The sequence below is a fragment of the Nomascus leucogenys genome, chromosome 15 (genome assembly GCF_006542625.1).
Source record: "Nomascus leucogenys isolate Asia chromosome 15, Asia_NLE_v1, whole genome shotgun sequence".
Taxonomy (NCBI): domain Eukaryota; kingdom Metazoa; phylum Chordata; class Mammalia; order Primates; family Hylobatidae; genus Nomascus; species Nomascus leucogenys.
Window position 1 is genome coordinate 21062756 of NC_044395.1, and position 61029 is coordinate 21123784.

At 39.7% G+C, this 61029-nt stretch overlaps 1 protein-coding gene and 2 pseudogenes across 1 annotated transcript; 2 read left to right on the forward strand and 1 right to left on the reverse strand.

Moving 5' to 3' along the window:
• Positions 1–5383: 5383 nt before the first annotated feature.
• ZW10 (zw10 kinetochore protein) lies at positions 5384–46618 on the forward strand. The gene is made up of 16 exons (XM_030829569.1): positions 5384–5627; positions 10210–10344; positions 18268–18369; positions 18601–18678; positions 18823–18982; positions 20468–20620; positions 21365–21556; positions 31350–31513; positions 32054–32236; positions 35705–35943; positions 37983–38054; positions 40418–40587; positions 41410–41540; positions 42102–42233; positions 42987–43189; positions 45991–46618. The coding sequence occupies exons 1-16, from the start codon at positions 5523–5525 to the stop codon at positions 46109–46111; spliced, it is 2340 nt and encodes a 779-aa protein (XP_030685429.1). The 5' UTR covers positions 5384–5522; the 3' UTR covers positions 46112–46618.
• LOC100590998 lies at positions 9290–9520 on the reverse strand (annotated as a pseudogene).
• Positions 27496–28721, forward strand: LOC115838636 (annotated as a pseudogene).
• Positions 46619–61029: the final 14411 nt, after the last annotated feature.

Consider the following 61029-nt stretch of genomic DNA (forward strand, 5'->3'; position numbering starts at 1 on the left):
AATCAGTACATAGAATATATAGAATGCAGCCGGGCGTGGTGGCTCATGCCTGTAATCCCAGCACTTTGGGAGGCTGAGATGGGTGGATTACTTGAGGCCAGGGGTTCGAGGCCAGCCTGGGCAAGATAGCGAAACCTCACCTCTACTAAGAAAGTGAAAAAAATTATCTGGGCATGGTGACACACGCCTGTAGTCCAAGCTGCTTAGGAGGCTGAAGCAGGAGAATCTCTTGAACCTGGGAGGCAGAAGTTGCAGTGAGCCGAGATCATGCCACGGCACTCCAGCCCGGGTGACAGAGTGACACCCCATCTCAAAAAAAAGAAAAAGACAAAGGATACATAGAAATATGTGCGTGTGTGTGTGTGCGTGCGTGTGTGTATGTGTGCATGTGTGTGTGTATGTGTAGACCACAAAATGTTAACACGATTATTTTGGTGATAAAATTATGCATAGTTTTTATTTCCTTATTTGTGCTTACCTATGCATTTTACACATTTTATAAATTTATCACTTAATATTTTTATTACAAAAAGCCCACAAATACTAATTTTACAAAATAATTTTAAATTCCTCAATCCAAGGAACCTACCCAGACCCGGAATATCCCCAGAGGGAGGCGCTCCCTCCCCAGGCTCCCCTTGCTGCTGGGACAGCTATAAATAGATAGTAATCATACCAGCTTCCATTCCTGTTTGTTGCTGCTGCCAAGTAGCAGGTTCTGACAGGAAACGAAATAATTTGCATTTACTGAGTAAGGCTAAATGCCAGACTTTTGGCTAGATACTTGATCCTTATTTAATTTTCACACTGCCACTGTGTGATACATGTTACGTAACTTGCCAAGGTCCCCCAGCTGGTAAACAACAGATCCAACGTGAACCAGGCATCTCAGACTCGGACATTTGATGTTCTTGTCCCCAGGCTGCAGCAGCTGCCCCTGCACACTGGTGACACAGCATGTGGGTGAGGCTTAGTCTTTATAGCAAGACAGAGAAGAAAATGGATTTATTCTGTTGGAGTCATGAATGTCTGACTCATGTGTTTCCCTATTCACAAATTAACCTACTCCACACTGTGGTAGATATGAAGTGAAAGCAAAGGTGTTCCTGAAAGGAAGATGAAGGGGTGGCCTGCCCCTCCACACCCGTGGGTATTTCTAGTTGGGCGGGACGAGAGACTGAGAAAAGAAATAAGACACAGAGACAAAGTATAGAGAAACAACAGTGGGCCCAGGGGACCGGTGCTCAGCATACCAAGGACCTGCACCGGCACTGGTCTCTGAGTTCCCTCAGTTTTTATTGATTATTATCTTCATTATTTCAGTAAAAAGCAATGTAGTAGGAGGGCAGGGTGATAATAAGGAGAAAAACATGTGAGCAATAGAATCTACGTCATAATTAAGTTCAAGGGAAGGTACTATGACTGGACGTGCACGTAAGGCAGATTTATGTTTCTCTCCACTGAAACATCTCAGTGGAGTAAAGAATAACAAAGCAGCATTGCCGCAAACATGTCTCACCTCCCACCATAGGGCGGTTTTTCTCCTATCTCAGAATTGAACAAATGTACACTCGGGTTTTATACCGAGACATTCAGTTCCCAGGTGCAGGCAGGAGACAGTGGCCTTCCTCTATCTCAACTGCAAGAGGCTTTCCTCTTTTACTAATCCACCTCAGCACAGACTCTTTACAGGTGTCGGGCTGGGGGATGGTCAGGTCTTTCTCATCCCATGAGGCCGTATTTCAGACTATCACATGGGGACAAACCTTGGACAATACCCCGCTTTCAGGGGCAGAGGTCCCTGTGGCTTTCCGCAGTGCGTTGTGCCCCTGGTTTATTAAGACTAGAGAATGGCGATGACTTTTACCAAGTATACTGCTTGTAAACATTTTGTTAACAAGGCACGTCCTGCACAGCCCTAGATCCTTTAAACCTTGATTTCATACAACACATGTTTTTGTGAGCTCCAGATTGGATCAAAGTGGTTGGATCAAAGTGGCTGAGGCAAAGCTACAAATTAACAACATCTCAGCAAAGCAATTATTTAAAGTAGAGGTCTTTTTCAAAATGGAGTCTCTTATCTCTTTCCTTTCTACATAGACACAGTAACAGTCTCATCTCTCTTTCTTTTCCCTATAGAAGAGACATCTCCTGAGAAAGGAGGATCTTGACTTTGTCTAACTGATGGCTCAACACGTAAGACATCTGGTATACCAGTGTTTATCAGTGGTGTGAGGGTTTGGAGGAAGGCACACAGAATCATCTGAAGTGCTCTTTTCTCTTTTATGTTTTATTACAGGAAACTTCAAACATATACAAAAGTAGAATGAATGGTATAAAGAAATCCCATATTGCATCATTTCACTTCAAAAATTATCCACTCATCCCAATCTTGCTTCATTTCTACCTGCACCCACCCCTTCCCTTTCATACTATTTTGAAGCAAATGGGTTGCTTTTTCAAATTGTAGGCACCTTATGCTGCTTTTATAGCAACATGATGGCAAATACTGTGCAGACTTGGAAACGCTGTCTGCTTGGAAACGCTGTCTGCTTGTACTGTCCTCTGCCAGAAATACGCATTCGCTACTTTGCTTCTTGAATACAGGTATGTCATGTGTATGTGAGCCATGATAGGCCAGGAGGAATCCTTTCAGACTTTGCTCCTAACTTCCTTGCCTTTTCCTGATGATTTGTGAACATCTGTGAATTGGGAAACATATAAGCCATGACAAATGTGAACTATGAAGAAGGTGCGGTTAATGAGGGAATACAGAACACAAGCATTTATTAATTTCTTTTTTTAAATTCAAGCATTCATTGCTGCATGCATTGACTGTGTGTAGCCATCACAGTCCATGCTGCACACTCTTTCTTCTCCTTTCTCAGCCTAACTCTGGCTCTTCCCTGACTTTTCCTTGGACCTTGAGGAACAGTCTTCACCTTACCCAGTAGTCTCTCTGCTCAGGAAGAAGTAAGAGCTTAGGCAGTTGTGTTTTGTGGATATGTATACACAGGTTTTCTGGAGGGAGGTCCCAGAACCTCAGCCTCAAAGTAGCACTTCCTTTCATTCTCACTTCAGATTTCTCATTACCGTTGTCAAAAGACAAAATTTCAACGAATTTAGTTTAAAGCTCTTAATTCACTTTATTTGTGATTCTAGAATCAGGCAACACTTCATTCCATAAAGTAGAATCAGTGTCCTGATGAGCTGAACAGAGGAGGTTGGTTTTATAGAAAGAAAAAGGCAGAAGAAAGGAGAAACAAAGAACAAAAAGCAGATTGGCTGTTTCAAATTTAATTTCCTTGTAAGGTGGGAACTGAGAAACAGAACAATAGAAAAATAACTGATTGATTGGTGTCAGTTTAGTTCAGGTACTTTTTTGTAAGAATTAAAACAGAGGGAACTTCGTTATCATGCAGACTGAAACTGGCAGGTTTGAGAATTTGGTGATTATCCCTCATTCTCATGATTCTCAGAAGGTCAGATAGACAGCTTAGTTTTGGTTTGGTGAAGCAGAGCTTTAGCATGAGTGACTCCATTTTGGTTTGGTCTGTTGGGCTTAGTGCAGGAACTCAGTCCAAAGCAATGGCCTCCTGTAAATGTTAACATTGTGAAACCTTTCTAATTCAGAGACTGGGTGCTCCTCCTCCAATATTTCCTCTGCCACTTGCACCTTCCTCAGGGGCAGATTAAACTTCAGGACTCATTACTTTCACAGGCCCCTTCTAAGGCTGGCATCTAATTTTGTATTCATTATTTTATATTCTTTTTCTTAAAGAGTCGTTCCCCTCCCTGCAACTGTATAAGATTTAGGATCCACTAAATCTAGATCCATCCCTCATCTACCTACAAATTAGTAATTATCATATTTTTCTGTGATTATATATTCACATGTTGTGGGTCCCCAGACCTAGCACAATGTCTGCTTTGTGATAATTGCTTAATAAATATGCAGTACAAAGTTTCAGAATTTTCACCTGTCAGTCATTCTTTGTCATTGGGCATTTATTATTAGATGCAGTTAGAATTCAAAGTAAAGTTGACAGGTCTACCGAAAAGAAATTGATTTGGTTTTCCAAGGAAAGGAGTTTCTCAAGATGTTTTGGCTGCTTTCAGTGCTTCCTTTCTCAATCCCAGTTTTGTTTCCTTCGCTCATGGCACGTGAATTGGTCCTTGCTTCACTGGGATAAGCAGATTGTCTCGCAGACACTTAGAATTGTCAGGGATCTTAGGGTCAGTGCCTACTTGGGGTCAACCCTCACAATATACCTTTTTAAAAAACAAAAAACCTTTTAATCAAAACGGTACATTTGGCTCTTGGTATCCACGGATCCAACCAACCACAGATCAAAAATATTCTGGAAAAAACTAATAAAAAATGACAATACAACAACAAAAAATAATGCAAATCAAAATACAATATAACGACTATATAGCATTTAGATTGATTTGTATTAGGTCTTATAAGTAATCAAGAGATGATTTAAAGTGTATGGGGAGGATGTGTGCTGGTTACTTGTGAACATTACATCATTTTATGTGAGAGACTTGAGCATCCATGGATTTTGCTACTGGGGCAGGGGAGGTTTCTGGAACCAATCCCCCCATAGCAAGGGAGGACTGTGTATGTTTACCATAGAAAAATAGAGAAAGCAAGGGCAGAGAAGAGAATAAACACCATAAATCCACCACCCATAGGATAATTTGATGTCTGTCCTTTACATACATAGTTATCTACTTTTTGTTTTCTGACCAATGGTTATAGACTTAAGTTTTTAAAAAGGAATCATACTATACATAGAATATTGTGAACATCTTTCTGTATGCAATGCATTAAAATAATGAAACCATTTTTAAAAGCTTTTGACACATTTACGTATTTATAATCTGACAGAAAGTACTAAGTATCTTGTTCACACAGGACTAATATTATGTATATCTAAGTAATATAAATATGTAATGTAGGTAATGTAAATGTGTAATGTATCACGTAGATGTAATACATGTACATAGATGCAATTATAAGCAACCTTTTATTTATAATGAAGTGACGCCACTTCTTTACACAACTCCAGAGGGCGCCATTCATAGATTCTGGTGCCACAGCGGCCCAATAAATGTTGAGGAAAAAAGATTGAGATGGGCTCGTTGGCTCTTTCAGTAGATAATTTTACAAGTAAGCCTTTTGAAGTTTAGAAAGGTTCAGTTAGACCTGGTTATTAAAAACGTTTAATTTCCTCCAGTGAAAAACGGGCGGGAAGCGACAAACTTTGAAAACAACTAAGGAAGAAAACGCGTCTGCTTACAGTTTGCCAACTACGGGACACCGTGGAAATCCCACCCCGGGATTGGCGCGGTGCCTGCTGGGAGTTGTAGTGCGACCCTCGCCTTCCGGGCGACGGTCTGAGGCCCGTGAGACTCCGTTTCCCGGCAGGCCTCGCGTCAAGACGGCCGGCGGGACGGGAGCTGCCGCGCTGGCTACGAGAGTGGCCCAGTCAGCGTTGGTTCCCGTCTTGGCCATGGCCTCGTTCGTGACAGAAGTTTTGGCACACTCCGGGAGGCTGGAAAAGGAGGATCTGGGGACCCGGATCAGCCGTCTGACCCGGCGGGTGGAGGAGATCAAGGTGAGAGCGGGGCAGCTGTCTGCTGACTGGAAGGGGACGCCGGCTCCTTGTGTGAAGGGACTGGAGAGAAGAGGAGTCAGGGGCTAAGGGCAGATAGAGTGGGGACCAGCAGAGTGGGACCTGTCGGGGAGATCTAGTTGTGGGGGCTGAATGAGGAGTGGGGGGGCCCAGAGTGTGTGGATTGAGGAGGGATCTTGGAGGGGAGCCCAGACAGGGGCTGGGAACTGAGGAGGCCAGGAGGCCTGGGACTGTGGGGACGAAGAGGCGGTGGCTGGAGAGCACTGGGGAGTGGAGTTATGTTGGGGAGGGGTGTGCCGCGGGAAGAGGGAGACTGAAGAGACCAGCAGAGCGGGAGGAGCAACTGGAAGCTCCGAGGAAGCTAGGGAGCGAGCGCGGGAGAGAAATAGAAAAGACAGGATCCCCCTTCCTCTTCTTCCATCGATGAGTGTTTATTTCCTACACCCACTCCTTGATTTGTTGATGAATAAAATAGCCTGGAGGATTGCATCTTTCTCCTCCCCGACATTAAAAAAAAAACTCCAAACCCTCAGTATGTTTTTATTCTTATCTATCTATCTATCTTTTGAGATGGAGTCTTGCTCTGTCGCTCAGGCTGGAGTGATCTCGGCTCACTGCAACCTCTGCCTCCCGGGTTCAAGCGATTCTCCTGCCTCAGCCTCCCGAGTAGCTGGGATTACAGGCGCGCGCCACCACGCCTGGCTAATTTTTTTTTTTTTTTTTTTTTGTATTTTTAGTAGAGTCGGAGTTTCACCATGTTGGCCAGACTGGTCTTGAACTCTTGACCTCAGGTGATCCACCCGCCTTGGCCTCCCAAAGTGCTGGGATTACAGGCGTGAGCCACCGTCTCCAGCCTCTTAGTGTGTTTTTAAAACTTATTCATCTAAAAGCACATGAAGCTGTGCTGAGTGTCAGTGGTACCTACGTAGACGTTGCTGCCTTGAGGTTGATACAAAAACTGGAAGGACGTAGCCACACACAGTTTTGCTTTGTACTGATATTGTTACCTTGCCAGTATTTGTCCACATCTTCAGTTGCTTTCATTTAAAATTTGTGTATCTGAGTCAAGTAGGGTTTCGAGGGGGCAAGTTTGGCACCCACCATAAGGGCACAGGTATAACTCTTCCTTCCTAACAGCTCTTGATTTTACAAAAGTAGTTTCCTGAATTTTAAGTAGTCATATCCCTGACGTCTCTTCTTTAATATGGCTTTCGGATTTTTCACCACTGTTTAATGTGATGGAAAGAGGACAGGTTTTTAAGTCACTCTAGCATGGCAAGCTACCCTAGCTCCTGTGTGTTCTGGACCCAACATGCCTTTCTTTCCTTTCACTAGTTTCCTTTACCAACTTGAATCTTCAGCCCATGAGAATTACTTTCTCTGCTCTCCTTCCTTTTTTTCAATCCCATATTTTGCTTATGTTGCCATTTTTCCATCTTTACCTGTAGTATTTCCACCCATTTTTCGAGTTCCATTTCAAATGTCTCCTGCATAAAAAAAAAAATCTTTATCTTCCCTCAGGGAGAGGGGATCTCTTTCTCATTTGTGCTCCTGGAAGGCTTTATAACTTTGTTGCTGTATTACATTTTAGTCCTGTATTCTTGTTGCTCAAGTATATAGTATCTTTACTACCTAGGAATTTGAGGGCAAGCATAATTTGTTCTTTTTTTTAATTCATGTATTTATTCCACTGTCAAAATAATAATTTAACAAAATCAGCCAGGAATGGTGGTGCGCACCTGTAATCCCAGCTACTCTGGAGGCTAAGGCAGGAGGATCGCTTGAACCTGGGAGGTTGAGGTTGCAGTGAGCCGAGATTGTGCCACTGCGTTCCAGCCTGAGGGACAGAGTGAGACTCCATCTCAAAAAGAAAAAAAAAATCAATTTAAAGTCATAACATTTTTAAAAGATAAAGGAGAATTTGTGGCACAGCTGCATTAATAAAACAAGACACCAGTCTAAAATGCAACACTAAACAGGTGTTCTCTCTTCCCATGGTGGAATAAATACACACAATTACACATAAAATTTCACTGAAAATATGAGATGAGGCAAATAACCCTTTGAAATGAACCACCCAAGGAATAGAGACAGGCTAAAAATAGTTTCTTTTAAGATTTTACTGCAAGATGGACCCCCCTGCCCCCCTCCAGCCCAGGTAAGTACTAACTCAAACCCTTCATTTTATGTGCATGGCCTTGGCTTCTGTCTTCTTTCCTCAGCCACATCCAAATCCAGAAAGGCTTCTGTACCCTATGCTCAAAAACGCAACCTCGGCCAGGTGTGGTGGCTCACACCTGTAATCCCAGCACTTTGGGAGGCCAAGGTGGGTAGATAACCTGAGGTCAGGAGTTCCAGATCAGCCTGGCCAACATGGTGAAACTTCTTCTCTACTAAAAATACACAAATTAGCCCGGTGTGGTGGTGGGCACCTGTAATCCCAGCTACTCTGGAGGCTGAGGCAGGAGAATTGCTTGAACCCGGGAAGTGGAGATTGCAGTGAGGCGAGATTGCGCCACTGCACTCCAGCCTGGGCGATAGAATGAGACTCTGTCTCAAAAAAAAAAAAAAAAAAAAAAAGCATCCTCAAGTCCCTGACTTGAGGATGTACAGACTGATGTTAATGATCTTGTGTCCAGTGTGCAACCTTCATCTAGAACCTCCAGGGAAATCAGGAGCACAAACACAGAGTGCAGCATCATTTCTTTTTTTTTTTTTTCTTTTTGAGGTGGAGTCTGTCTCGCTCTGTCACCCAGGCTGGAGTGCAGTGGCGAGTTATCGGCTCACTGCAATCTCTGCCTTCTAGGTTCAAGTGATTCTCCTGCCTCAGCCTCCCAAGTAGCTGGGACTACAGGCGCCCACCACCACGCCCGGCTAATTTTTTTGTGTTTTAGTACAGATGGCTTTTCACCATGTTGGCCAGGCTATTCTTGAACTCCTGACCTCAAGTGATCCACCTGCCTTGGCTTCCCAAAGTGCTGGGGTTACAGATGTCAGCCACAATGCCGGGATGCATCATTTCTTTAAACAATGGCTTTAACTGTTGAATGAGCTCTGACAAGCCATATGCATTTCATAAGCAAGCCAAAATACTGTCTTCATATCTGTCTGTTTTTCTTGCAAACATGTGTCATCCAAGTTAAAGAAAAAAAAAAAGTAGACTAGGCACTGTGGCTCACACCTATAATCCCAGCACTTTCGGAGGCTGAGGTGGGCGGATCACCTGAGGTAGGAGTTCGAGAGAAGCCTGGCCAACATGGTGAAACCCTGTCTCTACTAAAAATACAAAAATTAGCTGGGCGTGGTGGCGCATGCCTGTAGTCCCAGCTACTTGGAAGGCTGAGGCAGGAGAATCACTTGTACCCGGGAGGTGGAGGTTGCAGTGAGCCAAGATTCCACCACCGCACTCTAGCCTGGGTGACAGAGTGAGACTCCATCTCAAAAGAAAAAAAAAAAATTAACAGAAACAATGAAAAAGAAAATTCAAAAGGTTTATGCCAAAAAGCAAACCAGTCCTCATTTGTTTTGGCGCTAACTCATTTGTTTTGGGGCTGTGAAGCCATGTAGAGGGTGATCAGGCAGTCTCCCCCCCACAGTCAGCACCATGGTGGTCCAGTATAGCATTTGGTCAGGGAAGCCTCATTTCAGGTGGATGGGCACATCATCAGCTTTCTGGAGAAATTCTGCAGCTCTGGAACTTTGTTTTTCATAGCAAAATTATATGCAACGGAATCAGAGGTCGGCTTAGTTGGTATGGCAAATATGATAGGTGGTGCTTCTGTGGAAGCCACAGGCTTTAATCCCTATGGGGTATAAGCCTCTGAAGTCCATGCTCCCACCAACTTGAACGTGAAGCCACTAAATTTGTTGTACATGATGCCTGGAGTCCAGCTTCCCACATCTACTGCCTGCATGATCGCCCCAGAGAAGGACCCATAATTTATTCTTGTATCTTTCAAGGTGTTGAATAATTCAATACACAGTATTCAGTACTTTGTTTAAGTTGGTTTGCATTAAAGGAGATGATGAAACTCAAATCAATGTAGGGTTTTAAGATCAGGCCATAAAATGTTACAGGCAAGAAAATAGAAATTGAGATATACAGATTATGGATTTAATTTATCCATTTATTTTCTTTTCTATTAGATTTACGATTAAAATTGGTGACCACAGTCTGATATAATTCAATATGAGAACTTCTGGCTCCACCTTTCTTTTTTCCAGCATTTGTACAACTCTTGGGCACTGTTGGGGTTTGGTGATCATTGTCTTCTTTTTTTTTTTTTTTTTTAATTTTTTAATTGACCAGTAATAGTTTTACATACTCTTGGAGTACATAGTGATGTTTGATATTGTTGTCTTCTTTCACCCTAATGTTATAAGACCCCTCATGGTGGGAGAAATGTGTTTTTGAAAGAAACTCATTGGCTTGGAGGGAAAGTGAATGGGTATAGGCAACTGGCAAGAAGGTTCTAACGTGGAAAATGCCTTGTGGAAGATGAATATATTTTTATCAGAGTACTCATTTCACTGTCTTTTATTATAATTCTGTTTTATATTTTAGGGTGAGGTGTGCAATATGATTAGCAAGAAGTACAGTGAATTCCTGCCTAGCATGCAGAGTGCGCAGGGCCTGATTACCCAGGTGGATAAGCTATCTGAAGACATTGACCTGCTGAAATCCAGGATAGAGAGTGAGGTAAGGATAATTTGTTATATTGGATAGGTTTGTAGGGAGGTGGTTCAGCTTCCTGATTCCTAAGACAGCTTAATTGTGTACAACTTTTTAAAACCTCACTTTTCTGATTGGTAAATGGAGATTGAACTAAATGATTGTAGGGTGACTTCAATTCTGAAATAGAAGTATTTTCCAAAAGTGCAATTTAAATAACTAATTTTTTATGGAAGAAAATTTGACCAGGCCCGGTGCATCATGCCTGTAATCGCAGCACTTTGTGGTGGCCAAAGCAAGTGGATCAATCTGTTACATTGTACCTCTGGCACAGTTCAAAAAATATCCCCAGAGTGTATTTGTAATTAATTGATTGATTAGGGAGTCAATATCAATAGTGCAATATTAGACTGTGCTATTAGAAATAAAGTGTCTGGAACAAGACAATAATTGGCTCTCTGTACCTTTTACTGGCCACACCCTGGGTGTTGAAATTTATTTAGTTTTGGTTGTTGTATTTTGAAAGATGGCTCGTCTGGATGAGAAGGTTTAGCCCTGAACACTGTATCATTTGAAGAACTGTGAAATAAACTGAGGATGTTTAGCCTTGGGAAGAAACATTTTCAATATTTGAAGATCTGTCATATGGGAGAAATATTCAAATTTATGGTTCATAATAGAGAATTTTTTCAATAGGTGTATGTTAGAAGTTTATTCAGGCATTTGGTGTATTTATTGTGCACTTAAAAGGTGCCAGGTACTACGATAGTTGCTGAATAAGAATGTTTTTTATTTCAAGGTGTGAATCTCGTGCCTGGTAATAGTGTGACACAGCAATAAATAGGAGTAATACAGTTAGAGAGAGGAGATATAGCTAAGGATGGCTTCCTATAGGAAATGGCATCCAAACCAAGACGGGAAGTGATAGGCAACAGGGGAAGGAAGAGTGTTGTAAGTAGCTATAAGTTTTAGGTAGGCAGAGGCATGGAGGTAATTGAGAGAGGTCACTTTTGGGGAGCTACAAGTATTCCATAAGAGAAATGTGGGAATTTGGTGGGAAGGGACATAAGATGAAATTAGAAGGGTAAGCAAGGACCTTGCATATCAGGTTAGCAGTAACATGATAAAGAGTGTGGACGTTATCTTGATGGCACTGTGGAACCCACAGAGGTTTTTAAGCAAGAGAGTGACATTAGATTTGAATTTCAGGAATCCTATTCTGCTTGCAGTTTGAAGAAAGAACTTGAGGGAAATGAGTCCAGGATATGAGAAGGTAGTTAAAACGTTCAGAGGCAGTTAAAATAATTGAGGAAAAGAAAGGGTGGTGACTTTCCCTAAAGTCAGTGGCAGTGGGAATGGAGAAAAATTGATGGATCCTAGTGACATTTCAGAGAAGATATTTGGGACTTGTTGATGTGGGGAGTGAAGGATATAGGAGTCAAGGATAACTGGGGAACTAGGTCATGGTTTCATTCCATTCACTGACAGAGAATCTAGAGAAAGCAGGTTTTTGTGAGAGATTTGAGGAATTTAAATTTAAGGTGCCTATGGGATATCAAATGGACTTTCACAGGCAATTGGATTATATTAAGGTGAAGGCTAGACTGTTGTAAAAATAAATAAATGAAAAGAGATACCTTGAAATGCAGTGGCTCAAACAAGATCCATTTTTTTTTTTTTAAATCATCGTAGTTTGGTAAGCAGGCTGATTCCACAGTCCAAGGTCCAGCTATTCTAGTATAGTCAAGAATTGAAGGGGATCTAGGATTTTAACTTGCTTGAAAGTCGGTAAGTTAGCCTGCTAAAGTTTCATGGATTCTTTAAAAAAATTTTTTTTGAGACAGATTCTTAATCTGTTGCTCAGGCTGAAGTGTGTGGTGCGATCTAGGCTCACCGCAACCTCTGCCGCCTGGGTTCAAGCAATTCTCCTGCCTCAGCCTCCCAAGTAGTTGGTATTACAGGCATGTGCTACCATGCCTGGCTAATTTTTGTATTTTTAGTAGAGACAGGGTTTCACCATGTTGGCCAGGCTGGTCTCAAACTCCTGGCCTCAAGTGATCCGTCCACCTCAGCATCCCAACGTGCTGGGATTATGGGCGTGAGCCACCGCGCTTGGCCTCATGGATTTTTTTTTTTTAATTTTTAAAAATAAAAAAAAAAAATCTTTTTTTTTTTTTTTTGTGACGGAGTCTCACTCTGTCACCCAGGCTGAAGTACAATGGCGCAATCTCGGCTCACTGCAAGCTCCGCCTCCTGGGTTCACGGCATTCTCTTGCCTCAGCCTCCGGAGTAGCTGGGACTACAGGCGCCCGCCACCATGCTCGGCTAATTTTTTTTAATATTTTTTAGTAGAGACAGGGTTTCACCATGTTAGCCAGGATGGTCTCGATCTCCTGACCTCGTGATCCGCCCGCCTCAGCCTCCCAAAGTGCTGGGATTACAGGCGTGAGCTACCGCGCCCAGCCTAAAAATTCTTATTTTTTATTTTTTTTGAGACTGTTTCACTGTATTGCCCAGGCTGGAGTGGGGTGGCACAGTCAAGGCTCACTGCAGCCTCAACCTCCTGGGCTCATTTGATTCTCTCACCTCACCCTCCCGGGTAGCTGGGACTACAGGTACAAGCCACCATGCCCAGCTAAATTTTTTTGTAGAGACAGGGTCTCACAATGTTGCCCCAGGCTGGTCTCGAACTTCTGGGTTTAAGTGATTCGTCTTCCTCAGCCTCCCAAAGTGCTGGGATTACAGGCTTGAGTTACCGTGCCTGGAAAGTTTCATGGATTTATAGAAGACGTGAGTCTCCTTGGTGAGAGATAAAGGACAGTTTATTACTTATAGCAGTAGCCAGAGTATCAGCATTTTTGCATCAGTTGCCCAGTCCTGCTCCCTGTAGGACATTGTGCAGTAGATTGCTTTATATTAATAGAAAAAGACTCCTGAGTTTAAGGAACCTGAATCTTTTTAATGGGTAGCAAGCATACCTCCCTTTTGCTTTGGAGGGAGACACCATCTCTGTCTTCCAAGGCTGTTTACTCTATAGACATTCTTGAAAAGAAAGCCCAATTACTGTCTTTACTTACAGTAATTGCCTTACTTGTAAGATAGTGCAGAAATGTGAGAGACCTCTAGAGAATTGTCTTCCGAAAGTCTGTAGAACAGCAGCTTTGGCAGTACCTGATAGCTTATTAGAAATGCAGGATCTCAGGCCTCAATCCAGACCCAGCGAATCAGAATCTGCATTTTACTGAGAGTCACTGAGTGATATGTATATGCATTACAGTTTGAGAAGTATTGCTCTTAGGGTTTTGTCATTATTTACATGATTCAATCTGGTCTCTTCTGGTATCCAGGTTATAGCTGGAGATAAAGGGAAAAGAGAGGGCATGTAGGGGGCACGTCTATTTTCTTCAGACTCAGAGTTGGAAGTGGTACACATTACTTCTATTTACATTCCATTGGTAGGATCTTAGACATGGTCTCACCCAACTGTGAAGGAGGCTAAAGTATATAATCTAGTTGGGTGCTATTAATATGGAAAAAAGGAGAATGGATTTTAGTGGACAGTTTCCACATCATCTTACCCATTTACATGTTTGGAGGTGAGGAAAATAATGTGGACTTGAGATAGCAGCACTTAGTAATTGAAGCCATGGGAATGGACAGGATTGCCCTGAAAGAGTATATAAAGCAGGGTTTCTCACCCTTGTCACTATTGATGTTTTGGGCTGGATAATTCTTTGTCATGGAGGTCTGTCCTATACATTGTATTGTGTTAGCAGTATCCCTGGCCTCTGTTCACTAGATGCAAATAGAACTCTCTCATGGTGCCAACCAGTGACAGCCAATGTCTTCAGACATTGCCAGATGTCCCTGGTTGAGGGTGGGGCAAAATCACTTCCTGTTCAAAACCACTGGTTTGGAGTAAGACAATCAGGAAGAAAGGAGTATCGATATATATGGAGTGGTCAGAAAATGAAGCTCCCGAAAGAGTGAAAAAGGAAGGGCTAGAGAACTAAGAGGAAAATCAGTAGAGAATAGTATCATGGAACTAAGGGAAAAGAATGTTTCAGAAGGAAGGAAAGTTAACACAGTACTGTTAAATACATTTCAGTCGACAACAGACCACATATGCAAGTGTGGTCCTGTGAGATTATAGTGGAGCTGAAAAGTTCCTATCACCTATTGATAATCCTGACCTTGTAGGGCTAGGCTAATGTGTGTGTTTGTGTCTTAGTTTTTAACAGGAAAGTTTACAAAGTTAAAACAAAAAATTTAAAAATAGAAAAAAGCTTATAGAAGATGAATTTAAATAAAATATTTTTACTACAAACCACTGCTCAAGGAAATAATAGAGGACACAAACAAATGGAAAAACATTCCATTCTCATGGATGGGAAGAATCAGTATCATGAAAATGGCCATAAGCAATTTATAGATTCAATGCTGTCCCATCAAACTACCATTGACATTCCTCACAGAATTAGAAAAAACTGTTTTAATTTCATATGGAATCAAAGAAGACCCATATAGCCAAGACAATCCTTAACAAAAAGAACAAAGCTGGGGGCATCACACTACCTGACTTCAAGCTATACTACAAGCCTACAGTAACCAAAACAGCATGGTACTGGTACCAAAACAGACATATAGACCAATGGAGCAGAACAGAGGCCTCAGAAATAACACCACGTATCTACAACCATCTGATCTTTGACAAACCTGACAAAAACAAGCAATGGGGAAAGGATCTCCTATTCAGTAAAATGGTGCTGGGAAAACTGGTTAGCCATATGCAGAAAACTGAAACTGGACCCCTTCCTTACACCTTACACAAAAATTAACTTAAGGTGAATTAAGGACTTAAATGTAAAATCCAAAACCATAAAAACCCTAGAAGAAAACCAGGGCAATTCCATTCAGGACATAGGCATGGGCAAAGACTTCATGACAAAAATGCCAAAAGCAACTGTGATAAAAGCCAAAATTGACAAATGGGATCTAATTAAACTAAAAAGCTTCTGCATAGTAAAAGAAACCATCATCAGAGTGAACAGGCAATCTACAGAATGGGAGAAAATTTTTGCAATCTACCCATGTGACAAAGGTCTCATATCCAGAATTTACAAGGAACTTAAACATATTTATAAGAAAAAAGCAACCCCATCAAAAAGTGGACAAAGGATATGAGCAGACACTTCTCAAAAGAAGACATTTATGCAGCCAACAAACATGAAAAAAGGCTCAACATCACTGAATCAGAGAAATGCAAATCAAAACCACAATGAGATACCATCTCATGCAAGTCAGAATGGCGATTATTAAAAAGTAAGGAAACAACAGATGCTGGAGAGGATGTGGAGAAATAGGAAAGTTTTTACACTGTTGGTGGGAATGTAAATTAGTTCAACCATTGTGGAAGACAGTATGGTGATTCCTCAAGGATCTAGAACCAGAAATACCATTTGACACAGCAGTCCTGTTACTGGGTATATACCCAAACGAATATAAATGATTCTACTATAAAGACACATGCACACATATGTTTATTGCAGCACTGTTTACAGTAGCAAAGACATGGAACCAACCGAAATGCCCATCAGTGACAGACTGGATAAAGAAAATGTGGTACATATACACCATGGAATACTACGCAGCCATAAAAAGGAATGAGAGCATGTCCTTTGCAGGGACATGGATGAAGCTGGAAGCCATCATCCTCAGCAAACTAACACAGGAGCAGAAAACTAAACACCGCATGTTCTCAGTCATAAGTGGGAGTTGAACAATGAGAACGCATGGACACAAAGGGGGAACAACACACACCAGGGCCTATTGGGGGATGAGGGGTGAGGGGAGGGAACTTAGAGGACAGGTTAGTAGGTGCAGCAAACCACCGTGGCACATGTATACCTGTGTAACAAACCTGCATGTTCTGCACATGTATCCCTTTTTTTTTTTAGAAGAAATAAAAACATACACAAAATACTTTTCTACAGCATATAGTGTGTTTGCGTTTTAAGCTGTGTTATTACAAGAGTTAAAAAGTTTAGCTGGGTGCAGTGGCTCACACCTATAATCCCAGCATTTTGGGAGGCTGAGGCAGTCGGATCACTTGAGGTCAGGAGTTCGAGACCAGACTGGCCAACATAATAAAACCCCATCTCTACTGAAAATACAAAAATTAGCTGGGCATGGTAGTGGGTGCCTGTAATCCCAGCTACCTGGGTGGCTGAGGCAGGCGAATTGCTTGAACCTGGGAGGTGGAGGTTGCAGTGAGCCGAGATTGCGCCACTGCACTCCAGCTGGGTGACAGAGTGAGACTCCTCAAAAAAAAAAAAAGTTAAAAAGTTTATAAAGTAAAAATGTTACGGTAAGCTAATGTTAATTTATTATTGAAAGAAAATTTTTAAAAATAAATTTAGTGTTACCTAAATGTATAGTGTTTATAAAGTCTGCTGTAGAGTACACTAATGTCCTAGGCCTTCACATTCACTCACCACTCACCCACTGACTCACCCAGAGCAACTCTAGTCCTGCAGCCTCCATTCGTGGTAAGTGCCCTATACAGGTGTACCATTTTTATGCTGTATTTTTACTGTTATGTTTTCTGTGTTTAGATACACAAATATTTACCATTGTGTAAATGGTACAGTAACATGCTGTATGGGTTTATAGCCTAGGAGCAATAGTTTTATATAGCCTAGGTACATAGTAGGACATACCATTTAGGTTTCTGTAAGTACACTCTATAGTGTTTGCATGACATCAAAATGCATGACATCACCTAACTGCATTTCTCAGAATGCGTCCCCATTGTTAGTGACACAACTGTACTAGTAATGTTTGCTTTGGATTTAGCAACGAGGAGTTTAGTGTTTTTTTTTGTTTTTGTTTTTTTGGCAAGAACAGTTAGGAACCAGATCACAGTGAGGTATAGAGTGAATGAGAGGTGAGAATGTAAAGACAATGAATATAGATCACTATTTCAGGAAGCTGTTTGTGAGAGGGAGGAGAAAAATAAAGCAGTTACTGAGCAATAGGGTGGTTGGTGAGGTGGAGGGAATTTTTTCCTAAAGATGGCAGAAATTTTAACATATTTAAATTTGATGGGATAAGCCATGCACTTATAGGCATTTAGTCAATATATATTTCATGAATGAGTGAAGATAAATTAGGGAGAGGTTAATTGTAGATTTTAGGAGAGAGGGAATAATTCATCATGTAAAGTCATTGAGAAGGTGGGACAGAATGAGAGGTAGATTCTGCCTCAATATTAAATCTTTCTGACAAGGTGCAGTGGCCTATGCCTACAATCTCAGCACTTTGGGAGGCCAAGGTGGGCAGATCGCTTGGGTCCAGGAGTTCAAGACCTGTCCACCAGCCTGGACAACATGGCAGAACTCCATCTCTATCAAAAAATACAAAAATTAGCCAAGTGTGGTGGTGTGTGCCTGTAGTTCTGGCTACTCGGCAGGGCTAAGGTGGGAGGATCGCTTGGTTCTAGGGAAGTTGAGGCTGCAGTGAGCTGAGACTGCACCACTGCGCTTCAGCCTGGGCAACAGAGGCCCTGTTTCAATTAAAAAAAAAAAAAATTCCTAATAGAGCTGTCTGACTCTAAAATGAGTTATCACTTGGCAGTGGGGATACCTTTCTAGTAATCCAGGTGGATGAGCTCTCTGATGAAAGATACCTGCTTAAATTAAGAATAGATGGTGACATGAGGATATTTTGTTGAGAGGAATGGGTATTCTTGCAGTAGGATAAGGGTTTGGACTCGTTGGACCTCTCAGTTACCTTTCTAATACATTCTGTGATTTTTATTCCAGTCTTAACTAGCATTTAAATTTCAACATGAATTATGTTGACCTAGTAAAGCTTATTGATTTGCTGTAAATGTTTTATTTCTTAGGTATGGTATAGCTTAAAAGTACTTGTCTTTGATGTGTGAATTAGGTCCGCCGGGATCTTCATGTATCAACCGGTGAATTTACAGACTTAAAGCAGCAGTTGGAAAGAGACTCAGTTGTCCTATGTTTGCTTAAACAGTTGCAAGAGGTCAGTAAACTCAACTTGAACCTTAGTGTTTTGGTGGTGGGAAGGTCTCATTATTCAATGGCTATCTCCTGACTATAATGGGTTTTTTTGTCTTCATATTTTCTTTTTTTTCTTTTCTTTTTTTTTTTAGAGAGGGGGAGGGGGAGGGAAAGTGGGAGCATTTCTTAATATTTTAAAAGCAAACAGACTTGAAATAATAGGATGTATAAAATATTATACTTAACTTTTCAGTTTTCCACTGCTATTGAAGAATATAATTGTGCATTAACAGAGAAGAAATATGTCACTGGTGCTCAGCGTCTGGAAGAGGTACTAAATGCTCTCCCCAAAGCATGAGCAATAAGTGCTCTTCTTGTTTTCAGTAAATTTTGTATTTTTTATCATTATGCAAATATATTCTAATTGCTCTGAGTCCAGATGGAATGTTTAACAGTGATTCCATTTCATTACCAGGCACAGAAATGCTTGAAGTTATTAAAATCCAGAAAATGCTTTGATTTAAAAATATTGAAATCTCTCAGCATGGAGCTCACGATACAGAAACAGAACATACTTTATCACCTTGGAGAAGAGTGGCAGAAGCTGATTGTATGGAAGTTCCCACCGTCAAAAGGTGCTGCTGACCTCAGGTGGACTGCGTTGCTTCATCTGCCTGAACCAGTGTAGTGTCTGAATATACTCTACATTTTTGTATTGGTAGATGAGGGTTCATTCATAATCTTCCATGTCTGTATTGAGTGCTCATGTTAGCAACATGCTTTCTTAGGACCAACTCGTATCTGGGTCCCTAAAGTGCCCTCACCTCGCTTCCCTTACATCCCTCTTAGTTGTCCCGTTCCCTAGAAATGTGAGAAAAGATGATAGGGTAGTTAGGGTCATGTGGTGAGAGTGATAGCAATTTGCGACCACATTAAGTTTCCATTGCCTTGTAGGACGGTCCCGTTCCTGACAGCCCTAATCCTAGCAGTTTATCTTGGCTAGAAAGTGTAAAGGAGCTATCTAGCCATTCTCTCTCTTGCTTAGGAAAGAAGATGGATCAGTAGGCTTGTGGGTAGAGGAGGGGTTTTGCTCAATTTCTTTCCAGTCCTTGGGGAAAATAATGAGCTAGGGAGTGCTTTGCGAGGTGAAGAAATAGGATTACTTCTGTCCTGGCTTGATTTATGCTACTTGGCTCTCAGCCTTTCTGCCTACCTCTGGGTCTTAGCCCTCTTTGGTGTGTTGTTTGCCCTGAGAGTAAAACTTCAGAGGCTGTATTTAAAGGACATGCTATTGTACCTGGTGTATTTTCCAACACTGGATTTTGAAATTTGTTGTATTTCAGGAGAAACTCTCCCCTTTTTCCCTTTCCTATATCCACTTTGGCCTACAAATTCATTATATACATATGTGTGTACATAGACACACATGTGCATATGTGCATGTGTATCAGGTATTTGAAGGGAGTTATCCTGAAAATTTTAGATTCTGTTCTCAAGTAGAATATTAGTTAAGAGAAGAGGACAGGTGTGTTGAATTATTTGTTATAACACACCCTGCTTGTTAAACTTGTTTGGCAGAAAGAACATAGAAATGAAGGTCTGTGAAACTAGGACCTCATTTTTTTTTTTTTTGAAACAGAGTCTCGCTCTGTCGCCCAGGCTGGAGTGCAGTAGCTCAATCATAGTTCACTGCAGTCTCAAACTCCCGGGCTGAAGTGATCCTCCCGCCTCAGCCCCAACTACTTCTCCCACCCTGCCCCCAGTAGCTGTGACCACAGGTGTGTGCTACCACGCCTGACCAATTTTTAAATTTTTGTTAGAGACAGGGTCTCACTACGTTGCCCAGGCTGGCCTTGAACTCCTGGGCTCAAGTGATCCTCCCGCCTTGGCCTCCCAAAGTGCTGGGATTACAGACATGAGCCCCTGCACCTGACCTCACAAAGTCATTTCCTTTTTTAAAGTGATGCCAAGGACATGTATGTCATAATTCATATTTGGTTGTATTAGGAGTATATTGTAACAGAACTGCGATGGAAATATCAGAGAATGAGCTCTGAGGAATAGAAGTGGGAACATCTCATATTGGTGAGACAGCTGATATTTTTCTTCCTTTTTCTTAGATACCAGCAGTTTGGAATCTTACCTACAAACTGAACTTCATTTATACATTGAACAATTGCACAAAGAGGAGAAGACCCCTATGCCACCCATCAGTTCTGTCCTCTTGGCATTTTCTGTTCTTGGAGAACTACACAGCAAGCTTAAATCATTTGGTAAGGCATGCTACTTTGTTTTATTTACACAAAATCTCTTAAGGCCCAGTATTAAAGGGAAGACAGAAAAGATGGTAAAATATTCTCTGGAGAGTATTAATATAGGGTCTGGCCTCTTGATTCATCAAAGAGAGTTGTCCTAAATATTATCCTTTTTATTAAGGGATTGGGTTTTTTTTTTTTTTTTTAACTGTTCCTATTTTATTTGGTTTTTGAATAATTTAAATAAAAATCTGTAGACAGTCTGGGAAACTTCAGTGGTAAAACCTGAACTGCAGAATGGTTGGTGTGTAATGTCATGGTATATGTATTTTGGTTGTTAGGTTCAAAGATTCATTTTTTTTTTTTTGACATGCTTACTTTTTAGAAGTTTTTTTTGTTTTTGTTTTTTTTTGGTTTTTTTTTTTTTTGAGATGGAGTTTTGCTTTTGTCACCCAGGCTGGAGTGCAATGGCATGATCTTAGCTTACTGCAACCTCTACCTCCTGGGTTCAGGCAATTCTCCTGTCTCAGCCTCCCGAGTAGCTGGGATTTACAGGTGCCTGCCACCATGCCCAGCTAATTTTTGTATTTTCAGTAGAGATGGGATCTCACCATGTTGGCCAGGCTGGTCTTGGACTCCTGGCCTCAGATGATCCACCTGCCTTGGCCTCCCAAAGTGCTGGGATTACAGATGTGAGCCACTGTGCCTGGCCTAGAAGTGTCTTATAGTGATTTTTTGATGAATGTTCATATGATTTTTCAGGTCAGATGCTGCTGAAGTATATCCTTAGGCCTCTGGCATCTTGCCCATCCCTTCATGCTGTGATAGAAAGTCAGCCTAACATAGTTATTATTCGTTTTGAATCTATAATGACTAACTTGGAATATCCATCACCGTCTGAAGTTTTTACAAAGATCAGACTGGTACTAGAAGTGCTCCAGAAACAGTTTCTAGGTATGTATCTCCAAGGCAGTGCTTTTATATTTTGGAAAAGTAAATATTGTTTTTAAAAGTAAATATTATTTTAAAGTAGAAATGCCTATAATGTGTGAGAAAGGAGGATCAAAAATGAGTAAATTGTGCCATAGGGGCAAAGGAGTTGCCTTCTTGTTTTTTTTTTGCCTGTTTTGCATTCCTTCTCTGCACTGTATTGACAAGTAGGGCCATCAGTGGTACCCCAGATTCTGTATTTGTAATATTATTTTAGTTGAATTCTAGGATGCACTTCTCTCATTGGACTCCCAGTACCATCACAAATTGGAACTCGTGCCTTAATTATAGGAGAAGAAGAAATGAACCAAGTGTTGTTTTACATATTTCCATGAAAACCCCTATTGATCTGATATAAACAAACTTGGTTTAACATAGGAAATAAATTGTATTTCAGCCTGTTGATCTTTGTGTATTCACACTAGAAACAGCCAGTTTCTGTATTCCTTAAATCATGTTTTTGGTTGTTGTACTATTAAAAGTGAAGTCTCTTGTGTTTTATTTTTTTATTTTTTTTATTTTTTTTATTTTATTTTTTATTTTTTTATTTATTTTTTTATTATTATTATACTTTAGGGTTTTAGGGTACATGTGCACAATGTGCAGGTTTGTTACATATGTATCCATGTGCCATGTTGATTTCCTGCACCCATTAACTCGTCATTTAGCATTAGGTGTATCTCCTAATGCTGTCCCTCCCCCCTCCCCCCACCCCACAACAGTCCCCGGAGTGTGATGTTCCCCTTCCTGTGTCCATGAGTTCTCATTGTTCAATTCCCACCTATGAGTGAGAACATGCGGTGTTTGGTTTTTTGTCCTTGCGATAGTTTACTGAGAATGATGTTTTCCAGTTTCATCCATGTCCCTACAAAGGACACGAACTCATCATTTTTTATGGCTGCATAGTATTCCATGGTGTATATGTGCCACATTTTCTTAATCCAGTCTATTGTTGTTGGACATTTGGGTTGGTTCCAACTCTTTGCTATTGTGAATAGTGCCGCAATAAACATACGTGTGCATGTGTCTTTATAGCAGCATGATTTATAGTCCTTTGTCTTGTGTTTTAATACTGCTTTTTTTTTTTTTTTTTTTTAAGTCTATTTGACTTACCTTCTACGTGCTTTTCTCAGCTGTCATATTGAATAGCCTGGCTAACCATTTTTACTGTGGCTAAAGTAAAAAAGAAATGCTCCTATTGTTTGTGGGCCTTCCTGGCAGTCATATACTGTATATTTATGTATAAATAATCTATATGTAAAGCAAGGACTTTTCTATAGTTTTGGTGAGAGCAGAGAAGAAAAAATCCTAAGGCTTGTGTAAACTTCAGAAATCCAAGGTAGTTTTTCTTATTCCCAGAGCCTTCTGTTAGGGAGGAATACAATTTTATTTTCATTAGATATAAATTAAGTTGTAAACAAAGCATCCAAAGATTAGAAGGAATTGGAGAGATGATTTGGTCCAAATATCTCAGATGCCTGAATCTCCTCTGTAATATTCCATCAATTGGTCAGATAGCCAATCTGAACATTTTTAGTGAGAGAGAACTTGAGGCATTTTATCCTGCCCCTGGGCAGTTCTGAGTACCAGGCAGGTTTTTGTTTTGTTTTTTAAAACTCAACATCTTATCTGTACGCTTAAATAGTACTACGAAAATGCCAGTTTTGCAAATTAAATCTTTAGGGTAGTTATTTTAAAAGTTTGTCACAATATACTACCCTGTAATGTCTACTTTATTGGTGCTGTTTCTATGGTGTGGAGCCATGTAGAATGAGTCTAATTCCTATTACAGATGATGGATTTTCAAATTCTTTACAGTTGCTGTTATTTCCCCTATATCTTATCACCAGTGTAAACATTTTTATTTTTTGAATGACATAGTTTTACATTCTCCTGATCTTCATTGCTCTTCTGGTATTGGCAGGTTTGGTTTTTCCTGAAGCCTCTCTTATCTTGCAGATGGCCTTCTTGATGTGTCTTTGCATGGCTTTTTCTCTGTGCATTTGCATCCTCATGTCTCTTCCTCTTCTTATAAAGACACCAGTTGTATTGGATCGGGACTCTACCCTTATGACCTCATGTAACCTTAATTATCTCCTTAAAGGGACTACTAGCATACCTCAGAGATATTGCAGGTTTGGTTTTAGACCACTGCAATAAAGTAAGTATCCCAATAAAGTGAGTCCCACAAATTTTTTGATTTCCCAGTGCATATAAAAGTTATAGTTACGATGTACTGTTGTCTATTAAGTGTGATATAGCATTATGTCTAAAAAGTGTACATACCTTAATTTAAAAATATATTATTATTAAAAAGTGCTAACGATCATCTGAGCCTTCAGTGAGTCATAATCTTTTTGTTGGTGAAGGGTCTTGCCTCAATGTTGATGGCTGCTGACTGATCAGTATGGTGGTTGCTGAAGGTTGGATGGCTGCATCAATTTCTTAAGACAACAATGAAGCTTGCCTCATCAATTGACTTCCCTTCTTGAAAGATTTCTCAGTAACATGCAGTGCTGTTTGATAGCATTTTGTCCCTAGTAGAACTTTTTTCAAAATTGGAGTCAATCTTCTCGCTCTGCCACTGCTTTATCAACTAAATTTATGGACTGTTCTAAATCCTTTGTTGTCATTTAAACAGTGTTCACAGCATCTTCACCAGCAGTAGATTCTGTCTCAAGAAACCACTTTCCTTGTTCATCCACTAGAAACAACTCCGCATACATTCGGGTTTTATCATGAGACTGCAGCAATTTAATTATATCTTCAGGCTCTATTTCTGATTCTAGTTCTCTTGCCATTTCTAGTACATTGGCAGTTCCTTCTTTAACTGAAGTCCTAAACCCCTCAAAGTCATGAGGGTTGGAATCAACTTCTTCCAAACTCCTGTTAATTTTGCTATTTTGACCTCCTCCCATGAATCATGAATGCTTTTAATGACATATAGAGTGGTGAATCCTTTCTAGAAGATTTTCATTTTATTTTGCTCAGATCCATGAGAGGAATCACTGTGGCAGCTATAATTTTATTTCTTGAATAATAAGACTTGAAAGTCAAAATTACTCCTTGATTCATGGGCTACAGATTGATGGTGTGTTAACAGGCATCAAAACACATCAATCTCCTTGTTTATCTCCATCAGAGTTCTTGGGCGACCAGGTGCATTGCCAGTAAGCAGTAATATTTTGAAAGAAATCTTTTTTTCTGAGCAGTAGGTCTCAACAGAGACCTTAAAATATTCAGTAAACCATGCTATTGGCTGGGCATGGTAGCTCACACCTGTAATCCAAGAGCTTTGGAAGGCCACGGTAAGAGAATTGCTTGAGGCCAGGAGTTTGAGACCAGCCTGGGTAACATAGTGATACCTGGCCTCTACTAAAAAAATAAAAAGTTAGCCAGGTATAGTGGCATGTGCTACTTGGGAAGCTGAGGCAGGAGGATCAATTGAGCCCAGTTGGAGGCTGCAGTGAGCTGTGTTCACGTCATTGCACTCCTGGGTAACAGAGCAAGAGTCTGTCTCAAAAAACAAAATAAGACATGCTGTTTTTGAGAAATATCCTGAAAAACCATGCTGTTGTAGATGTGTTGCCATCCAGGCTTTATCCTATCTCTAGAGCAAAAGCAGAATAGATTTAGCATAATTCTTAAGGGCCCTGGGAATTTTTTTTGAGACGGAGTCTCACTCTGTTTCCCAGGCTGGAGTATAGTGGCATGATCTCGGCTCACTGCAACCTCTGCCTCCTGGGCTCAAGTGATTCTCGTGCCTTAGCCTCTCGAGTAGCTGGGATTACAGGCATGCGCTACCATGCCCAGCTAATTTTTGTAATTTTAGTAGAGACTGGGTTTCACTATGCTGCCCAGGCTGATCTCGAGCTCCTGGCCTCAAGCAGTCCACCTGCCTTGGCCTCCCAAAGTGCTAGGATTACAGGTGTGAGCCACCGCACTGGGCCTGGCGCTAGGATTTTTGGAACGGCTGATGAACATGGTTTCATCTTAAAGTAACCAGCAGCATTAGTCCCTAACAAGAGGGTCAGCCTGTTGTTTGAAGCTTTGAAGCCAAGTATTGACTTCTGTCTAGCAGTAAAAGTTCAAGATGGCATATTCTTCCAATAGAAGGCTATTTTGTCTACACTAAAAATCTATTGTTTAGTATAGAGAGAGACCTTTGTCGGTTATCTTAGCTAGGTCTGCTGGATAACTTGCTGTAGCTTTTCCACTGGCACTTGCTGCTTCACCTTGAGCTTTTGTATTATGGAGACAGCTTCTTTTCTTCAAACTCATGAACCAAACTCTGCTAGCTTCAGCCTTTTCTTCTGCAGCTTCCTCACCTCTCTGAGCCTTCATAGAATTGAAGAGAGTTAAGGCCTTGCTCTGGATTAGGTTTTGGCTTTTAGAAAATGTCGTGGTGGGTTTGAGCTTCTACAGAGACCACTTAGACTTTCTCCATAAGTTGCCAGGCACAGTGGCTCATGCCTGTAATCCCAGCACTCTGGGAGGCCGGGGCAGATGGATCACTTGAGGTCAGGAGTTCAAGACCAGCCTGGCCAACATGGTGAAACCCTGTCTCTACTAAAAATACAAAAATTAGCTGGCATGGTGGCACCCATCTGTAATCCAAGCTGCTCAGGAGGCTGAGGTGAGAGAATTGCTTGGATCCAGGAGGTGGAGGGTGCAGTGAGCTGAGATCATGCATGCCATTGCACTCCAGCCTGGGTGACAGAGCAAGATTTTATCTCAAAAAAAACAAAACAAAACAAAAAACAAAACATTCTCCATAAATAAGATTGTTTTACTTTATAATCCATGTGTTCACTAATACACTTTTAATACACTTTTCATTTCCTTCAAGAGCTTTTCCAACCAACTCAGGAACAGAAAACCAAATACTGCATGTCCTCACTTACAAGTGGGAGCTAAGTGATGAACACACATGACACATATTGGGGAACAACACACACTGGGGCCTATTGGAGGGTGGGGGGTGGGGGGAGGACAAGGATCAGGAAAATAACTAATGGGTACTAGGCCTAATACCTGGCTGATGCAATAATCTATACAACAAACCCCCATGACACAAGTTTACTTATATAACAAACCTGCACATGTACTCCTGAACTTAATATAAAAGTTAAAAAAAAAGTAAAGGTAAATACATAAGTAAATAAAAGTAATGTTTACACTAAAAAAACCCAGTGTTTTCCTTTGAATTCAAAACTTGGCTAACTGGTGCAAGAGGCCTAGTTTTTGACTTCTCTGAGCCTTTGACATGCCTTCATCACTAAGTTTTATCTTTTCTAGCTTTTGACATAAAGTGAGAGATGTGTGACTCTTTCACTTGAACACGTATAAGCCATTGTAGGGTTATTAGTTGGTCTAATTTGAGTATTGTGTCTCAGGGAATAGGGAAACCCTAGGAGATAGAGACATGAGTGGAAAGGGTGGGGGTATGAGGGAAAGGGGTGGCTGGTTAGTGGAGTAGTCAGAACACACACATTTGTTAAGTTCACTGTCTTACATGAGTGGTTCATGGCATCTCAAAACAATTGCAATAGTAACGTCAAATCATGAAAAAGTTTGAAATACTGTGAGAATTGCCAAAATGTGACACAGATATATGAAGTGAGCGCATGCTCTTGGACAAAATGGTGCTCATAGACTTGCTTAATGTAGGGTTGCCACAAATCTTCAATTTGAAAAAAAAACCCCAAAAACCAGTATCTGTGAAGCACATTAAAGCAAAACACAGTAAAATGAAGTATGCCTGTATATCCAAATCTAGTCACATTGGGGGCTAGGGCTTCAACGTATGAATTTGGGCAGGGACACAATTCAATCCATAACAGTTGTATGTATATATATATTTGGCAAATACACACACACACATACACACACACATCTTGTTCATGTGCAGTGTGATGTAAGTACGAAAACAAAAGTTTTTTGCCATTTTTTTATCTTTGATTATTTGAATATTTGGCAAGCATTTCTTTTGTTTTAACAAAGCCTTGAAGATAAGAATGTAGTAAATGTTTCTAAAACCCTTCAAGATTCAACTAATGAGCATTGGCAAAGAACCTAAGTTCATCATATTTATTGTCTTCTGTTTCTTTCAACAGTTCCATTAACCAGTAATAATTTATAGTATTTGCATATATGTAAACTGAATGCTTTTAACAGTGTTCATTAAACTTTTTATAGAGTATGTTTCAGATAAAAAACTGAACACAAGTATCTATCACGTGATGGAGTGAAGCAATAAGGGAATCATTAGTCTTTTCTTTTTTTTTTTTTTTGAGATGGAGTCTCGCTCTGTCACCCAGGCTGGAGTGCAGTGGCACAATCTCAGCTCACTGCAACCTCCACCTCCTGGGTTCAAGCAATTCTCCTGCCTCAGCCTCCTGAGTAGCTGGGATTACAGGTGCGTGCCACCACGTCTGGCTGATTTTTGTGTTTTTAATAGAGTTGGGGTTTCACCATGTTGGTCAGACTGGTCTCGAACTTTTGACCTTGTAATCTTCCCGCCTTGGCTCCCAAAGTGCTGGGATTATAGGCGTGAGCCACTGCGCCCCGCCAGTCTTTTGTTTTAATAAATCTGGATTTTTTTTCCCCTAACATAGAACTAGAACACTATTCATTGTAATAAAAATTAATTTTTTCATATCTTGCTGAAATTCTTTGACAAATGTGAAAGATTAAAAATACCTATGTAAAACAGACAAAAACTGTGCAGTGAGATTGATTTTTTAGGCTGTGAATTGATAATATTTCTTTGCAAATTTGGAAGTCCCTTTAGAAAAAAATGTATCAAAAGTATGATTTAAAGCTAAAGAAAAGTATTTGGACTTTTTATCTCATCGCACTCCTGAGAGCAAGATAGGTCACCAGCAGCTGTACTGGAGCCACTAGTGAAAATTCGGCCAGGATTCTCGCTTTTGTCGTGTCTGCTCAAGCCAGCATGGTCTGATCCAGAAATATAGCCTCAATATGTGCCGCCAGTGTCTCCGTCAGTATGCGAAGGATATTGATTTCATTAAGTTGGACTAAGTGATCTTCCTTGAAAGGATTATCCAAGGCATCTACCTAATGAAAAACCACAATGGCTCTTTGTGCATAAAATAAACACTAAAAAAAAAAAAAAAGTATTTGCAGTTTTCCAGAAATTGAATCAATTGATCTTTGATATTGTTAGAAAGATATTATGTTTTATGGACAGTATTCTGTGGTTGCTTCATTGAAAGTGTTTTACATTTTAAAAAACATGTCTTTTCTTTGTAATTTTTAAGAAAATTAAAAAAAGCCAAGATCACTTCTTTTGCCATCTCCCCATTTAAAAAGGATTTTCTTTTTTGTGCAAGAATCCACGTTATTTTATAGCTGGTGAAAGTTAGAAGTTCAGGTCCTGTTAAAATCACACTTTGTATTGGACATTTAATTCTGATTTCAGGTGACTAATTTTGTCAATTCTTTTTTCACAGGAAGCATCAAATTCCTAATGTATTTGCTGAAAATGTCCCTTAATATTGTTCACTTTATTGTCTTAAAAAATGTTTTGTAGCCAGGCGCGGTGGCTCATGCCTGTAATCCCAGCACTTTGGGAGGCCAAGGCGGGTGGATCACCTGAGGTCAGAAGTTCAAGACCAGCCTGGTCAACATGGTGAAACCCCATCTCTACTAAATATACAAAAATTAGCTGGGCGTGGTGGCGGGCGCCTGTAACCCCAGTTACTTAGGAAGCTGAGGAAGGAGAATGGCTTGAACCCGGGAGGCAGAGGTTGCAGTGAGCCGAGATCGCACCATTGCTCTCCAGCCAGGGCAACAAGAGTAAAACTTCATCTCAAAAAAAAAAAAAAAGAAAAAAATGTTTTGTATACAACAAGCAAGCAGCTTTTTTTGTTTTGCCATGTTGTAGCAAATTGCAGCTGCCATTGATTGTGAAATTTGTGACATACTTTCTTCTAGTCTTTTTTACCTTTGCTCTTTCAGTGGTACTACCAGCTTCTCCATCTTTACTTGACTTTATCAATAGTATGCTTTGTTTTAAATTTAAAAATTTGTACATATTTTCTTAATCTAGAAAAAGAATAATACCATAACTAAAATAAGTATTTCAATTTAACTACCTATTACAATTTATGTAGGTATCACCATAACTTGCGCTGTATGCATAAAATATTCAAATAAACACATTACAATGTTATATTAGTGCATGGAGGAAAAGAACTGTGATAGGATCAGTCTGGAGAAAAAAATCATGTTGGGATCAGTCTGTTGACACTGACTGGTTTGGCAATGTATTATATGAAATACTAGAAATGACATTTGTGCCTGCTGAGTGCTTGACAATACAACAGTAATATTTTATGTGATGCAGTGGTTGCAGTTAAATGTAGTTCTATCAAAACAATGAAATTGTGTTTAATGGAAAAGTATTTTATACTGCTGCTTTAAAAATTTTTTTCCATTCAAAAATTACAGAGGTCTCCTGCCTCCACTCAATTTTCTACAGTGTTAACATCTTAAATATAATATAGTAATATATGGTGCAGTATAGTGCAATATCAAAACCAGGAAATTGACATTGGTACAATTCATAGAGTTTATTTAGATTTCACCAGTTTTACATGCTCATGTGTGTGTTTCTGTAGTTCTGTGCAATTTTTTCATATGTGTAAATTCTTGTAACTACCACTACAATCAAGATACAGAACTGTTCCAAAACCACAGAGCTCCTTTGTGCTGCCCCTTTATAAGCACACACCCCTGCTTCTATTTTTAAACTTAAATTTCAGTTAATCAAAACTTTAAAAAGTTGAATTTCTCAGTCACACTAGCCACATTTTAAGTGTTTAGTAGCAAAATGTGGTTGGTGGCTATCTTATTGGACAATGCAGACTAGACTTTAGATGTTGTGAGGTATCTTAAAGGCTTTGAGATAATATGTTCACTTTCTTCTAAGGAGTGTGTGTGTGTGTGTGTGTGTGTGTGTGTTTGTGTTTAAAGAGATGTGATCTTGTTATGTTGCCCAGGCTGGATTTGAACTCCTAGGCTCAAGTGATCCTCCCACCTCAGCCTCCTGAATGGCTTTGTCACTGTGCCCTGCTCTTCTAAGGCTCTTAATCCCCTAAGTCTTCCTTTGTGAATCAGAACTAGGTTCATAACAGCTAGTCTTTTTTATGAGTCCTCTTCCTTCTACATTGGCGCCTGGTTCTTAACTATTATTTAATTGATTAATAGGATATTCTAAACAACATCCTCAATATGTGTTAGAAAAATGCACCATAACATATACTGTAGAGGAGGTATTGAAATATTCGTTTTATAAACTAGTTATGTTTTACTGTAAAGTACAAACACTCAGATTCTATGCAGAGATGAAAAAAGTACGTTTATTCATTATTAAATAAGTGAGATTTTATTCTAAACTAGTTTCAAGTTAGAATGCAGAACTTCTGAGTGCTTGTCATACAATCAAATCAGCAGCTTAGCACTAGATGATTATAATGTAGATGGCTTAATACCTCATTGTTACAGAGTACAGGCAGTAATATAGTACAGACAATTCATTTGAGCAGTGAAAATAAAATAATAATAATTGTGTGTCATGATTTGTCCCACGCAATCAGTTGAGAAGGCTGTAGAATTACCTGTGCTGTTTTCTTCCCCATCATCTTAAAATTAAAGAATTCTAGAAAACCTAAGAATATTCCAGGACTGGGAATGGTTTCTTGTTTAAAACTTCTTTTTTTAAAAAATTCAGATTTTCCACTTGACACTGACCTGGAAAATGAAAAAACATCTACTGTCCCATTGGCTGAGATGCTTGGAGACATGATCTGGGAGGACTTGTCTGAGTGCCTCATCAAAAACTGTTTGGTTTATTCGATTCCAACAAATAGCAGCAAATTACAGCAATATGAAGAGGTAAAGAGCCGAGATAGCACAGAAGGTTTTAAGACACTGTTGATTCTTATTGCTGTCTTTTGTTTTTCCATGGAGATAGTTTGTTCTTTAGTTATACCTTTAAGTAAATTGTTAATAAGGAATAGAGACAAATTCCATGTAACTTCATTTTTTTTTGGCTTCTTACCTCTTTAGCTGCAGATGTTTGTTTTCTTATTAAATATATTTTATGTTCACTTATACTTATATCAGCTATAATAGCTATTGTGTGACATTTTACTTTTTGCTTCTTTTTAGTGTTTCCTTGAATGCCAAAATAAGTATATTTATTTTAAAGATCTTTGTATTTTTACTAAGTAGAGTCAGACATTTCTATCAAAGATATTCTTTCTAATGAATTTAAGGCTGGAAATACGTATATTTTTATACCTAGTAATGGATGGTCCATTCTAAAACTTAAATGACCAGCTTGGTCCTTATTTTTTTATACATTGGATTTGAAATTCTAATATTGTAATGGAATATGTGTATATGATTCTTTTTTTTTCTTGTGTATCTCAGATCATACAATCCACTGAAGAATTTGAAAATGCCCTAAAGGAAATGAGATTTTTAAAAGGAGATACTACAGATTTGCTGAAATATGCTCGTAACATCAATTCTCATTTTGCAAACAAGAAGTGCCAGGATGTGATTGTGGCAGCCAGAAATCTAATGACCTCTGAAATTCATAACACTGTGAAGGTACCAGGGTTGTATTGCATCGTATATGAAGCATTGTATATGAGAAAGCAACTCATTTTGAGATGCATATAGTAAAGTGGAAGAGAGGATGACGGTTGTTGAACTGAGTCAAGTTATTAATCTTTTTTACATTGGTTTTGTCCCCTTTAAAGTGGTCCTAATCTCCACCTCTTCCATTGGGTATTGTGAAGTGCAGATAAGATAATGCACATGAAAGCCTTGTATAAATTGAAAAAGTCTACATACATGTAATGGATTATTATTGTTGAAGTGGGACAGTAGATTATTCTCATCTTTATTTCTGAAGGTTTTAGGACACAACTTTGTGACAGGTACACTTGGGCTACATTATGTCCAGAAATTATATCCTATTATGAAAGTGTTGACTTCATCTAATAGAGAGACTAGTTTGAAAGTTAAAATAATAAAAGGGTAAATAAAAAGATAGGATATAAATAATTACCTGTAAAGGTTGTGGACCTTTGACCTTTTTTTTTTCATATCTTACATGTATGAAATAATGTATATACCTTGAATTGGGCTGTGGTTTCTTTTAACATAAATATCAATTGATTATGTCACTCTTCTGCAGAAAGTCCAGTGTCTTCCCATCTTATTTAGAGGAGACCCAGTGGCCTTACAGTGGACTACAAGGCCTTATGTGATCTGCCTCCTATTGCCTCTCTGACTCTATTTTCTATGCATTCATCCTTCACTGTGCTGCAGTCACCCTGGACTTTCTTCTGTTCCTTGAATGTGCTAGGCCTACTTTGTTTCAGAATCTCTGAACCACTTGTTACCTCTGCATGGAATATTCTTACCGCAGATCACATGATTTGCTTTTTAAAAAGTACTTTCTGATAACTTAAAAAAAAATTATAACCTCTCCTATTTCCTGTACCCCTTCCTTGGTGCATTTTTCTTTTTATTGTTTATCATCAACCAACATTTTATATGAATTGTTTATTGTTTCTCCCTCTAGAAAGTAAGCTCCATGAGGGTAGAGTTTTGTTTTTGTTTTGTTTTGTTTTTGACTGTTTTGTTTACTGTTACATCTCCAGCACTAAGAAAATACCTGGTGCATACATACTACTACTATGTACTCAGTGCTTGTGTGCTTACTGATTACCTTTGGTAAATGAATTCATAGATATCTCACAACTCCTTGATGTAAACTGCATTACTGCTGAATTGCTCTGTGACTCTGGGCTTAATCTTCTCACCTTGTTGAACCTCATTTTCCTCTTCTGTGCTGTGAAAGAATTGAACTAGATAATGTGAGTTTCCTACTCAAATAATTTTAAGAGTTTGTAAAACTGCATTTTTCCTGAGTACTCAAATCCTAATGTAGCTTCCTCTAGGTCAGGATGTCTCAGCAGTGGCAGTGTTAACATTTGGGACCAGATAATTCTTTGCTGTGGGGTACTGTCCTATGGGATATTTAGCAGCATCCCTGACCTCTGTTCCCTAGATTCCAGTAGCACCTCTTCCAGTCGTGACAAGCAAAAATATCTCCAGACATTGCCAAATGCCCCCTTTAAGACAGAATTGTGCCTGATTGAGAACCACTGCTTTAGATTCCAGCTGGTTCTTTCTCTTGGCATTTAGGCCCTGGAATTAGATTTTCTAAACTTCCCAACTTTGAAAAAAGCTCCTCTTCCCTTTTCTATAAAACATTTTCAACTTAATTGCTTTTCATGGTCCGTTTCTCAATTCTCTTTATTCCCCTATGTGTACTCACTGTTTTCCCAAAAGATCTATAGTTGTGGTTTTTGTTGTTGTTTAGTTTTTACATTTTGTCTTAAGAGACATCTTATTAGGTCTAACATTCTTCCGTCTTAGTTTCCTTTGCCCCTCCTCATGAAGTCACCTTTTCAAATCTTTTGTATCTAGGCCCACTATTTTTCAGACAAAGATTAGCATTTTAAATAATCTCTGTAAGTAAATTTTTTCTTCATTCTAATCTTACCCATAATTTTTGACTACCCAGTCCCTGATATTTGTATTCTCATTTAAACTTCATAACAGCTCTCTAAAGTAGATATTATTATACCATTTTACAGATTAGAAAGTCAAGTCCACTGACTTAAATAGTTTTATTAGACTTTGAACCTTTTCTGCCAGAAAATCTCTGTCGAAGTTCCAGTATGTGCAAAGTTGTTATTCTTGCAGTGGGAGTAGGGAGCCTGCTGCCTCTACATGCTTAATCTTTTTTTTTTTTTTTTTAATCCCTGAAGCATCTTTGAGAAACAAGGTTTGAAAGCCATTATTAGTATATTATTTATTTTACAATGAGAAAATTGAGATCCAGAGAGGGTAAATGACTTTGTTAAACGTTAGGGTAAAAAATATTACTGTTTTCACATTCACAGCCTACTGTTCTTTCATGTAGTCCCAGCAAAGGAAATTTTCGATTGAAGCTTTTTTTTTTTTTTTAATAAGGGGAGGATATGCTAGTTTGAATGAGTTATTTCTTAGACTAAGCCAACACATGTGCCTGGTACAAAATAATTTGTTCAAGAATCTAGACAATGGAACCCCAAATTATGCTGCTCTGTAATACTAATAGTCTAGTATGAGACAGATGATTTTTGAAGGTCTTTTTGGCTGAAATCTTAGGCCAGTTGCACAGCTTTGCTATTTCAGCCAAGATTAAGAATGCTTGGGGCTGGGTGTGTTTGCTCATGCCTATAATCCATGCACTTTGGGAAGCTGAGGAGGGAGAATGACTTGAGCCTAGGTGTTCAAGACCAGCCTGGGCCATATAGCAAGACCTTTTCTACTAAAAATAAATTAGCTGTGGTGGGTGCCTGTAGTCCCAGCTATGTGGGAGGTTGAGGCTACAGTGAGCTATGATTGTGCCACTGCACTCCAGCCTGGGTGACAGAGCAAGACCCTGTCTCAAAAAGAGTGCTTAGAAGAATGTCACAGTAAAGGGGATTAAGAGAATTGTTTATCACTTATGACATGCTTTCATCTAGGATTCAGCAGTCATTAAAATATTGTCATATTTATTGAAATCTTTTAATTACTCTGTAGAGCCGTAGCTGTATCATGAAAGCAAGCAGTATCTTATTCTTCACCGTGTGTTTATATTTGTTTTTTTTTGAGACAGTCTTGCTCTGTCGCCCAGGCTGGAGTGCAGTGGCATGATCTCAGCTCACTACAAGCTCCGCTCACTGCAAGCTCCGCCTCCCGGGTTCACGCCATTCTCCTGCCTCAGCCTCCCGAGTAGCTGGGACTACAGGTGCACGCTGCCACACCTGGCCAATTTTTTGTATTTTTAGTAGAGATGGGGTTTCACCATGTTAGCCAGGATGGTCTCGATCTCCTGACCTCGTGATCTGCCCGCCTCGGCCTCCCAAAGTGCTGGGATTACAGGTGTGAGCCACCATGCCTGGCGGTGTGCTTATATTTGAATTATTCTGAAAACAATATATTTTCTATATTTTTGTGTTTGAATCTTAGATTATTCCTGATTCTAAGATAAATGTGCCGGAGTTACCCACTCCTGATGAGGATAACAAACTGGAAGTACAGAAAGTGTCCAATACTCAGTACAACGAAGTGATGAATTTAGAGCCTGAAAATACATTGGACCAACATTCTTTTTCCTTGCCCACATGCCGTATCAGTGAATCTGTGAAGAAATTAATGGAACTTGCCTATCAGACTTTACTAGAGGCAACAACCAGTAGTGATCAATGGTACGAATTCTGGGTTGTGTGAAAATGGCAATGACTTGGTTAAATGCATATCTAACTAGATGTTTATCAGGAAAATTAGCTGGAATTCTTTGGGTTTTCATATCCTAGAAGTTAATGCTTTTTCTGGAAAAAAACAAAACAAAACAAAAACCCAGTGCATCACACAGATTTATGTGTGTCTCTGACTTTTATTTACAATAATGTAGATGTTTGAACAAGGTATAAGAAGTAGGTGCACTTGTATGGATGGACAAATGGATTTTTTGACATTAAAAATTGTTAATCACTTTTTAACAAAAAGCTCTTCAATTGTTGTTGAATTTTTACTTTTTATTTGAATTGAATGATATTATACGAGAAGACACATGCAAAGAACTCAGAATCCTACCTGGAAAATGATTAATATTCAAATGTTTATTATTGTGTTGGCAGTGGGTAATGGTCATATCTTCTATTCCAGCTTGCTCAGGCTCTTTAGCTTAACATTCTTTTTACCTTTTGAAACCCAGTCCCTAATTCATTTATATTTTAAATGTTTATATTTGAAGCAATAACAATTTGTTAGGCAGCCAAAGGTAGAAGTAAAAGAATGGAACATGCCAAGGATCTGGCTTCACTCTTTCAGGATGACTTCTAATCTATATTGCATTCATGTTACCTTAAATTCTATTCCATTATGTTATACAGAATCTGTTTTTGTTTAATAAGCTTCTTCCCTACTCCTAGACTAAATTGAGAAGAAAATGGCAGAGCGTGGACCAAGTTGATTGCCGAGCAGGTTTATAAAAGCTTCTTTAGTTTGAATCTGCATTTAGCCATTTCATTCTTCCTGTCCTCATAGAGAAAACGGTTTCAGTTAGGGTTTGGCCCAATCAAATTGCATCTTTAGATGGACTTCCCAAATTCAATTTTTATCTCACATATGAGCAAACCTCTTTATTTTATTCTGCTCTAGGAAGAACATGTCTCCCAAAATACTTCCCTGGCTTTAATGAATCATTACATTCACATGTCCATTCAAAGTTAATTGTAAGAAGGAAGAAATGAATATAGGAGTGACTGTTGGCAAAATGAATATAGGACTGTGTCTTCACATGGCACTCTCCTGAAATATATCAGACCAGAAGTTAGAGATGAGGGCAGTATTTCTTAAATTTTTTGAGAACACAATACACCAAACAGTATTTGTATACTGACTGTCTATGGACATTCTTTCCACTAAAAGTAATAGTTTTTAACAGGACAAACAAAACCACAGCTACAATAGAACAACCCCCTTTTTCATTATCAAACTCAAACAGCAGCTCCTGCAGCAAAAATGAAATAATTTAATCAGGTATTATAATAATCAAATAGTAACAGGGTTTTTGGGTGTGACTTATTTTCCCAAATATTTATGAAATCCCTGTAAGCTTTTAAGGTACATAGCTTAAGATATTCTTATGTAGAGGTAAGTTACACAAACCTTATGTTTGCCTTTTAAAAATGCATTTTAATAATAATCTGTAGGTGTTTTAAAGCTAGATTTAAAGGGCAAAAAATCTTGAGAGCTAGATTCTATCCTAGAAATGTTGATTCACCTCCTTGCATTGAGGTAAGAAGGAGAAAAGGTGAAAGCTGAAAGTCAGACTGATTCTAAAAGAACCAAGCGAGTGCTTTTATTGATACCTTGCCCTTTGCACAGTGCATCAGTGAGTAGGTGACATTTGCTTGAGGCTTAGCTCCATTTGTTACTGAAGGGATACTCTGGGTACTGGCAGAACAGAAATTGATAAATAGAAAAGAGGCTTTGGGTTGAATGCTGCTCTTCTTACAATCATTAATGCATCCAGGTGTTTAAAATTGTAGTCTGGTTAGTAAATACTGATTGAGACTATATTTCCATCTAGATTAATGGTGTTTTCCAGCAACCAAGGCAGGTGTTCTCTGCAACTGTAGTTTTAGCTTATGACTCTCACTGAAGATGCACTTAGTTTAAATTTTTTTCTATTTTTAGTGTATTGTTAGGCATTTCTGTTAAGTCTGTGTTTTCTTTTTAGTGCTGTTCAACTTTTCTACTCAGTGAGGAATATCTTCCATTTGTTCCATGATGTTGTACCAACATATCACAAGTAAGTACCACTGTGTCTCATTTCTATATAATAATTGTATGTCTAAGATGTGGAAGTTAAGTTAAAACAAATAATTTTATATTCCCACTGAAGATATTTTGATTACTAACATTCACACTAAAATGCAGTAAATCATTTTAAAATGCATATTTAAAGGATTTGGTCATTTATTACTAAATTAATTAGGATATTATAATCTTGCAGTGTAGTTCATGATGCACATTTTGAAACTCAAAAGAACTACCTTGTTTTGATGCTAAGCATTTTCAGAACTGCTTTACTTTAAGCCTCTAGTTCAGTTTTCTTTGTTATTTGAATTAAAATGTTTAGATGTTTTTCATAAATATCTTTGATAACATGTCAACAAAGCTATTCCTTAGCCAAGAACTCTGAATTTCAGAGACAAAAATCCGCCAGGCACAGTGGCTCACACTTGTAATCCCAGCACCTTGGTAGGCAGAAGTGGGAGGATTGTTTGAGGCCAGAAGTTCGAGACTAGCTTGCACAACATAGTGAGACCCTCGTCTCTAATTAAAACAAACAAACAAAAAACCAAAAAAACCCCGCAAAAGCCGTTTACTATTTAAAGCATTTTTTAGTTCAGATTTTTGAATAATTGGGATGTTTTTAACTAGGCTCACCTGTTGTTTTTATTATAAAAGCTTATTGTAAACCTTATTAGTTTTATTTGTATTCTCTTTACTGTGGTTTAACATTCTTATTTCATTTTTTACTTAGTCAAGCAAAAGAAAAGAGAAAACATATTTGCGTTAGCTGACAGCCTTGTCCTTGGGGATTTAAAGACAGTTGGCTTAGACATTTCGTGGCTCGGAAACATTTTTCACACTGTGGTGGAGTTAGATTTGCCTCTCTTTCTGCTTTGTATAACCTCAGAACTTTAGTGTACATCAGAATCACCTGGAAGTCTTGTTAAAATACAGATTCCTCGATCCATGCCCAGGGTTTCTGATTCAGTAGGTCTGGAGTGGGGCTTGGATTTTTAGCAAATTTCCAGGTGATGCTGATGTTGCCTGTCGTGGGACCACATTTTGAGAACCACTGTCCTTAGATAATGGTTCTCAGCTTTGGCAGTATTTTTATTTCGTTTCATTTCATTTCAATTTCATTCCATTCATTTAATTTCATATTTTGAGACAGAGTCTAACTCTGTTGCCTAGGCTGGAGTGCAGTGGTGCAATCATAGCTCATTGCAGCCTCGACCTACTGGGCTCAGGCGATCTTTCCATCTTAGCCTCCCAAGTAGCTGGGACCACAGGCACACACCACCACACCTGTCTAACATTGTTTATTATTTTTGTAATGATAGGGTCTGTATATGTTGCCCAGGCTGGTCTTGAACTCCTTGGCTCAAGTGATCCTCCTGCCTTGGTCTCTCAAAATGATGGTATTACAGTTGTGAGCCACTGTACCGGCCAGACTTTGGGCAGTATTTTAGAATAACTTATGGAGCTTTAAAAATATACATATTTACTCTCTTCCTAGAGCTTTTGATTTATGTCTGATGTAAGACCCAGGCGTGTTTTTTTTTTCTTTTTTTTTAAGCCCCACAGGTGATTCTGATGTGTAGCTGGAAATGAGGACTATCTTAGTTATCTTAGATTGTTGGCTTCTGACTTGTATATCCTAGTTTTATATTGAGTTAGCAAACTAGAAACTGTTAATTGAATGACTGTTAGTGGGTAGATAGTAGAACTATAAGACAAGATTTCTTCCCAAGCTGGGTAGATAAGACTAATATGTGTAGAAGAATTAAAGTAGTGATTTTCAATCCTGGATGAAAATTAAAATCACCTGGGAAGATTTTAAAACACATAAATGCTGTGATTTCACTCTTAGAGCTTGTGATTTAATTTGTTTGGGGTAAAGTCTAAGCATCTGTGTATTTTTAAAATTCCCAGATGACTCTAATCTAGTCAGTTTTTGAAAACTAGTGAATTAGAAAATAATTGAACACTTCATTATATAACTGAAGTAGGAATTTGGAGAAAGGTGAAGTAAACCTGTATTTCCATAGATGTATCCGTGTAAAATTTCAAGGACATTATTATGCATAGCTCTGCTAGGTTTTCAGTGCAAGAAGTTGACTCTGGCAAACATCTTGATTCCCTTAATCTTTCTTTTTTGTTAATCACCAGGATAGTTTTATAGGATAAGATCCCATTCAGGCAGAACAGCCTCCCTCTGGGAGTGGGAGTGATGAGATTGTATCTTGTTATGTATAGCATTTAGAAACTAGACAGTTATTAAAGCCTAGAAATACATTAGAGAAGTTGTGACTTTCATCAACCCCAGCTTCAGTAACAGGTGGTTGCTTTGTTTTTCTACCCCTCCTTCTGGCCTAGGGAGAACCTTCAAAAACTTCCCCAGTTGGCCGCTATTCATCACAACAACTGTATGTACATTGCTCACCACTTGCTGACCCTCGGGCATCAGTTCAGATTGCGTCTTGCTCCCATTCTTTGTGATGGCACTGCTACTTTTGTGGATCTTGTACCTGGCTTCAGGAGACTTGGTAACTGATACCTTCAATGTAGGAAAGCATATGGATTATGCAGCTTGTCAACATAGTATCTTTATAGTTTTTGAATGAGATAATTAGAAATTAGGTGGTGGTCCTGAGCTGTATCAGAAAGTGGGAGGGCATTTAGTTTGCAAATGTTTCCAGTTATATAATTTTATAAGGTGAGTGTAGTCTCTGTGGGAGACTTTTTTACTTTTTTGTAACATGATTTCATGGTACGTTAGAGTTCCAAACTGCAGTCCTAGTGTGCATTGAATTTGCCGGTCAGGATTCACATAGTAGGATTTGTATTGTGACAGTTTTGTTTGTATTGTTGGTAAGAGCTCACTAATGGCAGTGCTAGTTCTTTTGCAAAACCCCAAGACAGCTCCCCCATCTTACATCTCCCTTAGTTTTACTTGGGATTACTAAAAGTCAAAAGAAATGAAACGTGGAGTAAATCAATATGTTGATCATAGCAGAGAATCTATATGTTTCACTTAGCTTTTCAATTCTTGACTTTTCCCTTAGGTTGTATAGATATATCAGAATAATAAGTAGTTCTTTTTTCTATAGTAATTTTTCTTAGCTGACTCAGGCTCTAAGCAAACTACTGGAAAAGATTTATTATCTGGAGGGTGGGGTTTGAGGAATGGGCTAATGTTTTCAAAGTGATTGTTTCTAGTAGCTTTAGGGCAGCTTTATGATATTATCTAGCAATTATTTTTATATAGGCAGAACAGATGCATGGTTTATGCATCTCTTGTCTATCCTGGTTTTGCAGTGTGTAATTGAACAGCTTTTAAAATTTTTTATTCTGTTTTTCCATCATAGGGACAGAATGCTTTTTGGCCCAAATGCGGGCACAGAAAGGTGAACTTCTGGAAAGATTATCAAGTGCTAGGAACTTTTCAAATATGGACGATGAAGAGAATTATTCTGCAGCAAGTAAAGCAGTCCGGCAGGTAGGAGGCTCTTGCTAGTACTGAAATTTGTATTCTATCCTTAGATGCCTTTTTTTTTTTGTTTGCTTTTTTAAAGCAGAAAGCAATATGTAACAAGTACTCAGTTGATTCCCTGCACCCCCACCTTTGGAAAATCTAGATACATTTTACAATCATGTTTAAGAACTTTTTCTTCCCCTCTCCCACCAAGACAACAGGAAACTATCTTTTCATTGACTCAATAATTGCAACTTGTTACCTAGAAAGTCTGTTGTGGCAAGTAGTTGATTTCTGAACTTAGATTTGGGAATTTGAAATATTGGCTTTTATCTTAATGCTCCCCTTTCTTAAGTGATTTATCTTTTTGCTGCAGTTTTCCTATCCTCAGGTTGATGAGTCTGCTTTTCATCTACCAAGGATATTACTATGGTTAAATATTGAAGAAGCATATATCCTTAGTTACTTTACTTCATTTTGGCATAATGCCACTTTCCCCATAAACTCACAAATGATAAATGTAAATCTGGAAAATATGAGTCACAATAATCTTTCTTCCATGTAAATACCTGTATTCTTCTACAGGTACTGCACCAACTAAAGAGACTTGGAATTGTGTGGCAGGATGTCCTGCCAGTGAATATATATTGCAAGGCTATGGGGACTTTACTCAATACAGCAATTTCTGAGGTCATTGGCAAAATTACTGCCCTAGAGGTAAGGGCCGTTAGATACTACACCAGCCTTGAGATGCAATTCATGTCCCAGATTGTGACTTTGCTAAGAAAGTGATGTTGAAGAAATTGTTCGTGTTTCATGTCTAACTCATGCTGTTATTTTTTTTTTTTTCAGTTTTGTTTTATATCTATTTTGCTAGAAACTGGTTAATCTCTTTTATATGAAAGTAAGATTGAACTGTTTCTCAGCCTACCATCTAGATTATGAATGAGGAAGTTAGAAACTGGGTAGTGGTCCTGAGATGCGTTGTAAGTGTAAAGTCATTTAATTTGCAACTAAACTCAATAATTTGATTTAGTAAAGTGAATGCAGTCTTGTGCAGGTTCCATTTTTCCAACACACTGTTGCAGTTTAAATTTTACATGTGATTCTTCAGGAAAATTGTCTGGACTTGGCCAGCTGATGCCTCTAAATCATAGATTGACTAAATCCCTATTTGTAATCACATCCCCTGCTTTGCAATAAGCTGTGTGACATTCTATTGGAGAAACAGGCTCTTTCATGCAGGCAAACTAAATTACTGACAATCTGTTGAAACATATTTTGTGTCATATAGAAGTATTGTCAGAGCACTGGTGAAATGTAGTGTCTAGTAAGTTGCTACAAATTGGTTGGAAAACATGTTGTTGTATCTGACCCACCTGGACAGCATGCATCAAAGATCTGCTGCCCTTTCACCACTTCTGAGCTGGCCCAATTCTATCCTCTTGTGTTTCCTATGTGCAAAACCAGGACATATCTACTGATGATGGTGATAGGTTATATTCCTTATGCAAAACAGTGATGGATGAAGGACCCCAAGTATTTGCACCTTTGTCTGAAGAAAGCAAGAACAAGAAATATCAAGAAGAGGTTCCAGTCTATGTGCCAAAATGGATGCCATTCAAGGAATTGATGATGATGCTACAAGCCAGCTTGCAAGAAATTGGGGATCGGTATGTGTAACCCTTCTATAGAGGCATGTAACTCTCCATAGCTACAAAAGAGTAATAGTGCCCGTGATAGCAGGGCTTTTCCCTGTTTCCTGATGCTACTCATGCAAGACTTTCATATTGAGTAGCAGTAGCTGGGGCCTTTTCATGATCTATCATAGTGCAGATCTCATTACCACTTTCCCATATTTGATAGCATAAAGACTTCTCATCCATATTATTTTGGTCTTGAGTATATGGTTTTGGCATGCTGTACAAGTGATCTGGCAGCTGTAAGAATTATAGCCCTCTGACATCTGGATGGAAATTGTTGCTCTCTTTAAGGAACAGTGGGTGCTTTTTTTGGGGGGGGACATGGTCTTACTCTGTCACCCAGGTTGGAGTGCAGTGGCTCAGTCATTCCTCACTGCAGCCTCAAACTCGTGGGCTCAAGGGATCCTCCCACCTCAGCCTCCTGAGTAGCTGGGATTACAGGCACCTACCACCACACCTGGCTAATTTATTTTATTTTATTATTTTATTTATTATTTGTTTGTTTTGTTTTGTTTTAGAGACAAGGTTTCTCTATGTTGTCCAGGCTGGTCTCAAACTCCTGTCCTCCCAAAGTGCTAGGATTACAGGCATGAGCCATTGCAGCCAGCCTGGATGCATTTTCAGAATTACTTTGATATATTAACAGAGAAGTGACTTTTTTCTGTCTGAAATATTGAGCATCAAACTACTGTTTGATTGACCCGCAGTCTTTCTGCAGGGGGTGCAGTAGTTTTAGAGGTTAAGCACCATATACCTAGAAGAGATTCATCTTTTCTTAAACCTAGTGGATGATGTTTTCTCTCAACACCATCAGTTAATGTTGCTGTGCCCAGTGAGTGTATGCTATATCATATCATAGTGTGCAGAGGCCATTGCGCAAAACAGAATAGATGTGGGTCAGTTACACATCCATGGATGATTTTATGTTGTCTTGGTAGACTATTGGTCAGTATGTATACCTTGCATAGAGGATTGTCTGTAGAGGCCTTAAGGTCATCTCCATCCCTATAGGTACTTGTCTATCTGCTTTAGCTTGGTTTACTACAGATATCTGGTTATCCTAGTCATCAGTCATCCTAGATGTGTCTGAGTTGTTTGCTGCAAATATTAGTCATTTATACAAGGTAAATGAGATCTCTGCTTGAAAAAAAATCACATCAGAATACGTCCAATCACATTTACTACAAAGTTTAGATTTATTCATTTATTATTTACAAGTCCTTAGTGGGTAACAAAGACACCTTTAAGTAATAGGCTCCAGAGGGCAGCAGATAAGAATTTTTCTTTCTGTTGTTAAAGGGCCTTCTTGCAGTCTAAGAATGATCATTAATTCCTTGTTATAAGAAAAATTATAACACTAGTATAACTCAACTTCTTTTTACTGTCTAGGAAATTTTTTTTCCCCCAGAGATTTGTGTAAATATAAGGCTAAAGTTGTAAAATATAAATATGAAGGAATACAGTAGATATACTCTATAATGTAAAGAAAAGAATAAATTTCATGTACCTATTACCCAACTTAAGAAAAATAATACTAGTATTTTGAAGACCCATGAATCCCCTTCTCCAAATGCTCTCCATGAGGGGTAACCACTATCTTGACTTTTATGTTATTTCCTTGCCTTTCTTTATAGTTCTACTACATTTGCATGTATCCTAAATAACATAAAGTTTAGACTTGCCTTTTTTTGAACTTGGTATAAGTAGAATCATCTGTAACTTGCTTCTTTTGTTCAATATTATTATTATGTTTTTGAAATCTATTCCTTTTTTTTTTTTTTGAGACAGAGTCTCACTCTGTCGCCCAGGCTGGAGTGCAGTGGTGTGATATTGGCTCACTGCAACCTCTGCCTCCCATGCTCCAGCAAGTCTTCTGCCTTAGCCTCCCGAGTAGCTGGGATTAAAGGTGCCCGTCACCACACCCGCCTAATTTTTGTATTTTCAGTAGAGATGGGGTTTTGCCATGTTGGCTAGGCTGGTCTTGAACTCCTGACCTCATGTGATCTGCCTGCCTTGGCCTCCCAAAGTGTTGGGATTACTGGTGTGAGCCACCACACCTGGCCTGAAATCCGTTCTTGATGGTATGTGTAGCTGCAGTTCATTTTCACCACCGTATCATTCCATTATACAAATATTCATAGTTTATTTGTCCTGTTTAGTCTCATTTTCACCAGTATTTGGAATTATCAGACTGGAAAATTTCAGCTGATCTAACTGGCATGCAATGATAGGTTATTGTCATTTTAATTTGCATTCCCCTAAATTCTAATGATGTCGAGCATCTTTTCATTGGTCATTCATGTTTCTTCTATTATGTAATGCCTGTTCATATTTTTTTGCCCTTTATTCTAATAGGTTGTTTGTGGTTTCACTATTGATTCACGGGACTTCTTTATATCTTTTTATACTAGTCCTTCATCAGTTAAAATTGGTTGCCTGTGGCTTACTTTGTAATACAGTTATAGAGCCAAAGGCATGAGAGTATGGTCATCATTATTAGTTCAAAGAGGCCTTGTTATAGAATAAGGGAGAATAGTCTCATATTCCTCACTTGGTCTCTTCATCTGGCTGTGCTGATAACCAGTTGTAGTGGGTGAGCAAAGAGGTCAAACACATTGAGGGGTAGTTCTATAAAGAAGAGGAAAGATGCCCAGGATTTGTTTTATTTCCATTTCAAGCAAATAAGCATTTGGATCAAATAGGCAATTTTTAAGTCTTGCTTATACTTCAGAGACCTAATAGGAAATGGAACTCTATCTTTCGTTTTGCAGGTGGGCAGATGGAAAAGGACCCCTGGCAGCTGCGTTCTCTTCCAGTGAAGTAAAAGCTTTAATTCGTGCCTTGTTTCAGAACACAGAAAGAAGAGCAGCTGTCCTTGCTAAAATTAAATAGCTCCATCTTCTTAAGAAAGCTGTGTCTTGAATATGTGGATTCTTCCCTTGGCATAATTACTGCCTTAAAGACTTCTTTGAATCACCCATTGGTTTTGGTGAACCAGTACATCTTGGAAGTTTGACTTTACAGAAGAACGTCTTACCTCCTGGCCTGTACGAGGCTTTAAGAACTATTCATTAAGATAAATTGTCAAGTAAAGCACCTAAATTCATTGACTTTCTAGCCATCTTCCTTTGATTAGCTGACAAACTGTGAGGCAGCATTATTTCATGCTGCTTCCAGAGCCCTCTGGGAACTATTTACATTGTAAATGCAGGCCCTAGCTTTGGAGCGAGGAATCCGGAGATTCCAGGAGTCAGGGTAGAGAATTTCTGGGCAAATGGGAGATATTTTAGGGGTGTCGGGGAGGGGAAGGGAGGAATGGGGCACCATATTTGGCCTTGCAGGAATTAAGGACACTTCCTGTAATATTTCTTTCCAATAAATAATGCTTTTTACAATTAAGGGTGAGTATCTTTAATAACATGGGAGCTTTGCCAAAAGACATCAACGAGATTTCTTACGTTGTATGCCGTCCTCTTTATTGAGGTATATGACTGTCACACAGGACTCACTGACTGGTCATCTTCATTCATCATAACACTACCTGATAATTTCTCAGAATTCTTGGGACTCCTAGGACTTTGTTTAAGCACACATTTTTGGCACTTTTTGCTATTTCAACTAAATTTTATTTTCTTGGTTGGACTTTTCCTCCTTCTCAACACTGTTTCTTTATCTTGTCAAATGGCAAAGGTCTTAAATTGCCAATGTTCCTTTGGAATGTATGTGCCATGACATGCTGACTCTGGTCTTTATAGCCTAATCCTTTGTTTGGTGGACATAGATAATCCTTCAACTCAGCTTTTTGTGTTTTTAACTCCTTGCAGCCATTGGAGGAATATATTATGTTAAGGTTATTCTGGACCTGTCTAGGACTCTGGATTGTATCTCTTCATACTGAAATACAATTTCCTGTCCTGAAAAGAGGATAAGGGGTATGACCTTTAGGTTCTTAAACCTGGCCAATATAGTGAAACCCCATCTCTAGTGAAAATACAAAAATTAGCCGGGCATGGTGGTGGGCACCTGTAGTGCCAGCCACTCGGGAGGCTCAGGCAGAGGAATTGCTTGAACCCTGGAGGTGGAGGTTGCAGTGAGCGGAGATTGCACCACTGCATTCTAGCCTGGGCAACAGAGTAAGACCCTGTCTCCAAAAAAAAAAAAAAAAAATTGCTAATCCAGTGGGTGTGCTTCCTTAGTCCTCAGCCTTGCAGGCAGGCAGTCCTCCAATTCCTTGCAGACATGGAACAAACTGTTCTTCCTCCTTCTCTTAACCTTTTTCTTAGTTCTGGCTCGGCCCCTTTAATCGTGTCATTCTGGTTGCCTAGTCTTTCTTTTTCTTATTTAAGGGTCATACAAGAACTATTAAGAAAGAAGACTGGTTTTCTTTTTGTGAAAGAAGTCAGCTGTGGTTAACAAGAAACTATTTCTGTATATTCTGGATGCCCTACTATGAGAATGCAGAAAAGAATTGTCTGAATCAGCTTTGTTTTTTTGAGGAACAAAGAAGTTGGCTTTCTAAGAGAGGAGGAAGGGCCCATTTTCGCAGGTGAAGAAAATACCCATTTTTGAAAATTCATGTAATTTCAGGTAGCATTACTTTTCTCAGCAATTCAGAGAATGGGGAACTAAGGGTAGAACTGAAATAAATGCATCACAGGGCTATTACACAGAACAGCAGATTTCTTTTCTTCATAGAAGCTATTCCTGACAGGTACAGCAATTTGGAGATAGGATCTCTTGTAACTGAAAGGCATGCTTTTCACTCCTTCCTCACAGTAACACAGGAAACTGCGTTGTAGCTCTTCTTAGCCTATGCAGATGCAGTCTTTCGGGACTTTCACTTAATTAATAGTTTATATTAGGTTGGTGCAAAGTAATTGCAATTTTTGCCTTTAAAAGTAACGTATTATGGCACATAAAGTAGGCAGGCCCTATCCTCTTCCCTGGTCAAGGCAATTGATAGCTGATGATTAAGTGCATGTTCATTCTGGTTAGAGATGAATCCTCTAATTGAGCATGTGGAAGTTGGCATGGCAACTGTTACATGACCCTTGAGGGTACCTGTTCTGATGGGGAACCTGAGAGTTCCGTGGGATCTTGAGGGTACCTGTCCTACCTGGGAATCAAACCTTTTTTTAGGAAAAGTGTGTAGATTATGGGAGAAGGGGAACTGTAAGAGGCTTGACTCAGTGGATCTATGGGCCAAGTAGAAGAAACCTCCTTCCTAAAGAGCAACAAGAACTATATAAATGACTTCGAGAGATGAAATTCAAGAAAGGTTTCCCAAAGGAAAGTTTTTATTAAAAAGGCAAGTGTGCAAACAGTGTAAATCCATGCAATTATTTGATAATGGTTCCTGTTTCTACGTGGATCCTAACTTGGTGAACTGGTTAATTTTGGTCAATTTTGCAAACGCATTTTTCTCTGAAATGGAGATCCTCCAGATGGCACTCTTACCTCAGCCTGGGAGCCTCACAAGGCATCTAGACCTGATCTGTGGAAATGCAAGCCAGAGAAACCTGACCATTTTATACCCTGAGCTTATATTCTGACCTTGGTCAGCTCCGGAAAGGTCATCCATACTCTGAACAACATCTGTACTATATGCTGCAGCACATTGCTCAGCAATCACTTGTGAATAGATCAAACAGTATTTTCTTTCATTAATAACACCGTTAAAGGAGTTTTGGATGATCCCTTTCTCATGCTTGCACATACTGATGCTATCGCTTAAAGCAATGATTCCCAGCTTCTTGGGGGTGGGATTTTTATTTTATTTTATTGTTTTTTTTTTTTGCTTTTTTATTTTGCTTTTATTTTATTGTTCTGATTTCCCAAGATTTTGTCTGTCTTCTGAAAGTAGAATGGTACACACAAATATGTGAGGATGTGTGTGTGTGCACACACACACGATATTTTTGTGATCATAAGAAAACCGGCTCAAGGAAGTAATTTGTTCAACTCCATAGCTGGTTTGTGGAGATGTGTAGGAGTAACTTCTTAGCCTTGGGACATAGCTGTCAATGCAGCCTATTGGAAATTGTCTCATGTACAAAAAGTCTTGGCACCAGGTAGTTCTAAATTGGGTTTTGATGCCCACATTCTCCCTAATCACAAAACCAATTTTACATATTTGTTATGTGGTAAGTTTCTCTTAAAAATATGCATTTGCCAAAGCCTAAAATTTCCAAAAAACTACAAAGCTCTGGTTTTGAGAAGTTTTCCAATTATTTTATAGTTTATACAGAAATTCCTCACTTTATCATGAAGAGCTTGGTTAAGAATTTTATGATATCACAAGCTATAGCTGGAAATAGCATTAGATGTCTCAAAATCAAGTTATGAAATCTCTGCCTAGAAGCTGGGGAGGAGGGCAGTAATTCTGATGAGCTATGTATAAGTTTTTCACTCCTCTTCAGAAATTGGGTGCCCTAGATTTTGTTTAGCTCAGGAGAGTAGGGTGGGAGTAGTTGGGTCTCAGCTACTCTAGCTATTGAAGAAGACAAGGCCAAAGACACCTACACCCTCCCTTGCCACAGGCTTCTAAGTAGTTCTTAAACTTTCTACATTCATTCTACTTACACTTATTGAGTACCAGGCATTCTAGTCACTGAACTACAACCAAAACAAAACAAAACAAAACCTCAAAACAAAAATTTCCTGTGCCTCTGGTAATTTAAATTCCAGTGATGAAAGATAATAAACATGAAATACATTTGTGTATATATATATATATGTATGTATGTTTGAAGATGATAAGTGCTAGGAAAAAGTAAACATAGGGTGATGAGGATTAGGAGTTCCAGAGAAGGTGGAGCAGAGGGGCGAGCTGCAGTTCTCCATAGGCAGGGCAGAGTGCATCTCCTTAAGAAGGTGAGTAAGCTGTGTGGATGTCTGGGTGGAGACAATGCTAGGGAGAGAGACCAATTCTTGCAAAGCCTGGGGTGAGAGGAGCATGTCTCGGGAGCTCAGGGAATAGCAGAGAGTGAGGGAGCAGGTAGGCAGCAAGGATGCTAGAGCAGTAACAGGAAAAGAGGGGCAAGATTGTGTCAGGTTTTACAGACCAGTGTTAAGAATTTATGTTTTGTTTTGTATTTTTTAAACTCCAAGTTAAATGGTAAACCCTTAGTAGCTTAGGAAAAAAAAACAACACACACTAAAAAATGGAAACATAAAAGTAGAATAGCATGGTGAACCCGTGTACCCATTACTCAGCTTCAACAATTATTATCACGTGGCCAGTCATGCTTCATCATGCCTGCCCTGCCTCTCTTCCCCGGAACCCACAAACACAGTGGATTGTCGAAGCAAAGGCCAGGCAGTGTATTTGAAACTCAGGACTCATTCCATAGCCTGAATGTTGTTTCTTGTGCAGTTTTCTTTTGTGGCATCCTTTCTTCAGCTCTTGTCATTCCCCCTTGTCTCTGCTCCCAGGATCTGTCTTCCTTCCTCCTCTTGCCCCCAACCGCACTTCTCCACTCAGGCTCATCCTACTATCTCCTCTCCATTCCCATTCCCTGAACATTGAGTATTAAATAACAGACACCCCCAAAGCAGCTGACAGCTGACTTATGCCTCCACTTCCCCTTTGTCTGCTCCTTTCCTCTGCCTCAGCCACTTGCTCTACCTAACCCAATCCCTTAGCTTCTGGGTGTTCAAAATCTGCACGGGAGGCTTTCCTCTTACTGATTGTTTCATCAGAGAGTATATCCCTTGTACTTTTAGAACCACTTTATCTGGGGTTACTTTCACAGAGAATCCCAGAAGGCATGGTTACCCAGCTTCACCTACTGAGTCCTAGGACTTGATGGTGGCTGGAGTCGGACTGGCTTGGTTTAAGGCAGAGCTACCCCTTCCCTAAGATCTGTCTGAGTGGAACAGTCAGTAGTGGAGCAGCCACTGGCTGTCTTCTGTTTCCCATTCCCCATTCCCTGCTTTAGAAATGATGCTTTAAAAGAATATGAATCATTTCTATTTGCATGAAGGGTTCCATTTATGCTTGATTACCATGCAGTATGATAAAAATTATGTATAACATTAAGTATGTCATTTACTATTATAAATTTCATTTAATTTCAATACTAAGCTCTGTTCCTAAACACAGTGTAGTTTGCCATATCTGTATCTACAATATTGCTTAAAACTAAAAAAAATTAGAACTTTTGCTTACCAACTATTTATGTAGCAATCTGTTCTAAGATCGTTTGTAAAATTGGCTTCAGTTGCATTGGTCTGAAGTCACAGTAGATCTTTTGCCCTCTTTTTGAAAATTAGAGTATTTGCTCATCTCAAGGACTATGTAACATGGTTTTGTTATTGCATTTGCAGTTTCTTTTATTTGTAAGTACCATAGGATATAATTTCTCCGGGTCTGGTATTGTGAACTCACTGAAAACCTAGGTTCTCTTTTCCTATTTTATTTATTTATTTATTTATTTATTTATTTTGAGATGGAGTCTCGCTCTGTCGCCCAGGATAGAGTGCAGTAGCGCGATCTCAGGTCACTGCAACCTCTGCCTGCCGGGTTCAAGCAATTCTCCTTCAGCCTCCTGAGTAGCTGGGATTACAGGCACGCACCACCACGCCCAGCTCAGTTTTGTATTTTTAGTAGCGACGGGGTTTCACCATGTTGGTCAGGCTGGTCTCAAACTCCTGACCTCGTGATCTGCTTGCCTCGGCCTCCCAAAGTGCTGGGATTACAGGCGTGAGCCACCGTGCCCAGCTTCTTTTCCTATCTTTTCATTTATGTTAGGCTTCATTTTCCTTTCAACTACATTTGTTCTAGCCTTTTCAATTTGAAGGTCATTCTCGATAGAGAATATAAAAGGAAAATACTGCTTGAGCCCTTCAGCTTTCTGTCATTAAAACTTTTTTATTTAATTTAAAACTTTTTTTTTTTTTGTAGAGCTGGGGACTTGCTTTGTTGTCCAGCTGGTCTTGAAATCCTGGCTTCAAGCAATCTTCCCACCTCAGCCTCCCAAAGTGCTGGGATAACAGGCAGTGAGCCGCTCTACCAGGCCTCTGGCATCTCCTTTTTTTTTTTTTTTTTTTTAACATCAAGTCATCAACTTCAGGCATAATCTCTTTCTTGTTCCTCTTCTTTCACTGACCGTACCCCCTTCTCCCACCCCAAATTCCTTGAAATAGTGCTTTTCTGGCCTTTGATTTTCCTGTTATTAATTTTCCATGTTCAGGCTATTCTTATGGTTTTGCTTACGAAGGGACTGTTTGTTGTCTTGTTTATATTGTCGTAGAATGTTATAGAATTTATTGCTGGTTTCCACCTGCAGCTGCACTTCTGCTTTTTATTGTATCATCATATTTTATTTTATGGTCATATTTTCCATTTGAAAACCTCCCTCCTCACTCCCCTTTTCATCCATAGTACGATATCTTTCTATGACCATGAGATTATTCTTGGCATTTTTCTGTGCTCTTTGAAACATAGTTTTCTAAAGCCAGGGCCTATGCCTACGCCACATCATGTCTTCCTCACCTACTGTGAAATTTGCAACTTTTTGCTAACTGATATTTTGGATAAAAAATTCCCTCTTCTTCGATTTTCTGAAAGGTAGTTATTAGCAAGGCAATTAAAAATCACATTGGACGTTCTGATTTTTAGCAGAGTGGGACCTCTAGCTAACTTATGGAGAACCGAAATCCTCTATGTCAATTTTTTGTTCATTTAAGAAAAATATCAGCCACCTCTTCTAGCTGGCTGGGTGGTGCTGCAGTACATGCATATGGAAGTATTAGTTCTGATTCTTTTTTGTTTGTTTGTTTGTTTCTAATCACCCCAAGTGCCTGGTTGTTTAATGTTCACTTTATCAACTTGTGAGAAATTAACTTGAGATCCCTGAGAACTCAATAGATTCTTAGTTTTTATTTGGCTTTTTTTTTTTTTTTTTTTACTAATTTCTGCCAGCAAAGCAGTAAGAAGGAAAGAATAGTTCATTTAGGAGGAGAAGCAGACCTATATGACAGTGTTTTTTTTTTTTTTTAAATAAAGACAAAGTTATGGTCTCATTGAGAGACAATGTTATTCTTCCAATGAAGCAAAGATAGCAAACACCTTCTTTTTAAATTTGTGATGAAGTTTGCTTCAGAGTATAAGAAAAGGGCTCCTGAGAAGCCCTTATTCTTAGTTCTCTGTTTTTTAAAAATCTAATCTTGGGAGAGATTGGTAGGAGCTGTGGGCGGAATATGTGGGGATCAAAAAAGGAGGGGGAAAAAAGGCACAAAGGAGCTTGTTCTGATCCTTTGTAGGATTTTTGCTGTGGCTACCTGCTCTACAGGACTTAGATAAGCAGACAGGTGAAAGAGGCAGTGTTAGGGGGGTGAAGCGGGCTATGGGGTTGTGCTGACTGGGGTTTCGTACCTAAGTTGACATTTACTTAGCTCTGTGACCTTTGGCCAGTTACATATTCTCTGTCAAGACTCAGAATCTTCATTTGTAAAGTGAGGATAATAATATGATTCAGAATATGAGCTGATTAAGTGAGGTAATCTATGTAAAACACGCAGCACAGGGTAGGGATGATAAAAGTCAACTCTGTTCAGCACTTCAAGCTCAGTGCACACAATGCAGAATTTAATAACATAGGCAGTTCTCCAACTAAATTGGAGCTCCTTGGAAGGCAGGATAGCGTCTAATGCTTCTCTTGTTGTGGAGCTGGGAAGAGAAGCTTAATAAATGTGCGCTGATTTGAGGTCACTCCATACAATATGTGGCAATGCAGCCCAAATAAAGAGAAAAGAATGGGGGTCCCTTTGTGGTGTGAGCTGGGGCGTCCTTGAAAGTAACCCACGAGAGCTCCAACATGAGAAGGATTTGATTTTGGGTTCCAGGAGAGCTTCCCTTGGCTGTGCGGATATTTGTATTTGCATATCTATTTAAAAACCTGTGTTTTAAAGAATTCATACCACCAGGAGGCACAAATCACCTCCAGTTTTTGTTATTAGAACACTTCAGCAATAACTGAGGCCCTGACAGTGTCCCCAAAACACTGTCAATTTCTGCAAGACCATTAAAGAACCAAGTAAAGACCCAGCCATCCCAGCCTCTTGGCATTCGGTATATTTGATTTACATTCTAATTCTTTAAAAGTTAGTCTTCAGTTCTGATAGGGTAACTTCTAAGTGGAGTGGGCAGTTAACCAAAATAGCCAATTTCCCCACAATTCTGGACAAAATAGAGCTTTATTGTCACGGGTGGTATTTTCCATTTGGTTTTATTAGGATTATTACCATTTTTGAGTGCAAATAGGAGAGCTTAAGTAACAACCTTTTTTTTTTTTAAACCAGGCAGTGCAAAAAGATAGAAGTGCAGTTTTTGTCTCAAAGTCTATATGGCTGTCTACAAGAGTGAGCATGAGAGTGAGGTAGTGAGAGGCAGGCCCTGAGGGCTGCTGAATGGACCATCCCCTCCTGGCCCAAGTTTGGCAGGAGAAATGGCGAAGAGGGACTTCTAAGCATAAAACTGAGGTCTCCAGTCAGAGAGACAGAGCAAGTGATAAATTAAGTGGAGCAGAAAGAACTGAGAATGGAAGCGTTCATCATGACATGTACAGAATCCCCTAGAGGGCATGGCAGCCTCAGGCCAGCGTGCGTTTTGTAGTTATTTTACAAAAGTGACTCATGTTCATTATTGTCAGTATTTGGTAGGTGGTCAGAATTTACAGTGGTGACTATAACTAGTTGTGAGGGGCCTTATGGGAACTGGATCTACATAAGCCAAAGACTGTAGGTTTTCACGTTTTATTCTAAGAACACCCCTGTGAGGAAAATGTTATCATCCCTATTTTACAGAGGAGAAATCAAGGCACAGACAGGTTAGGTGTCTTGGCTGAGGACACTGTGGGTAATAGCAAGGTCAGGGTCTCAACCCAGGTTTGTTTGCTTCTAGAACTAATGCTCTTTTCATTGTTCTCACAAAAAGTCCTCCTTATCCAGGGCTCTTTCTGCCTCTTATATATCTCCAGATATTGCTTTGCTAGGCTGCTGTAACAAAATACCATAAAGTGGGTGACATAAACAACAGAAATGTATTGTCTTACAGTTCTGGAGGCTACAAGTTCAAAACAAGGTCTCTGAAGGATGGGTTCCTTGTGAGGGCTCAAAGGGAAGGCTCTGCTCCAGGCCTCTCATTTTTGGCTGGTAGATGTTCATCTTCTCTGTGTGTCTGTTCACGTGGCCTTCCCCCGTCTGTGTCTCTGTGTCCAGATTTCCCGTTGTTCTGAGAATACTGGTCACATTGGATTTGGGCCCATCCTCATGACCTTTTTTTTAAACTTGTTTACCTCTGTAAATTCCCTACCTCCAAATAAGGTCACACTCTGAGATACTGGATTGAGAAGGTTGACATATGAATTTTGAGGGGCACAATTCAACCCATAATACCAAATAAATCTCCTGTAGGTCACACACTCTGGCAGCTGTGCTTTAGACACTGTGTTTACATTGAAGAGACTTTTCAGATGGCCCCTTATTGTTTTTGTCCATGTTGTTTAATCTGTGAACTAACAGCCTTGAATTTAGTCACCTTCAAAGTGGGCCTGCTCACTGGAATGAGCGTCAGGTCAATAAAGCATTCAGTGGGCTGTAATTTAATTAGCCATGTTACTGTGACAGCTGCCTTGTAACTTGTGATTCACAGACGGGCAGAGAACAGAGGCGGGACTGGCAGAGTTCATTGTTGATTCCAGGCATTGCTGATGCCGCCCCAGGCCCTAGGAACTTTGCTCCTGTTCTGGCAGGAAAACAGAGGGACGCTGAAGGGGCATTTAGGATTTTCTGTCCTGGATGTGTCTTTTGAGATTAAGTGGAAAATAGATTAAAAGTCAAGGCCCTGCAGCTTCATTCCCCTCTTTCCTTATCTTGCCATGTATCAACTCAGCTCTCCCATAATTTAAAAGTGTCCTGAAAATTTCCTTCACTACAAACCATGGCCCGTACACTAGGTTTGTCAGCTGCTTCCATCTCACCCAGCTAAGCTGGTAGAGTTCCTTCAATCTCTCCCTGCCTCCTTCTTCTAAAACCTAGTCCCTGACTCACCTCTCAGTCCCGGGAGCATTGACCTTATCAATCTATCACTATTCTTCCCACAGGAGGGGAGAGAGTTCTAGGTGTGCATTCAGAAGAACTAGATTTCATTTTTGGTCTGTCACTTACTGACCAGTGTCAGCTTGGACAAAGCATTTAGCCTCTCTGCCGTCAGTGTGGTCACTAATCAAATGGACATAGGCATCCCTGGCTTGCTTACCTCTCAGGATGGTCATGAAGACAGAGTAAACCTCAATGGAGCTGTCCCTAGCACAAGCTGGTGGAAAAACGAAGAAAACTGCTTTTGCTTGTATTGTATGTACCATATGAGTGGGATCACTTTGAGGTCTGTATGCTCTGCATGTATGTGTCTGAGTCAGACTGTGAATTCCAGGAGTGCAGAGCACTTTGTCCGAGGTCCAGCCTGCGCTATATGCAAACAGATATAGAAGACTTGGAATGATTGAGGAAAGCCAGTCTTGGAGAATAATGAAAAGACCAGTGGGTGAAAAGGGGGGTATCTAAGAAGATTGCACATGGTGTGACTTATTTTATGTGAGTCACAAAGGGTTTACACTTATGCCAGTCATTAAACATCGATTTAAAGTATTTGATAGCTATTTTTTTTACCAAGAACAGATGTTTAGGAAGTTATTTTTAATCAACTGCATGATTAATATTTTTTTGCTGCTCCTTTGTGTCCTAATTAAAGCAGATGAAAAATGTCTTGTGTGTTTGATATTGACACCACTGACTGTGGGGATTTGTTCTCATAGTCCATATTCAGCTGAGAATTTTACAAGCTTAAGTCTTTATATATAAACTTGAAAGGCTCCCAGAGTAACTGGTTTTTAAACAAAGTAAAAAACTGCTTTACAAAATGAGCAATTTGGCAGAGGGGGGGCATTTTAATTTATAGTATGTAAATTATAAACTTCATATTTTATCTCTGAGCTAGAAAAATAGTCTAGAAACAATGGATGGTTCTTTGTAGGCTTAGAGATAATTTCCTAGAATACAACTTGGGTCATTTTTTGTCTGTATATTGTAACAAGGGAAGCCTTGTGTTCCCTTTCTTCCTGGGAATGCATGCTCCCACGTGGGAGGAGAAAAGCTGCTTTCCTATTTCTCCCACTCTTTGTTGCTGCCATGGTGGCTGGTGCAGCGAGACTGCAGTGCAGGGATAGAATGGGGCTTTTTTTTTGTTTTTGTTTTTTAATTTGAGAACTATGATGTGCCATTTACACACCTAGGAAAGGTGCTAGGAATAAATATACCTATACAAACAGAAGCCATGAATTCTGGATTTGGGGGATGAGAGGAGAGGTTTTGGGATGGGTTGGTGTTTGAGCTGTATCTTGAGGTACCAGTAATTTTCTAATTAGGGAAGCATGAGGGAAGGGCATTCTAGACTGAGAGCACAGCCTAAGCAAAGGCATGGAGGTGGGAGTGGGTGTTTGACTTGAGGAATATTCTAGAGCTTTTTTGCAGTTGGAACATAGAGTACAGGGAAGAAAGAGTGCAATGAAACATGAGGCCAAGAAGAGAAGTCTGGGATTGGGTCATGAATGCATTGGATAATCAGCCTGAAGAATTTGAATTTGATCCTGCCAGCAATGGCGAAATCAATGAAGACTTATGTAAGGAGTAGAGTGGCCTGCTTTTACCTGTTTAGGAAGGAAACCTGGTAGCCGCATGGGGGATGGCTGGTGTTGGGGAGAGAAGGGAGGCAGGGAGATTGTTGGCAGTGGGGTGAGGGGTTGGGGATGGAACTTTCCTGAATGTTCAGGAAGAGAGAGAGGAGGAATTGGAAACAGAGCAGCATCTGCACATGTCAGTTGATTGATTCAACGAAACTTTATGGAACGCTTGCCATATTCTGGGCACTGTGTGCAGTTGAGGCTACAAAGATAAAGAGGACAGGATGTCTGCTCTTGAGAACTTATCACTGAGTGAGCCAAACACAGTTAACCCTCACCATGTACCATGATATGGTGCATGCTTTTCCAGAGGGGGCTATACAGTGCGAGGGTTGCCTTGGGCACTGGGGAAGGGAGAGGGACATTTAACCTGGGTCTTAAAGGATGGTGGTGAGCTGATTATGTCTTTAGGTGGCTTATTAAAAATGGTTTCCATTCCTCTGGGGACAAAGATTGATCTTTACTGCAGCACTAAAGGCCCTGCTTGTCTGGGCCCATTCATTGCCCCAGCCTCTGTTCCACCATCTCCTCTTTGCTGTCCTGCTCTGCTGCTTCCAGTCCCTTGGAGGCACCACATTCTCTCCTGACACAGAAAATTTGCCTTTGCCTTTGTCTGGAGCTCACTGTCCTCTCCCAAATTCCAGCTGAATCTGCCTTCCTTGAGGAAGTCTTTCTTGAGTCTTTAGACTTAGTGAGACTTCTGGTATGTACTCTATTTAGCACCTTGTACTGGTCTTTCATAGCACTTTATCAAAGTCATAAATTTGCATTTACGTGGTCCTTTGTTTCATGAATGTCTCTGCTCACCATTGTGTCTTCAGTGTTGGACAGTGCCTGGCACATGGAATATTCTCAATAAATATATATTGACTGACTGCTGGAGTAAAATAACTAAAGAAGGAATGTGATATGGTTTGGCTCTGTGTCCCCACCCAAATCTCATGTTGAATTATAATCCCCAGTGTTGGAGGTAAGTCCTGGTGGGAGGCGATTGGATTATGGGGGTAGTTTCTAATGGTTTAGCACCATCCACCTAGTGCTGCCTCAAGATAAAAGTTCTCAAGAGATCTGGTTGTTTACAAGTGTTTAGCACCTCATCCTTCACTCTCTCTTCCTCCTTCTCTGGACATGTAAGATGTGCCTGCTTCTCCTTCACTTTCCACCATGATTGTAAGTTTCCTGAGGCCTCCCCAGCCATTCAGCCTGTACAGCCTGCAGAACTGTGAGTCAATTAAACTTCTTCTCTTTATAAATTACCCAGTCTCAAGTAGTTCTTTATAGCAATGTGAGAACAACTAATACAGAAGGGTATTTCAGAAATAGGGAACAGCATGAGCAAAGGGGCTGTGGCTTATTTTGGGGATATTCTAGGAAAAACAAGTGGCTGGCTTATGGAGGGGGGCTAAAGATGAGGACAAAAGGTATGTTGGGTACCTAGGAAGATCCTTTCATGCCATGCTGAGGACACCTTGTTCTTCTGCCATCGGAGACTGCACTAGAATTGTTGGCTTGATTGAGTTAGACTATAAGCTCCTTGAGGGTAGGTGATGGGTGCACCAAAATCTCAGAAATCCCCACTAAATAACTTATCCATGTAACCAAACCACTTGCTCCCAAAACTATTGAAAAAAAAAAGAATGTGATATGCTAATCAAGGCAGCTCACTACTATATGAGACCACACAATTTTTCATTTTAAATGTACTTTAATCCATTTTTTTGGTATTTAAAGCAAGTAAAATGGCAACAGTCACTCGGGGTTTGTTCACTGTCTATAAATTTGCAGTCAATGGTCTGGATCTGGAATAAGTTAACTGGATAGAATATTTTCCTAATTTTTCATTCCTTAAGGCTTTTCTCTTGTTAGACTTCTGAATTATTCATTTCTTCATTGAGAAAACAACTCTCCAGAAGGTAGGATGGAAAGAGTGTATGGTCGGGCCCCATCAGGCTGTGGGATGACAGCAGAGGGTCTGGTGACTTAAACTAACCCAAGCGGGATGACACAAACTGAACTTGAAGGGGCTGAGGACTTGTTTGAGGGAACTGGGGTATTGTGGATGCAGGAGGACCTTACTACGGGTAGAGACTAGATGATAATGAGGGACACATTATTGATAGAGATGAACACAAATGGGGAAATAGCATGGGACCAAGGTCAATGTACAAAGCTTTCAGATTATCAATTTTTCATCTCCCCAGATCCATGCTCTCTCATCACCACCACCTGGAGCACCAACCTCCAACATTTCCAGAGAGAGAGAGAGAGAGAGAGAGATTACAAGAGGTTCATGTGATTATGGGGGCTGTCTAAGCAAGCCAGAAATTCACAGTGCAGGGAATCAGGTTGGGGAAGGTCATGGGCAACCTTGAATCCTCAGCTGAAGTTGTTGTCCACTGACAGATAGGAAGAGAAGATCGTGAGCAGGATGGAACTCCGTAGGCACTGGCCAGAGCTGTGGTCCACAGGTGGAATTTCTTCTCTTCGAGCCTGCCTATTCAGTGAATACATGACTTGTGTGGCATGTGGGATGAAAACAGGAAAATATGCTGGACTAGGAGTCAGGAGACCTGGACTTGAATTGCCTCCACATTTCTGTGGCATATTCACCTTTTGTGGCCTCAGTTTTCTCTGATAGGAGAAGTGGTAGGTTCAATGGTCTCTATCAACAAATTTTGCAAGTCTGATAATTCTGTGAACTAGAACTTGGGTATTTCTGCTTGGGTGGAGAGAAAGACATTGTGAAGGTGGCAGGTTCCATCTGGAGGACAGTTGAGAAAAAGCCTTGATGTTTTTGAAAATATCAAAACAGTGACTGAAGGAGGAGAGGAAGCAAGAATTTCAAAGCTCATCCACAGATGGGCCTGGTGGGACAGGGAGTCATCAGTGGGAGGAGGCAGGGGAGCAGGGCCAGGACTAGAGTGAAGCTACATCAGCATCACCAGGGTGACAATACAGACCCCAAGGCCCCCATTTAGAGGAGTTATGTTTCGGGAAGTTTCAGATAGGGCACTCTAGGGCACACAATTTAAGGAGGGCTCACTCTTAGACTGTTCAAGTGCTGGCACT

What these genes read in the sequence shown, in the direction of transcription:
- ZW10 (XM_030829569.1), top strand. Translation starts at nt 5,523, where the DNA reads ATGGCCTCGTTCGTGACAGAAGTTTTGGCACACTCCGGGAGGCTGGAA. An exon ending in GCTCCAGAAACAGTTTCTAG is followed by an intron (nt 21,557 to 31,349) that starts GTATGTATCTCC and finishes TAAAAAATTCAG; the next exon opens with ATTTTCCACTTGACACTGAC. An exon ending in TTGCAAGAAATTGGGGATCG is followed by an intron (nt 43,190 to 45,990) that starts GTATGTGTAACC and finishes TTCGTTTTGCAG; the next exon opens with GTGGGCAGATGGAAAAGGAC.